The sequence below is a fragment of the Scyliorhinus canicula genome, chromosome 18 (assembly GCF_902713615.1).
Source record: "Scyliorhinus canicula chromosome 18, sScyCan1.1, whole genome shotgun sequence".
Lineage (NCBI taxonomy): Eukaryota > Metazoa > Chordata > Chondrichthyes > Carcharhiniformes > Scyliorhinidae > Scyliorhinus > Scyliorhinus canicula.
The window spans coordinates 124063078-124135166 of NC_052163.1; the positions used below are offsets into that span (position 1 = coordinate 124063078).

Here is a 72089-nt window from a genome sequence, read left to right on the forward strand (position 1 = left end):
CTAATATATTCAATTTGCGACACAGAACTGCACTATATTTGCAGGCCAGCATATGTTAATGTAGTGACAAAATTTGATAGCCCCTGGGGATCACGATGTGTGATTAACCCACATCCATTGATTACAATACAGGCAGCATGCCAACTTTGGGATTTCAGCCTCCAATCAGTGCTAGCTACTTTGTTGATTGGCTAATCAACATAGTGAATAACTAGCACAACTCGAAGCTAGTCTGCACTTTTTAAAGGGAGGTGCATTTAAAAAATGGAGCAGGTGCTGGCAGTTGTGCAGTGACACTGACCTGGGAAATATTGAAGAATGTCAGTGTGAAGAGCATCTGGTCCAAGGTACTCATGTTGAACCGGAAGCTGTGTTCTGTACATGCATGGGGGCAGGAGGCTCGCCAGACACATGCTCTGAGACTAGTGGGAGCAGGTAACCAAGGACGTCAATGCTAGAAGCCCTGAGAACCTGATTGCAGCGTACCAAAAAGTTCAATGATCTTACACAAGTGATCAAGATCAGTGAATGCATCTCCAAAGGGACAAAGGCACAACACAGACAGACAAGGGAATACATAGGAGCGATTAGCTGACTTTTATACACAGCAAGGATGGGAAAACGTTTTGGCTGAAATGTGGAAATTTTAAGTTGGCAGGCCATAAACACTCAAGAAGTAAGCAATTACAATAAAGATAAATTTTTATGTCAAAATATACGACACCTTATGAGAATTATGCTATTTTAATGATGCATTAAATACAATAATTTATCAAAATGTAGCCTCTTTTACATGTTCTCTTGGCTTAATCTAAACAATCAAGTTGGTCACCCTATTTACAATGGTATCAAAGTCCAGTGTCACTCTCCAAGAACGTACAGTATTTCAGCTTTTATTTCTGATTTCCAGTGTTCGCAGTATTTGCCTTGCCAATGTAAATGTTGCTTTACTGAGATCTACAATATCATGATGCACAAACGACCAAGGGAAAAACAGTGAAGAGCAAGAAAATACGAAGAGACCGAAACGAATTTCTGAGGCAGGCACCACATCTTGTGAGGTGTTCAGTGGTCTACATCCTCTCTACACTTCTCATTCCTAGAGTTGAAATTTAAAAATCTCATGGCACATTTCCGAAGAGGTTTTCCCAAACTGCAATCTGTTCCACACCTGTTAGGGAACACATTCTTTTAGTGGAATAACACGGAGGCGCTGACGGAGAGCACTCACGGAAATCACATTGGCATGGAGCAGACATGCTCCACGCCGACATAGTCCACAGCCATAAAGTGCTGCAGGGTTGACTAACAAGGGCTGAGAAGGGCTTTTGCCCTTCACTGGGGTGGAATTCCCACCCTTTGGAGCTGCTGGCTAATCGGAGTGACACCTCGAAGAATGTGCCAGTGGCCTCTGTCGGGGCTAGAGGTGGAGGAGGCAGTCAAGGCCCATGGATCCCTGGAGCAGGTAAGGCTGGAGTCGTGGGCTGGGAGGGTTTCGGTTGGTTAGGGAGGGTCACAGGGGATTTAAGAGAGGGAGTGGGTAGGAAGAAGGCCTGTCTCTCTATTCTACATGCGTTATGGCATCTGCGGTGTACTGTCAGGATCAATTGGCTTAATAACAAGGTTAATTAATCCAGTGATTACTTAAACAGTGGGCAGGCTGCCAATTTTGATACTTACCCAGAATCTCTACAGTGCAGGAGGTGGCCATTCAGCCCATCCAATCTGCACCAATCCTCCGAAAGTGCACCCTATCCCGATCCACACACTTCCCTGCCCTATCCCTGTAACCCCACACATTGATCCATGGTCAACCCACCTAACCCCACTCCATATTATAGGGGAGAGCTCGCAGGTGGGTGGGAAGAGCACTTATTTAACAGGCCCCCCCCAAAATATGTGGGAAACACGCCTGCCAGGGGCAGGTAAAGTTCAGCCGTCAGCTTCCCATTTTCTTCAAACCTAAAACCAAACACTCATTAATTTCTATTACATTCATCATCCTTCTTCTAAAAATCAAACCTTAACTGCACCTTTGACAGGAACAGATGATGTTTTCTCAATCTTGATTTTTGGAAGTGCTTAAACAACTAAACAGAGATGATCACCTCAAAATATTAAACCGAGATTGCTTGTGGAGAGCTTCAGTCGTATATATCTCGGAACTCAGCGCAGGTAGCAGCAATTATGCTTCAATATTTAAATCCCATGTCCGCCAGCAGCATTGTAGATCATGTGTTTGCTGGTTCTACAAATCTGCGACTCTTTACTTCTTTTGCTAATTGCATGAAGTCTGTGTCCTCGTTACCAACCTCTGCAACGAGAAATAGTTTTTCCTTATTTCGCTTATCAATATCCTTCCTGATTTTGAACACTTCCATTAGATCTACATTTAACGTTTTCTGCTCTAAGGAGAACCCCAACTTCTCTCATCGCCCCACTGAACTGAAGCTCCACATTAACCATGTTTATAATGTAAAAGAAATGGACAGAATGTACACATAGATGCAAGATTGTTTAAATAGATATATAACCTTCCAAATGGGTAAAGACATTCTTCAGTGTATCACTATGCCAATACAAACCTGAAAGTCCCAGGTTCAAATCCTGGACTACCAGCACCATAAAACCTCATCAAGAATAATTATTTTCAGTGCAAGAATGGGAATCTTTCTATTCATTATCTAATTTTATCAGAAACCAGCTCAAGGCTTGTTCCTGATCGTGACCAAAACCAAAAATCTACTCACCGATCAGCTTCTTCCGTTGTACTTGCATCACTTTGCACTTCTTCATCTCCAGGTTTTCCAAATCAGGGTTACTACCAATTGCTCTACTGCTCTGCCCAACCTCTCTCAGGCCTGGACACCTTCACCTCCAGGCTCGCCAACTGAGTCTGTACTCACTCCTCTAATCATCTTACTGTTGGCTGAATTGAATTAGGGAAACCTGAAAATTATAAAAAGTTAGGAATAGAAACAGAAAATGCTGGAAAATACTGAGCATGTCAGGTAGCAAATGTGAGAAAAGCAGATTTAATGGGCAGCAGTTGAACCCTCCCCACCACCCCCCCAATGTGCTGCAGCGGTGGTAATGGCCTGCCATTGACTGGTGGCAGGATTATCCAGTCCCACTGCTGTCAACAGGGGTTTCCTGGTGTTCCTCTATTGGCGTAGAGTCGCCATGAAATGAATGAAAATTGCTTGTCACAAGTAGGCTTCAAATGAAGTTACTGTGAAAAGCCCCTAGTCGCCACATTCCGGTGCCTGTTCAGGGAGGCTGGTACGGGAATTGAACCGTGCTGCTGGCTTGCTTTAAAAGCCAGTTATTTTGCCCAGTGCGCTAAACCAGCCCCAGCCATCAGCAGGACTGGAGGATCCCGCCAGCGGGAAAATATTGCTCAATGTTTCAGGTCTACTGACTTTCATCACAATACAGGAGACTAACAGGGTTCTGATGAAATGAAATGAAAGGAAAATGAAAATCGCTTATTGTCACGAAAAGGCTTCAATGAAGTTACTGTGAAAAGCCCAAGTCGCCACATTCCGGCGCCTGTCCGGGGAGGCTGGTACTGGACTATATAAATTACTATTGGGTCCCGTTCTCATCTGCACTGCTTATTATTCCAGCAGCAAGCCGGAATGCAAAGGTAACCCCTGACTTATTTTCGCTACTGCAAGCTGTTTTCTGAAACCCCTCGCCCATCTCCTCCACCCTCACCTCCCAAGTGCAAGGAAAACATAGATTTCTGACACCAAGAGAACATCCAATCAGCTATCTCCGCCACTTCCTGAAGCCCAGCGAGCCAAACATTCCAGACTTCTCCCTTCCCGAGCCCTCAACTTATATATTTCTCTAGCTTCTCCTGTCTTCCTGAGCTCACTGTGTCCATGAGACCCACCTCCATCTTTCTGGACCCTATCCCCCTTGGCTGACTGACCACCCAATCACTTGCCTGGCTCCTATTCTCTGCACTGTAAACTCTCCACAGCTTGCATTGTTATGCTGCAAACACTACATTCGAGATCCATTTTGATCAGAGTACTGACAGACCTTCTGACCTGTACTTTCTTTTGGCTTTTGTCCAGCCATACTGTGTCGTATTTGTTTTGTTGATTGTTGCTCCAGTGACTGGGTACAAAAGATCAAAATCCATTCATAATCCCAATTTTCTTTCAATTTAATCTTTGCTGCGATTTCATGTTAAGCTGCATTGTATAACCCTCAAGTTATGAACAATTGATCAAATGCATCCACCACTGACATTTCCTGATTTAAAAAAAATCTTGTTTTTAAGTCGAGGATTTTGTAAAATGCTGTGCCAGAGAATGCAGCACAACCTGAAAGTTGACCTCCAGGAGGAACTCCATCACAGCCTTAAACCTTACTGAAGAAGTTAGCCAGGTGAGGTAAATTTTTTAAAATTCAAAACATCCCTGCAGAGTAGTTGAAGTTATTCATCAGATGGTCAAAGTAAATGACAGCAGCAACTTCCCAATTAAAACAGATGCTTTGTTTTAAAAGTGTCTTGTATATCACAACAGTACAGCTCAGCTGTGCAATTCAATTGTATGCCCAACTGAAACTGATTCCCTTCAAGAAATATTTTGTGTGCCAAATCATACTTGTTCATATCAGGAAGTAAACAGAGACAAGAAGCCATCTTTAAAACTGGAGAAGGGCAGAATGATTTTTGAGCATTAAAGGTGAAGAATTCTAATGATAAAGTAGGCCAATAGCTTTGAAAAGATGGTTCACCAGTGGGGACATTGATGATAATCTATGTCTACAACCTTCTTTGAATAAGTAAGGCAATTATAACAAGATAGATTTGTCGCTGAGATAGCTAATTGCAATACGAAGAAATAAATATCTGAAGCTGATCCTTGAAATACATTTCAATAAAAAACAATCCTTGTACCCACATCCTTTGCGTTCACAGAAACAGTCACCACAGTTCACAGCATTTTGAGATCATGAGAAATGATGAGCTCTGTTATAAATGAAACTCTGTCTTTTTCATCAGCAAGTGCTGACATGTTACCTGATTATACAGTATATTTTTCAGTGAAATAATGACAAATTGCAAGCCATATAGGAACAAAATTTATTCCAATTTCAAACAGAGAATTTCAGGATAAGGATATGAAAATCAAGTCCATGTTTCCATGAGGGTCAAGCAACAGAGGTCAAATTAAACTATTACAAAATTAGGGCCGGAAAATACTGTATTAATCACCAGTAAGACCCTTCTTGGGTAATTATTGTACAAGATTTCTTTTTATGTTTCAAAAACGATGCCCCTCCCCATACAACAATACATGCATTAAAATGACAATTTAAAAACAGCAGTTATAGCTCTTAAATAGTTTAAAGTTTCCTTTTAATAGGACCTAATATACAAGTCCAACCTAAATTTCCACCACATTGGCACTTGTAGAGAGTCTGGCACTACAAAGAAGGGACTTGGCACACTTTAATTCATTATTCTACATAATTTACATTTGGTTTACTTAAAAAAAAAATCTGTGAAAGATCAGTAATACATATTTTAGTTCAATACACCACTGCCGATGGCTGCCATGCTTCAATTTTCTTCAAGTTACAAGCATAGAAATACACAACAAAATATGAAGTTTGAATATTCCACCAAATGAACACTAAAATGTTAACAATCCAGACCCATGACAGAACAGTTACTTTGCATGAAGCCAGGACATCTACAGAGGTATAATATTCATTCGATACACAACCTTACTGAAGCCTAAGATGACTTTTCCGCTCAAAATGCATTATTCCCACAGGGCTGACAGGTTTATTTTTCCACATGGAGCTTTTCGTACCGTAATCATAGCAAGGATGCTTCTGTATGAATTGCCCTGTTAGGTAAAGTCAAAGATTGTTTCGACAGTGTCCCTCCCCACTCAAATATCTGTATGGCAACAATGCCCCATAAGCTTTTTCTGCCGACTTGGCAGCATGCTAGCAATCAAAGTTTAAATCTTCCTGTCACCATTGAGCAATGCAATCTTCAAAATTTACATAAACTAATACCGTGGCTCTGCAGTAGCTATAAATGCCACTTTCTCAAATAAAAAAACAAATGTTTCATTCAATATTCTCTTGCACCCAACCCTTTCCCAATGACTGACCAAAATGATATGCAACTGTTAGCTTCTCAACTTCGTAGTGTAAAGATGTGCAGACAGATACAACATTGTTAGTTAAGATAATCCACACTTTTGCTCCCTAAAAAGCTGTGCCTATAACAGTGGCATTCAGTAAACAGACCCATTATCTCTGACTTTTCAGTCCTGACTTGCTCATCTACATTTTAGCTCCCTGTGCCACTATTTATAGCCTGCAAACCTGTTGGAATGTTGTCACGTTCACATTTAGTGCTGTTCCCTTTCCACCATATCAAGAAAATACAATTATAAGACAGGCTATCCTCGTATCCACAGTTGAACAGCAAAGCCCCTATGAGAACAATATTGATCCATCAACATCAATAGAGCATTCTTAATGTCCCTTCTGAATGTTAGGGCAGCTAGGCTCCCGAATAATAGCTAATAATAAACAGAAACTAATACTAAATCTAATAACCTAGCTGGAAAGAGGCAGAATGTAGGAATGTAGAGAAGAAGAGTGAGGGGTCTTGGGAAGAAAGGCTAGAGAGAAAAAAAATTAATGGAAAGATGACAATTGGTAAATAAGAAGCACAAAGTGTGGGCTAATGCTCTCCCCCATCCGTACCAGGAACTCTAATCTCCTCTCCTATATTCCTCTCTGCTCCATACAAGACCCTACGCTTCACATGACTTCCAAGGTTACACTAAAACTTTACATTGAGAGTCACCATGAGCTACAAAGAAATCAACCTGATTCACTATTTGTTGTCTTTACTCTTTCTGGTGGGAGTATTGCTGGACCTTTGGGAACTCCCCATAACAGCACACAACAGGAATATGAGAAATTCCGGGCACTGGTTAAAATTCTAATGCACAGCTGAAGTGATCCCCTTTTCTAAATGACCCTTTGGCACTTTATTTGTCAATACCTTTTTACAGAACAAATGTTGCATCATAAACATTACCATCAAGTTCACATAGTGAAACATTTATCTATTATTTAAAATTTGTAAGCACAACTTCATACACTTGAATTAAACATGGAACTTGGTTAAAGTTCACTGGATTCATCACTCCTCTCCTGCTGGAACTGCCAAGCTGGAGGGGGGTGGGTCAGAAAAGTGACGGAGGAGAGAGAGAGAGAAGGAAAGAGAGGAAAAGCGGAGGAAGATTAACTACGTGCTTTAAGAATGCTAAATAAATGAATTATAAAAATGGCATTTTAGTTATAAAAATTATTTTTTGGCAATCTCATTAACAATGCAACAAGGCAGACAATATAAAAGGAATTACGCTTTCAAAAAAAAATTAACCAAAATAATTAACTGTAAAATAGGGTTTAAGTTGCACCTTTATTTAGGTTTGCCTTGTGTGAAAAGCCCAAGAAATCTAGAGTTCAATAAACTACATTTCTGAATCAAGAAACAAACACTTACATGGCTGATTTTAATGTAGTAATAAATGTTTGCACATGTCACAGAACTAATCCCTAACCTGTGACATCATCATTGTTATACATAAAGGTGTTTCCTCCACCATAATCTAAATGATCAAATATGCAAAAAGTAATCAACCACGGTATATTCAATTTAATATGCCCACTCAATCCCCTATTTCTCACTTGCTTGCCGAAAATATTTGCAGAATACTGGCAAAAGCAGAAGCTTACGATGGTGAAAGCGATGTGGAAAAATAGCCTAGGCAGCTCTCAATACTGTAGAACAGATAGCTAGGAAGATTACTATTATAATGCAATTGCTAATATGCCAACAATATATTTTTTTAAATCAAGAAGCCTTCTAGTCCTCCACAAGGTATAAGACTAAAATTAAAATAGGATTTGCGACAGAAGCTTGGTCCCCTGGTTTAAATACAATAGAAAAGAGACATTTCCCATTTTTAGTTTCCTATATCATGCAAGCGTACGCTACATACATTTTGTACATTTTTTTGCAAATCTGGGTAAAAGTTATAACTACCTACCACCCACAATTTGGTAAATTATTTCTCCTCACACAGGGACCCATATTCACAAAGGAAATTGTGCAAAGAGTGTAAATTGGTATCCCAACACTATGCATTGTGTCACCTTTTCTGACTATGGGTCCATGTTCTCAACATCATGCACGCAAGATTTGCATAACATACTGAAATCTGCACAGAACCCAGGGCTACACATGGATCACCCAGTTAGTTTAAAATTTGTGTTTTATTTTTAAAAATCCAAAGGGAAAGGAATTTTCCATTGGAAACTCTGGATGGCAAAGGGTATAAAGTGAATCAAAATATTATTTACACAGGCTGGCTGGCTTTTAGGTTAAAACAAGCTATACTTTCTTGTCAAATATTAGAATTGAAAATTAATGCTTTGTTTACATTTGAAAATGTTCGGCTTGAATTTCGACTGTGATAAAACGTATGCCGCCTTGAACGTATGCTGTCTTGAACTGAATAATCCTGGCTAAAGATGGGTAACATGTGCAAAAGCTACATGTTCTGCAACTATCCATCAAATCCACAACTACTGTAAACAAACTACGCTTAAAAAAAAGTCAGTTTTTCCTTTCTAAGGGACTTGGGGAGGTGTTAGTCAGACGCTTTCAGCTAAAAGATCGCCATCAGCCCACAGTAGAAAATTGCTTAGTGTAATATCAAAATGAGATCATTCAAGAATAATGTCGTCTCCCCTTTGATATTAAAATAAAACATGGTGTTACATTTGATACTGTACGCACACCGGAAGTTCAGTTCCAGAATTTTTACTTTCTCTGAAACCAATACCTAATTCGGCAAAAATGACATTCTTTCTGAAAAATTAGATGTTGAAAAGTTTAGAACATAATATGCTGCTGCAGACACCAAGTAATCTGAAGCAGCATTATTCACTGTAAATTCCAAATTTGTCCAATATCATTCAGGCAAAGGAAAAATACATAATATACATTATACACAGAAGGTATTCATTTTGGGTTAATTAAATCATTCCTACTGAATGAGTAAAAAGGATTGCTACTACCGGAAAGGGCACAATGTGGCAAACAAGCTCCTTCTGTAATTAAATTCCGTAAAAACATCAGTATATGACCAATATAGGTCACGTGTGGGCAAATTTCTACACAATATTCCCAATTGAAGACATGCATATTTTATTATGTATCAGATTTAGCTGCATACCACATGCTTTCAAGTAAAGCTTTTATTCTACTATATGACCAAGTTTCAGATACTTAGATTACTCAGCCAGGATAACAAAAGTTTTATCCAGCAAACCTAGCTTTCCCCAAACCTCTACCAGGAAGTATAACATTCCCACATTCTCTACCTTTGTGAAGATTTCATGACATTTTGGTTCCACTGCTGAATTGCACAGATGCACAGGTATCTGGCAGTTCATCATCATTTTTTGGATTGTCAAAATTACAAGTGGTAATTACAAGGGGGACAGAGGAAGAATCAATAGTTAACTAACAATCTTTGTTCTAGCTCTATAGAATAAAACTAAGCACATACATTACGGGCAAATAATTCAGTTTAGGATTAGGTAAGGCACTCTGCTTCACTTCACTGCCACAGAATTCAATACAGATAGACTTCCTCTTTACTTTCTCCCAATCAATTTTCTTGAAAAGAATATTGTTCCTTTTCCCTAACTGAGCAAACGTAAGCATTAACACATTCTAGTCCTGTCAAAACTCCCAAGACCTTTCATGTAAACTCAAGAGTTAAGGAAACCTCAGGCCATATTACTACATTGGTTTATTAAAACAATGACATTTAGTTTTTTCCAGAAACAATAACATTTTGCAGAGTACTGGAGTGTTTAGTAATGGTTTGTAGTGTACAGAATATTGGCCTGTTTTAACAACAGCCTAAGTAGACCAGAAATAAATTAAAACTTAGAAAATACAATCATAATTCTCCTTCAATTATCAGCCTTACCTGACATTCAAGGTATTTTAAATGAAGTCAAATGTATATGACAGCTATAACTCCCATATGCAACAACTCTTGAAAACTCAAAATGTAATTTTGGAGTTTTCGAATTGCTTAGGATTTGCCACGGGTAGGAGCACAAGATCGGACAGGGTATGTTAATTCAAATGGTGCCCCTTTAACATTTTATATACACCTACTCACATATGGCAAACTTCTAATTTTAAAAGTCAATTTTCAGAAAGGGAATTGAATTTATAGTAACTACAACTGAAGGTGAAGTCACATTAGTCACCAAAAATAAGATTCTGTAATATAAATGCCACACAGAGTTTTCTAGACTTTTGAGAGTAAAGTCTATAAATCATTTATAAATTAAAATGAGTTGATGTTTGGGTTGAAAAAAACAGTTTCTTGCTGCCACCTGTTTTAACACAGATCTTCCAATCAAAATCTTTAGCATTTACTGTCCTCTCTTTCTACAATGAATTACGAATAAACTATTGTTCAGACACAACAACATTTTAGGACCAAAGTACAATTCTCACCATTACACTTGATTATATCAAATTCACAGCTGACCAAATTACAATTTCGACCACATTTGAAATATTGTTACAATCAAACTAAGTTTACTTAGTTCTGAATCAGCCATCATTACAAAATACAACAGAAATCAATTAGCTAAAGTTATAATTTTGAACAGTGATACTTGAAAATGCATTTATTCGATTATAGTCAAATAAAAGGTAAAATGCTGCATCTCATAACTGTTGTTCTAACTCATTCTAGTCTGTTTAACTTAATCCCGTTGTTTTAGTGTGAGAAGATCCATTTAGTATTAAATCAGCAATTACAATTTTGGATGTAGAGCCTTTTTGTTGGAAAAACATCTAGAGCAAATGACAGGCCATTTCCTGCTGGTGAAGCTAGCAGCTACAATGAAAATGCATAATCCAGGAAAGTTACTGAGGAGACTGAGTGGGCAGCAGCACAATGATTTGAATGCAGGAAAATATACATCTCCAATTACATGAAAAGAAACAAAAAAAAGCACAGATACCAGTTTTTCCTAAACACATGCCATTTCTGCTATACCACAATATGCAAGTCACTAGTGTGGGAGCTTTCAACTTTTAACAATACAAAGTAGTCCCAATATTCATTTGGAGAGGTGAAAACATTTTAACATAAGGTATTTATGGCACTGTGCAGCAGTTATAAAAGCCATCCTTTCACCTTTGTAGAGAGAAATCACACAAATTAAGAGCTGTGTAGTGCAACTTTCTTGGCACCTGCATTCCTATGAAACACAGACGGAGGTTTTCTTTTCAAACAGGCCTGATATCATACCTATATTTTAAAAAATCTGTAAAAGTACCTGACTGCATAAAACTATCCTGCTATTAAAAACTTTCAAGGTTAAAACCCCTCATCTGAATAAAATTAGCATAAACTGTCAACATACTTTAGTTTAGCAAGTCATCCTAAATAAAAACGCCATAACTTGCCATTGTAGTGTACAGCAGTTAAAAAAAAATTAAAGTTTGGCAACAGCTGAGTATCTGTAAACCAACTCGTACAGAAACATTCTGATCTGAAATCAAGCCTAAGTATACTGGTCCATAAATTAGATAAATACACTTATTTCTTTATACTAGATTTGGCTTCATTTGTTTGCCAAGTAATCATTATTTCCACTTCTCAGGTTTCTAAGTACTTGAGCAAATTCCCGCCCCCCCTCCCCCCCTTTCCCCATGATATTTGCTCAACCTTCTATTGTTAGTGAGCTCCCATCTTTGTAGTCCATGGCTGAAATACAGCAAGTAGCAAACTATATGTATAACATCAATAATTTATTTTTAAAAAAAATCAAAAAATAAATCACAGTATCAATACTTTCTCATTGATCAGAAAAAAAAACCAAATAAACCAGTAACAGTACATCAATTATGCAAGTGATGGCTTGGTTTCTGTCAGACAGAGTCCTGAAACATCACCACTGTGCAGCACAGGGTTTATCTGTGATCAGACAGCAGAAGGCCAGCATAACTGAAAGAGCATCGAGCGGGAATGGCATTGCATTTTGATTTGGCAAGTGGAAGAACACCTGCTATTCTTCATTTGAACAAGCATTAAAGAGATTGCAGCTCAAGCCAACTATCTGTTATACAGCTAGTTATTAAGCGATATTTGAAACAAAAAAAATGGAAATGTAGATTGGCACCCAAAAAGATGCATCTTAAAAATGTGTCCCCCTGCCCCTGCATTGAATAAAACCATTTTTGTTTTAAAAGAAGCTACAACTCTGTGGACACACATAGACAAGAATCCAGGATGACAATTAACAGTTTGCAAACTTCACAGATCATAACAATTGCGGTCATTATGGTTTAAATTTTCTTTTTTCCTTTTCTTTGGTCCGGTCAGACCAAATTGTACTCCTTCAGGTTCAGCTGTAGAATTGTATCTTTGACAGCCGCAAAGACGAAACGTATGTTCTCTGTGTCTGTGGCACATGTGAAGTGAGAGTAGATGATTTTGTCACTATCTGGGTTCAGGTCAACAAACATCTTCAGAATGAATTCCCGAGCAGCTTGTGCATCTCTCTGAGGACCTAGAAAACACATGTACAAAATAGCAACTGACTTTCTTTTTTCTTCACAAGACATGAAGGCTGCATTGCTTTAAAACACTATATATTAAACATTGTAATACCCAGGAAGCAATTAATAATTTTGTTACAATGATGTGGGGCGGCACAGTGCCTAGCATTGCTGCCTCACAGCTCCAGGGTCCCACTTTCAATTCCAGCCTCGGGTGACTGTCTGAGTGGAGTTTGCACTTTCTCCCCATGACTGCATGGGTTTCGTCCGGCTGCTCCGGTTTCCTCCCAGTCCAAAGACGTGCAGGTTAGGTGGACTGGCCATACTAAATTGCCGCTGTAGTTTCCAAAAAGGTTAGGTGGGGTTACTGGGGATAGGGTGGAGGCATAGGGTGCTCTTTCCCAGGGTCAGTGCAGACCCGATGGGCTGAATGGCCTCCTTCTGCACAGCAAATTCTATCATACTGCGTTGAACACCGCCACTGCAACTAAATTACTGATGTCATTATATTGCAGCTCAGATTATGGGAAAGCTTAAATGTTCTTTTGGTATATATTTTTCTAATGTGCAGATGATCATCCTGTAAACCAGCCACACTGCTGTGACCTGCCAGGCCATGCATGTGTGAACTGGCTTTGTGGGAGATTTTGCCTAATGTGTAGCTGTAGAAGTGTCAATCTTCTTCGCTGTTCGTCGATACAAAACCCATCAAATTCAGACGTGATCATCACCTGCATGATATGCAGTGACTAAAATTTAGAATTATCATACGTCAATGGTATAGAATTTTAAGTGACACTGCTGGCAAAAGACAACAACCACTCCTTTACACGGAGATTTTCAAGATTATGGTACTGGAAAGTAATCTCAGGAATATAATATAACCTAGAGGATCAGAATGTAATTACAAATGGCTTGAATTTCAGTCTAGATTTATTTCACTAGGATTTCTCCATTATAGGGAATTATTATCCACATATGGAGCAAATAAGCTAATTCTACTAAACAGCAAAACACTGTGCAGATTTTTAAGACAGCCTTTAAGGTAAAAATTAGTGCAATTTCTATCCCCCGATCCAACAAAATCCAATGATAAACCTGCAATTTCCCCAATCACCACCACTAGCTTCACACAAACGCCGTATAGATCAGTCACAAATTTGAGAAAGGTGGTAACTGGGATACATAGAGGTGAGTTTCTGGTTTATTCAATGTTTTTCCAGTAGCTTAATAGAAGAGAGCAAGCTGAGCCAATAACAAGCAGCTTCCACGAGTGTCATACCAAAAGGCAAGCAGTAATCAGCTATGTTTCAGATGGAGAGCAGGGACAAGTCTGGCATCTCTCACTATGCAAGTCAATAACCTGGTGAAATCAAAGTATTGCTCACAATTGCTTGACAAAAATTTAATATGTTTCCACTATTAAAAGTACAAACATATGTTAAACAATTTATACCATGATTGGATAGAACAAAAACTGCCAATAAACAAAAGCAGTAATGGTGCAAAACCAACACTTAATCAAACTTGATAAAATAGATTATTTATGCAAAACTTGCAGTAGAAACAACTGGTTCAAAAGAGAAGACAAAACTAACAGTTCTGAAATGTAATATATATTCAACACCTTTTTGATATTCCTGTACATTCTATTTCTTGCTAACCATTTAACCACAAAATTCAACATATTTCTTTCGCCCACTTACCATTGTGCAATGATCTCACAAGCAGGCTTCAAATTCGGAATACTCCACCCTCTGTTCAAGATTGCTATTTTTGTCCCCAACTTTCCCAAACTCTCAAAAAAAATTTGACATCCAGGGATTCACTACTTACCATCGAACTCTGGAAAGTAGTCAACCAAATGGGAGTACATAATCTTTTCTTCCAGGAGGTCCTTCTTGTTTAAGAAGAGAATGACTGAGGAGTTTTGAAACCAGGGATATGTGATTATCGTCCTAAATAGTGCTTTGCTCTCCTCCATTCGATTCTGGAAAGACAGTTGTAAGGATAACGGCTGAAAGCTACACCAAATGTTTCTGGCACTTTGATCTTAAACTCAACTGACCATGATGTGGCATGTATTGCAAACTTTATTTCACACATTTTCAGAAAGGTTTCTAATAATGAGTGTTTCAAAATTCATTTATGATTTTAAATCATTAAATTAGTTTCCTTAGATGTAAATATTCAAACAGGAGAGTCCTAAAATTTACCAGTACCACACAATTTATTTTTTCACATTGCATTCCGACATACAATATTTTCAATCTGCTAAAGTACTTCTCAGTTCATGTTTTGGCATTTAAGTACTTTGGTCTCAAATGTGTTATGGGCCAGGGTTTAGAGAACCCCAAAGTGTATCATGGAGTTCACCTGACCCACAACTTTTGCTTGATTGTGGTATGGGGAGCACACGGCCCACTCTACAGGTGTGGTACAGCAGAAATGGAAAAGTATTTTTTAAAGCAAAACAATGTTTATTCTATGAACTCAAGTTAACCTTTTAAAACATAGTGAACATCTTAGCAACCTATAATTGAAATACAACTCCCAAAGACTACAACACTAAGTAATCCTTTAAGCTTTCCTTTTAACCTCCACACGACTAAAACACCTTTTACCAGAAGCACACCAGGTTAAAGTCACTACTGTTATTAGTTTTAAATCACCAGGATCGATTTACAGTCTTTAGATTACAGAGTGAGATTCATGCACGTTCTGGCTGTGACTGCAGCTATCCAGCTCTGGAAACGAAACTAAAACACACCCTGCAGCCTGCTCAAAACACAAGTAAAAAGCTGAGAAAGCCCAGCTCCACCCATTCTCTGACATCACTGCAGTAATAAACACCCATTTCTTAAAGGTACTCTCACTACAGATATTTATATACGCACCCATTTATAAACACCCATTTCTTAAAGGTGCTCTCACATGACACTCACCCCAAGCAAAAAAATAAACCATCAACTTCAAGATTGTTTCATTTTTCACTATCCTTTAAGAAATGCAGACATTAAATATACTTTTTTGTTTCAAAAAAAAAAACAACACATGCAAACAGGTCCATGCATAATATAGTCCATTTTTGTTCTTCTTCCTCCAACTGAAATCCTTCTCGACTGAGTCTCTTTGAACAAGATGGTCTCTGCACGAACCGTCCATTTCTCTACGCCTCGACATTTCTCTTTAAAGTCAGGTACTTTAGTTTAATCTGATCACAGAGTCCCTTAGAATTCTCCAACACAGGAGCATTGGTTATCACAGCTTTCAGGCAGTCAAATGCCTGTTGAAAGTCCGTTGTCCACTGCAATTTCCGACGTTTCTTCAGCAAGTCCATCAGTGGAGCATTCATGCTACAAAACCTTTGCACAAATGTTCGATCAAATCCACTCATGCCAAGAAATCGCAATATTTCCCTTCGTCTTGAGGGTATCGGAAACTCCTCAAGGAAAGTGACTTGGGCTTTTCCAAATTCACTTTTGGCTAGGTTTATCACCAAACCTGCCTCCTGAAGTCGATCGAATAACTCCATCAGATATTTCAAATATTCTTTCCATGTCTGGCTGAAAATTACCAGATCGTCAATGTACACTGCACAATTGGGTAATCCAGAAACAACTTTGTTAGTTAACCGTTGAAATGCGGCTGGGGTGTTTTTCATGCCAAATGGCAAAATGTTGAATTGGTATATAATTAATTTCACAAAAGCTGAAATCTGCTTCGCCCTTTCGGATAAAGGTACCTGCCAGTAACCTTTAGGTAAATCCAGTTTGGAAATAAAAGCTGATTGTCCCACTTTCTCAATGCAATCCTCCAAACGTGGGATAGGATAAGAGTCCGTTCTTGTAACTGCATTAACCTTTCAATAGTCCACACACAACCGTTGGGTACCGTCTGGTTTGGGTTCAATTACTATGGGTGAGCTCCATTGGCTGCAACCCACTTCAATTATGCCATTTTTAAGCATACTCTCAATCTCTTTGTTAACTTGTGCCAATTTTAAAGGGTTAAGTCTGTATTGATGTTGTTTGATTGGAACAGCATTTCCCAGATCTATATCATGTATAGCCATTTTAGTGCTTCCCAATTTATCTCCACAAATATGCCCATGTGATATCAATAACTATTTCAGGTCAGTTTGTTTTTCCTTTGGAAGATAACAACAATTTATCCTAATTTTTAAGAAGACCTAATTTTCCAATTTAATTTGAGGTATGTCGAATTCACAGTCATCTGGATTTCGTTCGTCACTTTGAGTTAGAATCATTAAAACCTCCATTTTTTCTCCTTCCCTTTCAAAGTACCTTTTAAGCATATTCACATGACACACTCATTGAGTCTTCCTTCTATTTGGTGTTTTTACCACATAATTTACCTCACTTAATTTCCTTTCAATCTGATACGGTCCACAAAACCTAGCTTTTAAAGGTTCACCTACCACTGGTAACAATACTAAAACTTTATCTCCACTGGAAAAATTACGAACTTTGAATTTCTTGTCTGCGACCCGTTTCATCACATTTTGTGCAACTTTCAAATGTTGTTTAGCCAATTCACCTGCTCTATTTAAAATTTGACATGTAATCCAATAATGTAATTTCTGATTTCTCACTCGCCAATTTTCACTTAATCAATTTAAGTGGTCCTCTTACCTTATGACCAAAAATTAGTTCAAAAGGACTAAATCTGGTTGACTCATTAGGAGCATCCCTATTTGCAAACAATACAAATGGAATTCCTTTATCCCAACTTCTGGATAATCGATACGATAAGCCTTCAACATTATCTTTAATGTTGGATGTCACCTTTCTAACGCTCCCTGTGATTCTGGAACGTATGCAGTTGATTTAAATTGTTTTATTCCCAAACTATCCATAACTTCTTTGAATAACCTTGAGATAAAATTTGATCCGATTGTAATTCTGTGGGTAGTCCATGTATTTCTGTGGGTAGTCCATATCTAGTAAAGAATTCAAGCAATTCCTCCACAATCTTTTTAGCTGTAATATTACGTACTGGAATGGCCTCTGGAAACCTAGTAGACACATCCATTATAGTCGAAAGATATTGATTCCCACTTTTTGTTTTCGGAAGCGGTCCTACGCAATCAATTAGGACCCTTGTAAAAGGTTCCTCAAATGCTGGAATGGGTATTAAGGGCAGTGGTTTTATCACTGCTTCAGGTTTCCTTATCACTTGACATATGTGACATGACTGACAAAATTTAACTACATCTTTACGTAGTCCAGGCCAATAAAAGTGTTTCTGGATTTTAGCTTTAGTTTTCCTTATTCCCAAATGATCTCCCACTGGTACCTCATGTGCAACTCACAACGCCTCCTTTCTATACCCTCCCGGCAATAATACTTGATGAAATTCTGCCCACTTTTCATCCGCCTGCATATGTAAAGGTTTCCATTTTCGGATCAAGACATCACTTTTACGGTAATAACACTCTGGTATACACTCAGATTCCTCTTCCGTGTATGCTTTCTGATACATCAGTTTTATTTCTATATCTTTCTGTTGCAACTCTGCCAATTTTCCTGAACTAAAAGTATCCGCCTCATCCTCCATCTGATCAAAAATCGTTTCTGATAATTGCACTCCAACTTCATCTTCACTCTTTGATTTCTCCTTTTGTCTTAACCTGTGACGTGGCGACCTTGTTACTACACAATCCGGAAAAATCCCAGAATATTCGTCCTTCAAAACTTCAGTTGTCTAATTTTCCACCGGCTTATCAACCACAGTAGGCATCACTCCCACCTGCGATCCAGCTATATCATTACCCAAGATAACTGTATTCCTGGACAAGATAGTTTCTCTATTACTCCTCCTACCACTTCACCACTCTGCACTGGACTTTCCAACCTTACCTTATATAATTGAACACTACTCCTCTCACCCTGGATTCCACATATTACCACCTTTTCTGGCAACATTCTTCCCATACTACATAACTCCTCATCTCTTACCATTAAAGATTGACTAGCTCCCGTATCTCTTGAAATTGTGACTTCTTTACCTGCTCCTCCTGAAACACAGGTAAACTTTACCCACACAAGTGAATTCTTTAGAGAGATCTGGCACCTTCTTATCAATTACCTCTTGATCAGGCTGTACAATCATTTGCACCTCCTTCGATTCACTTGGGCTTTCCTTTACCACTTTAACAAACTCCACCATCTTATCCTGTTTTACCACATCAGCCTTCCTTCAACACACCAACACTGTGACTTTACATGGCCTAGTTTATTACAGTGAAAACATTTGAAACTTTTCATTTCTTTTCCACCCTTCTGGATTTCTTCTTTAATCGGAGGTACACTCTCCTTATTATCTCCCATCAGATCACCTTTACCTTTACCACTTGAGTATTTCTCAAGTCCCCAGTTTCTATCCCTCACAGGCTGAAACTGATGTCGGAAACCAAGCTTTGATTTATGAACTAATTCATAATCATCTGCCATTTCTGCTGCTAATCTCGCTGTTTTAACCCTCTGCTCTTCCACATGAATTCTCACTACTTCAGGAATTGAATTTTTAAACTCCTCCAAAAGTATAATTTCTCTGAGAGCTTCATACGTTTGGTCCCTTTTCAAAGCCCTTATCCACCTATCAAAATGACTCTGTTTGAGCCTTTCAAACTCCATGTATATTTGACCAAATTCTTTCCTTAAATTTCTAAACCTTTGTCTGTTGGCTTCAGGCACTAGTTCATATGCACCTAAGATGGAATTTTTCACCTCCTCATACGTTGCAGATACTTCCTCCGGTAGTGATGCAAACACTTCACTAGCCCTACCTACCAGCTTTGTTTGAATCAGTAATACCCACATGTCCTGTGACGATTTCATTTGTTTAGCTACCTTCTCAAATGAAATGAAAAAGGCTTCTACCTCCTCGTCAAACCTTGGCAATGCTTGGACATATTTAAATAGATTCCCACCAAGCCTTCAACGTTGATGCTCTTTCTCACTATCCTCACCACTATCATCCAACTGTACGTTTCCCTTTACGTCTGCCAATTTTAACTGACTGTCATGTTTCATGGCCATTTTCTGAAGTTCAAACTCTCTCTCTTTATCTTTTTCCCTGATCTGTATCTCCCTTTCTCTTTCCTTTTGTTCTGCTAGGGCTATTCTTTCTTTTCTGCTTCCTTCTCTCTCCTTTTCTTTTTCGTCTCTCTCTCTCTCCGCTCTCTCTCTCTCTTTCTTTATCCTCTCTTTTGTATTCAAGCTGCTTTAATTCTTTCTCATGTTCCATTTGTTTGATTTGTAATTGAACTTTTGCCATTTCCAATGAGTCAAACTGTATCTCAGGCAACTTTAAATGCTTAGCCACCGCCATAATTACCTAATCTTTTCACATTTTGTCAGGTAATGTTAACTGCAATATTTTTGCCAAATCTAAAAGTCTGCTTTTAGTCTCTGTCCGTAAGGTATTGCGTGTGACCGTCTCCACCCCGAAAAACTTCAGAGTCTCTGAAAGAGCTATTGTCCACAACAGACTCCCTACTTAAACTAGAATACCACACCTGAAAAGCAACCACAATATGCTCACCCCTCACTGTCTTTAAGTTCACAAAGCCAATCCAATAGATAGACTTTATCCCCCTCGAGCCCCAATTTGTTATGGGCCAGGGTTTAGAGAATTCCAAAGTGTATGATGGAGTTCACCTGACCCACAACTTTTACTAGATTGTGGTATGGGGAGCACACGGCCCACTCTACAGGTGTGGTACAGCAGAAATGTTAAAGTATTTTTTCAAGCAAAACAATGTTTATTCTATGAACTCAAGTTAACCTTTTAAAACATAGTGAGCATCTTAGCAACCTATAATTGAAATACAACCCCCAAAGACTACAATACCAAGTAATCCTTTAAGCTTTCCTTTTAACATCCATACGACTTAAAACACCTTTTACCAGAAGCACACCAGGTTAAAGTCACTACTGTTATTAGTTTTTAAATCACCAGGATCGATATACAGTCTTTAGATTAGAGAGAGAGATTCATACAGCTTCTGGCTGTGACTGCAGCTATCCAGCTCTGGAAACAAAACTAAAACACACCCTGCAGCCTGCTCAAAAACGAAAGCAAAAAGCTGACAGACAGCCCAGCTCCACCCACTCTCTGACATCACTGCAGTAATAAACACCATTTCTTAAAGGTACTCTCACTACAGATATTTATATACACACCCATTTATAAACACCTATTTCTTAAAGGTACTCTCATGTGACAAATGCAACATTAGTTTAAGACTCACGCTTTAAAAATCCACACACCTCATTATCAGATTCTACAAGAACCTGGTCGTATTCGCTAAGTGCTACTAAAAACATGATGGATGTCACGTTTTCAAAGCAATGTATCCATTTCCTTCTTTCTGACCGCTGGCCTCCGACGTCCACCATTCTAAAAAACAAAGTACAATGAAGTAATACTTCATAAAATTATTCATAAAATAATAAATTGTCACCAATTATCATCCTATGATACATTAAATTTAAAAACAATTATGTATATCACTCGTATAGGGATTGATTAGTATTTGTTTTCTATGCTTTGCACAATATTCCCGTGGCTGATTTTCCCAGAAAGGGCAACCACTTGATAAAGTGGAAAAAAATGTTTAAAACCCAGGTTTGCATTTTTTTCTTCAACAAAAAAAAATTCTATTAAAGCTTAGAAAGTTAGAGACGCATGTGCAGTATTGAACTCCACATAACAGGAAACATATATTGAGGCTTTAGAGAGTGCACAATGCAAGTGCACCAAGGTGATGGCAGACGGGTGGAAATATGAAGGCCTGTTTGAAAAACATGTTTTTATTTGGACACTATTGATAGGATGATATGAAACAAGTGTGAAAAATTCAGACAGGAGGAGACAGACTATATAAAAGCAAACTATTTCCGGTGGTTGTGGGCTCAAAAACAAGGCCCATAGATAGAAGATTAAATATTGGTGATGCAGATAGAGGACATTCTTTACATTGGGGCATTCAGTTCCAGGCTTTGTGATTGAGGCAGAAATGTCAACATTCAAAATAGGTAGATGATGGAAAAGGGGATGTGGGAATATTGAAAACAGGGTAATTAGAATGATTTTGCTTGGACGGAGGGAAAAGACGGACACAAATGGGACAAAAATTTGCAATTTTTAAACTTCTAGTTATTTCAATATATTTGGATTGACACCAGAATTATATCGAAACTACATTTCTGAATGGAATATGCTCAAATCCTCAGCACAAAAAGGACAAATCCTAGCTAATTTTACAATTGGGATTGGAAGAATAATTTACTTTCAGCACGCTTTACATATGGATTAAAATATAACACATTACAGTAAGAGCCACAGCTGTCAAAATGTTTCTCAATTCCTCTGATTACTGTAAGGGAAATACAATGCAAATGCAGTTGAAAGATTAACAAGAGGAATTATAAACAATGTAAAAAAAATGGCAAAAGGTTATCCGTGGCAGAGCACCATGCAGTCCAGAATAGCTGCAAAAAGCATATCATGTCACCACATTTTGAATTTGTAGGTCCTGATAAGGTGTAAAATCTCAAGAGACCACCTTTCCTGTAGTTTAATGCATGCTCCAAAAATCCTGAGTTGAAGCTATGTAGGTTTTTTTGGTACAAACACCACCTCGAGTTAAAAGATACTCTTACACCGGTTAATGTTTTTTGTCCGTTTATGCTCCTGTGAAGTGCCTTGGGATGTTTTACTGTTTTAAAATTATTATAAAAATGCAAGTCGTCAATAGTTTCATATGATTGCCTACTTACAGCTGTCAGAATGGGATGACAGGAAAGCGGTGAACATCATAAAACAGTGGAGAGCTGCAGATTAGTTCCTCCAAAATCAGTGAATTTCCACCTTTACGGAAATACCAACTGGAGGACCATGCACTTTACCAAAAGAGGGATAAACAAAATGTGATGAGCTGACTCAAGAGAAGACCATCCGCTTGGCCAGTTTGCTTTATGCAGGAAGCTGAAATAGATAGGAAAGGGGAATAAAGTAATTCTTAAATTAATGGTCCTTACAAAATTGGGGCGGTGGTGGCAGGGGAACTGTAGGTCAAGAGTACGTAATCCAAACAACACTGCTAAATCTTCCCGAACTTTTGCTATTAATTATGGTAACTGGGATGGAATCAATCCTTCCTTTCTCCTGCCCTATTGCGAAAATCAGGAACGTTTACCAATAGGTTCACATCTGCTATTGGCCTCATTGTGATAATTCCTCACCAATTGCTCAGTCAAATGAAAATGTGCAAGAATACAAATGTTATAGGTCTGGACCAGAACCCTAATTTTTGTTAAGGTCCCGGATTAGAATCCAACTATTTGCATTTGGTAAAGCTGTGACAATGTTATTGCACCCCAGGAGTGATAACGCAGACCAGAAGACAGCTTTTATATTAAAACAAACTTTAATTTTAACACAGAGTTATGCACATCAGCAACAAAGAAACAGCTATACAGTTAACAGTTAGAACATCTCAAATTGCTTCTGAAATCTGCCTGTCCATTCCCATTAAGCAACCCATTTTTTCAAATATCACTTACATTTTACTTGCTTATCGTGGGGCAGAATCCTTGAAGAGAGAAACCTTTTTAGAACCAAGCATAAAACCTTCTTCTAAGCTTAAGAGCCTAGGAAGCAATTACTTTGTTCAGTCAGACCTGGCTCCTCCCATTAGCTACACTAGCGGTTTTCAAAGCACACAGCATTCTTTTTTTCTCTTGTTACAAGATGTGCCTTGATTTGATGAGCCAGGCTCAAACTGTTACATCACATTAGAGAATAGAGATCAGTTCAGTCCATAAGAGGGCCAATCAAGAGTGTGGTAACAGCGGGAAGTAGCTGTTTTTGAATCTGTTAGTGAGTGTTCTCAGATTTTGTATCTTCTGCCCAATATTAGAGGTTGGAAGAGAGAATAACCTTGGTTGGAGGGGTCCTTGATTATGTTGCTCGCTTTCCCAAGGCAGAGTGTAGACAGAGTCAATGGATGGGAGGCGAGTTCGTGTGATAGACTGGGCTGTGTTAACGACTCTCTGTAGTTTCTTTTGGTCTTGGGCTGAGCAGCTGCCATACCAAGCCGAGATGCAGCCAGATAGGATACTATGGTGCATCTTATAAATTTTGTTTCTTCAGACTTTACAGTGCAGAAGGAGGCTATTCAGCCCATCGGGTCTTGGAAAGAGCACCCTCAAGCTCACACTTCCACCCTATCCCCGTAACCCAGTAACCCCACCTAACATTTTTGGACACTAAGGGCAATTTAGAATGGCCAATCCACCTAACCTGCACATCTTTGGACTGTGGGAGGAAACTGGAGCACCCAGAGGAAACCCACGCAGACATGGGGAGAACGTGCAGACTCTGCACAGACAGTGACCAAAGCTGGGAATCGAACCTGGGACCCTGGAGCAGTGAAGCAACAGTGCTAACCACTGTGCTATCATGCCACCCCAATTGGTAGGTGTTAATGTGGACATGCCGAATTTCCTTAGTTTCCTGAGGAAGTATAGGCTCTGTTGGAATTTCTTGGTCGTAGTGTTGATATAGGTGGTCCAGGACAGATTATTGGTAATGTGAACACCTAGGAATTTGAAGCCGTCAACCTTGGCATCATTGATGTAGACGGGGTGTGTACGACACTTCGCTTCCTGAAGTTGGTGTCCAACTCCTTAGTTTTGCTGACATTGAGGGAGAGACTGTTTTCATTCTACCATGCCACTAGGTTCTCTATCGCTCTCTTGTATTCGGACCCATCGTTGTTTGAGATCCGATCCACTGCAGTAGTGTCAACAGCAAACTTGTATATGGAGTTAGAACCAAATTTTGCCACACAGTTGATAGTATAGTAGGGGGCTAAGTATGCAGCCATGCGGGGCCCCGGTATTGAGGGCTATCGTGGAGGTGGTGTAGTTTATCCTTACTGATTGTGGTCTATGGGACAGGAAGTCGAGGATCCAGTTACAGAGGTAGGAGCCATGTCCTAGGTTTTAGAGTTTGAATTTTGTTTTATTCGTTCATGAGAGGTGGGTGTTGCTGGCTGGGCCTGCATTTATTTACCATTCCTGAAGGCAGTAAAGAATGAATTACATTGTTGTGGGTCTGGAGTCACATGTAGGCCAGGCCAGGTAAGGATGGCAGGTTTCCTTCCCTAAAGGACATTAGTGAACCAGATAGGTTTTTACGACAATTGACAATGGTTTCACGGTCGTCATTGAACTTTAAATTCCAAATTTATATTGAATTCAAATTCCACCAACTGCCCTGGCGGGATTCAAACCCAGGTCCCCAGAGCAATACCCTGGGTCTCTGGATTACTGGTCCAGTGACATGACAATACCACTACGTCAGTGTCTCCCTGATCTTGGCTGTGATTATGGTGTTGTGGGCTGGGCTGTAGTCAATGATTTGGAGTCTGATGTAGGAGTCTTTGTTGTCGAGATGCTCCAAGGATGAGTGTAGGTCCAGGGACACAGCGTCTGCTGTGGACAGGTTGTGGCGGCATGCAAATTGCAGTGCATCACGGCAGTCTGGAAGTATGGAGTTGATGTGTCTCATGGCCAACCTCTCGAAGTACTTCATAATGATAGATGTCAAGGCCACAGGACGGTAGTTGTTGAGACAGGTTCCCTGGTTCTTCCTTGGCACGGCTATGATAGTGGCCTTCTTGAAGCGGTGGAAACCTTGGAACGGAACAGGGAGAAGTTGAAGATGTCCGCGAACACACCCAATTGGTTTTTGCAGGATCGGAATGTATGACCAGGTACTCAGTGAGGACCGGTTTCTTTCCGTGGGTTCAAGTAGGCCGATCTGACTTGAGGCTGTTATGGTAAGTATGGGTGTGTCGGAGGCTGTTAGGGGAGTTGACAACGGTTTGTTGGCTCCCTGCTCAAAACAAGCATAGAATGCATGGAATTCATTGGAGGGTGTTTCTTAAAATTTCTTTTGCTCTGTTGTCAGAGATTCTACCTGGCTTTGCTTTGTACACCCTGACTGTTTCCCAATTGCATCGTAGCTGGTGTCCAAGCTATTAAGGTTAGGCAGAATGAAATTGAATGAAATTGAAAATGAACTAGTTCACGACAAAGGAAAGTTAGTGCCAGGAATGCAAGAATGTCATAGGTTGCATGACAAATTAGGTTCTGCTCAGGAAGGTTCTGTTCAGGAAAGAGAACCAGCTTTCACATGAAAAATTAGTTTGCTAATGAGAAACGGGAACTGGTGGAGTCAGTCACACGAAGTGGAACACCTGAATGAGGCTTTAAAATGTCTAAACGCTAAGCAAATTCAACAAAGAACGATATTAAATTAAAACTTCATTAACTTTGAGTATTAGAAGTCTCTAAGTATCGTGAATAATGCTTTGAACAGGAAAAGGAATAGATGAATCAGAACAATTGGTTGCACATAGAAATAGAAATAAAAATCAGATCTGACAAACTACTGAAACTTCGTTGTGAAAAGAACAATGCAATTCTTGATCTACCATGCAATCTGGAGAACAAAATGGATGAAATGCACAAATTTTAAAAGGACAAAAGAAATTTTAAGAAACAGCCTGAGGATCTATCAAATAATTGAAAGGAGCTCAGGAGTGGTCAGCAACTATGGAATTCCTATGGAAAATTGACAAACTTATCTACGGGTTACATAGATATCTCTGAAACAATGGCAATTTAACCGAATGAAAAGATTAAGCTTGGAAAAAATTGGAAAATATGAGTAAACAAATATTTCAATGAAACGGTGAAGGAAATAGGGATGAAGGTTCCATTTTTCCAGTGTCAACGAGAAGAATACAAATATGTACAGATGTTGTGGCACCTCTCAGATAAACTAGAAAATGACTTGGGTAAAGAGAGAACAGCAAGCTCATTCATCTGGTCTGAATCAAAACAATGAAACGACAAAATCTGATGTGGAGGCGAATAAAAACAACATTTTGAAGCTGGAGGTCAATCAGGCATACATACTTCCCATATCAAACTTGTGGATCCATTGAAGGCAAATGTTCATCAAAAAGAGTATGAAAAACCTCATGTACATCGGTATTAAAGTTGAGGAACCTATGCGAAAGTAATTTGGATCAAATACTGTGACTAATAGGCATCTATATGTGAAGAGGGGGAGGCCACCTGAGTGAACGTTCAGCGCCATTTGTATCTCCTCAGATACTGAAGAAGTTTGTGTCTCTAAGCAGCAAGATTCCCACCACACATGCCAGATAATGACCACGTCCAACAAGAGAGAACATCGCTCCATGATATTCAATTCATTACCATTGCTGAATCCCTACCAGCAACATTGACCAGAAACTGAAATGGACTAGCCCTATAAATACTGTGGCTACAAGAGCAGGTCAGAGACTGGGAATTCTGCAGGCAGGAACTCACCTCTTGACTCCCCAAAGCCTGTCAACCATTTACAAGGCAGAAGTCAGGTGTATGATGGAATACTCTCCAGGAGAAAGCAGCCCTCTTAATTGGCACCCCATCCACCACCTTCAACATAAACTCCCTCCACCACCGTTGCACAGTGGCAGCCGTGTATACCATTTACAACCAAAGAGAAAATGTAGGAAAATTTCAGCAGGTCCAGCAGCATCTGTAGGGAGAGAAAAGAGCTAACGTTTTGAGTCCAGATGACCCAGAGAAAGTGGGAACTATTCATACTGTGGAGCGAGAATGAAAGATGAATCATAGCCACAGAAACCCAGGGAAGCGGGGTGCTAATAGCCACAGATACCACGGGGAAAGAGTGCTAATGGTAGTCCCCAGAGAGAACACAAGGTGTGAAAGACCAAACTGCAAAGAAACTATCAGAGTGCAAACTGTGACAGGTGTAGATGTGGGGGAAAGGGAAGGGGGAAGCAAAGGGGGGACAGGGTAAGGAAAGGTGGATAAGATGGGGGGTAAATATATATAAAGAAAGACGAGAGAAAGAAATGGTAAAAGACAGTTAAATGGAATGAGATGAAAACAAATGGGTCGAGGTGGGGTAGAGCTAATCATCTGAAGTTGTTGAATTTGATGTTGAGACCGGAAGGCTGTAGCGTGCCTAACCGGAAGATGAGATGTTGTTCTTCCAGTTTGCGTTGCACTTCACTGGAACATTGCAGCAGGACAAGGACAGACATGTGGGCATGGGAGCGGAGTCTTGTGTTAAAATAGCACGCAACAGGAAGGTCAGGATCCTGAATGCGCACAGACCGAAGTTGCTCAGCAAAACAATCACCCAGTCTGCGTTTGGTCTCTCCGATACAGAGGAGACCACTTTGGGAGCAGCCAATGCAACAGACCAAATTGGAAGAGATGCAAGTGAAATGCTGCTTAACCTGGAATGTCTGTTTTGGGCCTCGAATGTTAAGCATGGAAGAGGTAAAGCGGCAGTTGTTACGCCTTCTGCAATTGCATGGGAAGGTGCCATGGGTGATGGGAGAGGTGTTGGGTGTGGTGGAGGAGTGGACTAGATTATGTCGGAGGGAACAGTCTCTGCGGAATGCTGACAGAGGGAGTGAAGGGAAGATGTGTTTGGTGGTGGCATCATGCTGGAGTTGGCGAAAACGGCGGAGAATAATGCTTTGCATACAGAGGCTGGTGGGGTGAAATGTGAGAATGAGGGGGTCTCTATCCTTGTTCTGGGAGGGAGGGGAGGGGGCGAGGGTAGTGTCGCGGGAGATGGACTGCACACTATTGAGGGCCCTGTCAACAACTGTCGGTGGGAAATCACGGTTGAGGCAGAAGGAACATATTGTCGAAGCACCATTTTGGAAAGTGGCATCATCGCAACAAATGCGACAGAGGTGAAGGAGCTGAGAGAAAGGGATGGAGTCCTTACAGGTTGTAGGGTGCGAAGAGCTTTATTTCAGATAGCTGTGGGAGTCAGTGGGCTTGTAGTGGATATTAGTAGATAGTCTATTGCCGGAAATGGAGCCAGAAAGATCAAGGCAGTGAAGGGAAGTGTCTGAGACGGACCAGATGAAAGTGATGAAGGGGTGGAAACTGGAAGCGAAGTTGATGAATTTTTCCAGGTCCGGACAAGAGCATGAAGCGGCACCAGAATAGTCATCAATGTTCTGGTAAAGGAATTGTGGGAGGGGACCCGAGTAGGCCTCGAACAAGGAATGTTCCACATAGCCCATAAAAAGGCAAGCGTAGCTAGGATCCATGAGAGTACCCATTGCTACACCTTTGATTTGGATAAAATGGGATGAGTAAAAGGAGAAGTTGTTGAGAGATAGAACGAGTCAAGATAAGAGGAAATAAGCTTGGTAGGGCAGGGGCCTGCTGACACAATGGGCCTGCCAGGACAGTTCTTTTTGTGGATTTTGGGAAGTAGGTAAAAGTGGGCTGTTCGGAGTTGGGAGACTATGAGGTTAAAGGCCATTGGGGGAAGCCATCTGGAGGAAATGAGATCGCCAACAGTGTTGGAGATAACGGCTTGATGGTCAGTGGTCTGGTCATGGTCCAGAGGGAGGTAGGAGAAAGTATCCGAGAGTCGGAACTCAGCCTCTGTGAGGTGGAGGTCAGTATATGAGGTGACAACAGCACCCGCTTTGTCATCAGGTTTGATGACAAATCATTTACAAGATGCACTGCAGCAACTCGCCAAGACTCCTCGACAGCACTTTCCAAATCTGCGGCTTCTGTCAGACAAGGGCAGCAGATGAATGAGAACACCTCCAAATTCCCCTCCAAGCCACATACCATCCTGACTTGGAAATATATCACCATTCTTCATGTCGCTGGAACAAAATCCCTTCCGAACAGCACTGTGGGTGCACCTCTGCCGCATGGTCTATAGTGGTACAAAAAAGCACTTACGGAGGGCAATAAATGCTGGCCCACATCCCATGAACGTATAATTTTAAAAAAATTGTTAGATTAAAAAGGCAGATTAAAGGAGAATTTATTACTATTTTTTTGAAGCTTCTTAGGAGCTGGTGCTTCATTTATATAACACATGGGTCAGTGGCAGAAACTGGTATATGTTCTCAGTCAAAACCTGGCACAAGGTCAGGCCCTGCAATTTAAACACATTTCAAGTTCTATTTACGATTGGGTGAAGCATCATTATATTTCTACGTTTACAAAGTAACAACACTGCCACACGTTTTCATTACTAAGAGTTCTGTGCAAGATGGTAAATTAAACGTTCATTACTTTGCCATGAAAAGAATGTTTGGAAATACAGAAGAGAAAACGAAAACTAGCACTTCATGAGTTTCAAGGTCAAAGAACAAGAGAATTTCAATAATCAAAAAAAAAGCTTCTGGGCACAGTTCATTTAGTCCCTAGTGTTTAGCACATGGCAGCCTACCAGTTTGACAAATGATGCCTTGTAGAGGGAGACCAAAATAACACAACTGTAAACTGAACAACCTAATTTTCTATGGCGATCTGCCCTACTTCTTCATACTGCAACCAATTTCTCATAGCAGTACTTCCCAACTAGTACAAAGATGAATTTTGTTGTTATGTAATGCTTAATTTTCTTTTAGTCATTTAATTAACTTTGAACTTTTTAAAACAAAAGATAAAGCAGCATGTGAATCAGCTTTACCTCAAAGTAATAGAAGGGAAGAATAAAAACACACAATCCAGATGAAGACAAATAACTTCCACAGCAATGTTTTATTATTCTTATTTTTTTTTAAAGATATTGAATTGGAAATATTAAGTATTAGACTAAATTTCAGGAATAATTCATGTTTCCAGAATGAACATGCACAAAAATGCAATGCAACAGATATAAAATCAGTTAGTTATTGATTTTTCAGAAACCACCTTCTACCTGAAGATGATGCTTTGCAAGTCGAAGGGGTATTCAATGATTCCTGTTGTTGGGATTCGAACTCTAAGGACATCCTGCTGGGTGGGCAGATAGGCAGGATCCGATATACGCTCCAAATCACTAAGATAGCTATAAACAATAGAAAAATACATGAATAGAACAATGACAGCATGTGAAGCCCCAATGACAAATTTGTGAATATGCTTCCCGACATACATTTGGAATAACCCTTAGGGGCTGTTCTATTTTCTGTGAGATGTGGGGGTGGAATCTATTTCCTTGTGACCTCCATTGCTCAGTGAATTGCGCAGATATGTCCCATGATACAAGCAGTGTTCTCTCAGGACAACTGGTCTACACATTTTCTTTTACCTGTATCCACATACTCCATCATAGTGGAGTCACCTTGACAATACTGTGTTCAATGAAAAAAAAAACTTTTCCAAGTATTCATCCTGCAGATCTTTAAAATGTTTCTTGTGTTTAGCCACAAAACAAATATATTTCCAGAAAATGAAACAGTAACACAAAAATGCTCAATGGAAAATTAGCTTTTGGCCAAAACCAACAATTAATATTGAGCAAAATTTTGCGGAGGAAAATCAACAGTAAAAAGGGATGACAACAATTATTTTTATAAACATTTAGAGCAGCCAAATAGCAGATCAGTTACTGTATGTTTTCAGGTTGTCTCCAATACCGTATCAGAGAAAACAAGCATGCAATTGGTTTATTTTCTAGCGTGATTAGCTTCATTAAGTGAATTATCCTACCATTTGGTAAACTAATTTATAATCTGTGTCTCCTCCAATGCATTCAAGCATGCATGGGTGTCACTGGTGAGAGTAATATTTATTACACATCCAGAATGAAGGTGGTGGCACTAGGGGTCACATTCTTGAACCACTGCAGTCTGTGCGGTGAAGGATTTTGACTCAGTGACAATGAAAGAATTGCAGTACATGTCTGAGATATGAGAACTTATGTTCCCGTGTATCTGTTGCTCTTTTCCTTTGGAAGGTGGAGGAGGTTCCCTTTTAGGACAGAAAGACATTCATGCTAAAAGTAATCCAGAAAGTTATACTGCAGAAAATTATTTGTTGAAATTGCACTTTGCCAACCAGGGTACAGGAAATTCTATAAAATGCACAGAACCACTTTTCTCTCATCCAATATTTGGCGGTGGAATTAACTGGTTACAAGAGATGAGAACTTAAATTTCTCAGCAAACAAAATAATACCACGACAACCTTGTAGGTTTTAAATTTCCACTGAATTGAACTGAACTGAATGGAATAGAATCGATGCAAATTCACGTTACATTTGAGGCCATTCAAAAGTACTGCTATCCCGCAAAAGCACTGTAAAATACCTTGCTGCTTTTCCTCTAACCTTTAAGTATCTGCATGCACTTCAGTCAGTACAGACATCTTCCTTTAGGAGGATTTTTTTTCTGCTTTATTAACTGTGCATGTGAATTTCCTGATTTCATGCAAGTTTTCTAGTCCAGTTTTCTCCTATTTCAATGTTAACTTCCATTAACACAGTACTGTGCAACAATAGGTTGGTACCAAGACAGCACCAATTAACCTTCCCAGTCCTCCTGCCAAAAGATGCTGCAGAGGGCTGAACAGCTGCTGTTGAAGACAACAGAAAATTGTGTTGTGATCTTCTCTCATATTTGAAAAAAAAAAATAAGTTTCAAGTTTGCACATGACTATTTTTTAACCTCCTTTTAAAGTGTCTTTATGGCAGGAAATAATTCAGAACTGTCCCTTTTAAGTGCTCCTTACTAAATGAAAAATTTACAAATTGTTCTGTTTAAATGGTATGTAAAACAAGATCACATGGCACTTTGCCACTTTTATTAATACATAAGCATTCTACTGCAAGCATGAATCAATTGGGTGTGTACTCCAGCATGTAATGAAGTCTGAGGAAATTTTATTTTATAAGCCTTTACTGTAGAATTATATAAAAGGAGACCAGGTAGACAACAAAATAATGGATCTAAATAGCACAAAAAATACAGCTCAAGCCAGAAGTAAATAGTCAGGATTTTTAGACTTACACATTTCCTGCACCGGATTTACATGTGTCGATCTGAGGCGGGGGGGGGGGGGGGGGGGAGGAGTCATACCTTGCACAAGGAAGCTATTTTGTTAACTGCTATTTAAATTCTATCTTGCGACCCAAGTCAAGTCTGTATCTTTAAATACATAGAATTGCAGTTTCCAGCTTGACTAACAAAAAAGCAACCAAGGGAATCTGACATGTATTTCATGATTACTAAAATTTGATTCAACTTGTTTCAAACTCATTTATAATCTATTACAGTCAAGCGCAGAATGTTCAGTTTTGGCTGCCCTTTTAAAGATAATGAGATGACATCACATGAGGGTTGTACACAAGCTAAGGACAGCTCCCAGAATGTCCATTTTACAAAAACAAATGGGCTTCCAAATATTTAATAAGTGGTGAATACTTATAAAATTTGATTAGATGTAGCAAAGTATTCAATGTAGCAACGAAGCAGTCACCAAGTATCCATGGACAGTTTATAAAATATCTGGTTTTCTCCAATATCAATGTCAATTGGTTTAAGCAGATCGACCAAACAATCCTTAAAAAAATTGCTCCAAATCAGTCTGTAGACAGCAAGCTAATAAAATATGTATTGCATTTTCAGTACTGTGGAAAGGATTGGCGACAATGGATTTCCCTCGTCTCCACTAAAATGGCGGAAACAAGGAGCCCCTTAATTAAAATTTTCAAAACATCCCCCTCTTCAATGCACTGGAGATTTTGGGCGAGGTGCACTCTATACTGCACACAAGGTATAGTAAGACATTTTAAATCAGAAAACATAATAAAACTTAGAAAGGCAGTATATGAAGGTTATGGCACAGAGCACTTATTCTCACATTGTATTTACTCTTTTGATTAATTGGTTGAAGGGCTGCTTTAAAGCTGCAATAACCACATAAAATACAAATGTTTAAGGTTTGGAGAAATGAAAATGTAATCCATGTTGACACCTAGTTCCCATTCACAGTTTGTGGACAACAAGTCTGTACAGTAATTGTTTTGGATCAGACTTCCTGTTTGGAAAGTAGCTGAAGAGCACCATCAGTGAATGATTTGAATAACTTTACTCTGAATTGGCCTCTCCTTCAGTACCCATTATAAATTTCAAAAATATGCATCTCTAGCCTGTTGTAACTAATGCAGAATTAAGTTCAACGCTAAAAATAAGGCAAAATTACAGTATAGAACCACACATCATATGGCCTCCTAGATCTCTGTAAAAAATCTATTCCTGCATACCAGTTTACAGGCTTTTTCTTTTAACCTTGCTCCAAACAATGTTAATATTTTGCAATAAAGTGGGGTAGGGATGTTCTAGTGACTTAGATGCACTACATATATGTAAATTGTTTTTCTTCAGCTTTAACACATCATGCAATATACCTTTAGATCTCAAGTCACCATCATTACTCTCCTACCTTTCTTTTGCATTTATCTTATAGTACCTACTACCTACAAAAGTTATGTTAGGTTATGTGTTTATTTTACAATAAATTTAAAATGGATTAAAGGAATTTAACAACTGCATTAATGTTTGTTGCCTACAAGGGACTTGTTCTTGCATAATGAAATCAAACCCCATTTTCATGAATTTAATATTCCAACGGGTTAAATAAACAGACGGTGCATAATTATATAATCCGAAACGCTTCTACGTCATGAAATTGCGTCAAACAGAAGGTTTAAAAGATAACAAAATGTAAATTAACAGCACTATTCTCGATATTCAAAAAATTCCCAATTGTTAGTTGCAGCCCATGGTAACCAATTCAAACAGGTACTACACAAATTTGATCTGGATATTTTCAGAAATGAACCACAGAAAGATTTGGAAAGACAATACTGGTGCGTGTCAATTTACCATACTTTAATGTGTGCAAGAATTGTGATGATCAATTATAAATATGAAAAACTAAATATCCATTGAGCAGACTGAATTTCAGCAAGGAGAACAGTCTAGGGCATTGCTCCACAAGTGGAAAAACAAATCTGATCTCTCGCTACTGATACATCACACAGAATATTGAGATTCAACTTTAGCAATTAATATATTCTTGCCAAAAAGGAGAAATTTTCCTTCAGGTTAATTCTATCTGTGAGCTTGGAGCAACAGACAACCCAACCGGACGCCTTCAATACTATAGAAAATAGATTAGTGAATGGAGCTGATCATGCGGATCAGCACGCAGTATGGAATTATATATTTTAGAATATGTAGTCCAAAAGCAAATCTCTCTATGTAGTGGTTTAAATGAGACTACACTATTCAAACACAAGGTGAATGGCAGTCTTTGTAAAATACTGAACTTACAGAAACTTAACACTAAGTCTAAACTTTCTCAAGAACTTATAAAATGCAAGTGTTGCATAGCATTTTGCATGGCAGAATTGGACAATCAAAAGATTAGGACAGATGACCAAATGCAAAGTTAAAAAGATAGGCTTTTTAGAAGCCTTTTAAAAAGTGAGGAGAAGTATAGGTACCCAGTAGTGTCAATACAGCTGAATATCCCTTTGAAACAATGATGAGATAGACAAATGAAGGGAGGGTGAACAGAAGGCAAGACCACCAAGGTAACAGGCTGGAAGATAAGACTTTAAATAAATTATTTGTGAAATGTGGGCAGCACCACCAAGGCAATCATTTATTGCCCACCCTTAATTGCTCTGTGGCAAGTTGCCTTCTTGAACTGCTGCTGTCCGTGGGGTGAAGGTACTCGACAAGTGCCATTAGTAAGGGATTTCTGGGATGTTGGTCCAGTGATAATGCCAGAACATATATTTACAAGTTGGGATGGTGTGCATCTTGGAGGGAAAAAAGCACCTGGTGGTATCCCCATGCTTCTGCTACTTTTGCCTTTCTAGGCAGTAGAGATTTCAAGTTTGGAAGGTGTGATCAAAGAAGCCTTGGTGAATTGCTGCACTGCATCTTGTGAATGGTATATACTACAGCCATGGTGTGTAGTGCAGGAGGAGTGAATGTTTAAGGTGGTGGGTGAGGTGCTGATCAAGTTGCTGCTTTCTTCTCGATGTGGTCGAGCTTCTTGAATATTGGTCTTCTAAGTTGTGAGTGTTACATCATATGCCTGATTTGTGACTTGCAGATGGGGGAAAAAGGCTTTTGGGAGTCAGGATGTGAGCCACTTGTGTTAGAATGGGTAGCCACAATATCTGTGTCATTAATCCTATTAACTTTCTGGCCACTGACGACCCCAGGAGTTAATTGGGGATCTGGCAAAAGTAATGCCATTGAGTGTCATGGGGAAATGGTTATAGATTCTGTTGGAGATTATCAGTAATGGTAGCCAACCTAATGTTTATAATCTTGCCACTTAACACCCAAGTCTTGTAGCTGGCCATTTACTGCCTGGCACAAATTGGCCAAGCAAAGAAAGAAAACTACTTTGGCCGGATGGGAAATTTGGCTAACTAACTTCAGGAATATGGTCAGCAGAATTAATTACTTTAGACTGTTGGGTATGTGATTTACACAACCTGCAAGTGACCGATGCGAGTTACTACAAATGTCTTTGATTTTATGATCGGCCATGGGGTCAGCAGAATACTGAACAATAAATGTCTTCCAAGGGAAAGGGTAACCATGATGAATTAGCAGGATGAAATGCAACATATGTCCCTGATAATAAACTTATCCTATGCGATGATCAAGTGCACAGGAAGAGGGAAGGACGTATAAAATAAACAAGTTCAACTGGCCCTCAGGTCAGGCATCCTACAATAAAGTAATTTGAGCACAGACCTCTGTGTTGTGCTCCTGAGTAGAGAAACAACCGGTGAGTGAGTCACGAATCTCTGAACATCCATGACCAGAAAGGACAATGATTGATTAGTGCTGCTCTGTGACCACGTAACTGGGAGAATGAGATCTGCACCAGCGAGATTTGTATAAGAAGGCGAGACAAAGAGATTTCATCAGTGGAACCTCGAGGAGCAACATCGTAGAATACATCAAGCTCTGAGCTTGACGAAGTCCAATCCCTTTCTACATCCGGCCAGTGTGAGTTGGCAGTGGCACCCCTACGAGTCCATTGGCTAAGTATTAGCAGTTAAAATCTATGCTTGTAAACTTATCGTGGTAGACATAGGAGGTGAATAGAAGCATTTACGTGTGTGATACAGTGCAAGAGAATTAGTCAATAGCAGTCATAAGTGTTGAGGTTTGTTACATTTTCCGAATAAAGATGTGATTTGATTTAAAGATAAAGTAGTGGCGTGTATCAATTGACTGGAGCAAGGGTCCCGGTCAACAGCCTCCATCCTATCCAGATCTTTCTGCATTCCTAACTTGGGACTTGACGATGGAGAGGTCACTGATTAAGCAGCTAAAGATGACTGGGGCTAAGGCAGTGTCCCAAAGAACTCCTGCAGCAATGTTCGGAAGCTGTGATGATTGACCTCCAAAAACAACAACGATTTTCCTTTGTGCTAGGTATGAGAGTTTCCCCATGAGCCCTATTGACTTAAATTTTAATGGGGCGGATGCAGAGGCCCTTCATGTCACACGCAGTCAAGTTTGTGCCTTGATATCAAGGACAGACACTCTTTAATTCATCTTTGGAATTCAGCTCCTTTATCCATGTTTGGAGCAAGGCTGTATGTAATGATGTCTGGAACTAAGTGACTAGTGAAATCCAACTACAGTGCCGGTGAACAATTCTTTGATAAATAAGTGTAATTTAAGAGCATTTGTAGACACCTTCCATCACTTTGCTGATGGCTAGGAGTAGGCTGACATGGTTATAATTGGCCAGATTGAATTATTCCTGTATTCCTTAAGGATATCCACTCTTCTAATTTGTTCAGTCCATTTCATTCATATTGGGAATGTTCAGATGCAATTTCTATTCAAGAAGCTGAAGGTCTGTAAGGAGCAGACTGGAAGTGGACAGGCAATACTTTCTTTTGGACAATATGTTACATTTGACCAATTTGGAGTCTATCACTTAACCTTAAGGATGTGGCTTTGTTTTAAGGCACAGAATGAAAACTTACAGAAACTTATGAAATGAAATAAATAGACTCATGATAAGAAAGATGGACAAAGAATATTTATCTGAAAACTCCATACATAATACTAATAATGATCATTGTTCACCTTAATCCAATGCTTGCATTCTCAGAGGAGTCTGAATATCCAGTTCAAGAGATTATTAGATATGCTACAAGAAATCAGCTTTCTCAATGTCAAATTTTAAATGATGAAGCCAACATCTTTTTTGTATCTATTGAAGAGATATGGCTGGGAACTTTAATTTTGATTACTGCAAACAAAGATAATCACCCAGCTGTGTCTTTCTGCACCCTTGTTATGTCGATCCCCGAGATGAGCACCACAGGCTGGTTTTCAAAAGCTATTAGTGCTGTCTCGGTATATTGACTTAAAAAGGATTATTTCTCAAGATCATGAGACCAATTTACTTAGTGTTGCCTATTCAGACTGTAAAGACAAAGTTACAGTGGTCTGTCAAAGAAGTGGACTCGGATACCAAGGTTCTATCCTTTGGGCTTTGTTCTGGGAATAGATGAAAGAATTGATACAGATTTTGGGGGACTGTAGATTGGGGCTGTCAGTTCCAGATGGAAATATGACAATCCTCTTCCAATTTTCCAGTTCTTCTTGTACCATCACATTTCAGTCCATCTAGAATTGGACTTGCAGATCATACTATGGAAACTTTATGCACGGAATTTTTATTACAGTTACAGCCCAAATTTAAGAATTGGCAAAATATTGCATTATTATTTACCCAAGTGTATAAACAAGCAAAATATTCTACATAAATTTTCTTTCCTTTTTCAAATAAATATAGCTTGCAGTTTATAACTTATCGGATAATTTCACCAATTTAATAATCTGTCATCTGACACATATGACCACAGTGAGAGTCATGTTAATGCAGTGAATTAATTATATTAGCAAAATATCCAAACAATCCCATGCTTCCAGATCTTGTACATGGAAAGTCGCACACCAATTTACAAGGAGTGTGTTGCCATTTAAGCAGTGTTCTGATGAAGCCCTAAAAATGTAAGACATTTAAGACATCAAGGAATTCACAATTAGAGACATGCTGCTTCTTATTCAAGACATCAAACTAATCATTTCATTTTTAGACGAGACTATCACAATCCAGCCAATTAGATTTGAAGCCAAGTAACAGCCAGGCAGCAGATTCTACTTTTTAAGTGAACTTCACTGCTATTTCTGATTATTACAGTCCTTTAGCTTACAGGGTCTGAATAATTCCTTTTCATGAATAGGCACAACATTTAGCGATATACACCCAGAGATTAAGGAATAATTGGGAAAAAACTGAGCCAAGGGAGCGACTCCCTATTTTGAGGATTGCAAATTGACCACAGTTCCTGCTCCAGATAGTCTAATGAGTGATTCCTGTCAGATTAATTTGAATGGGGCCAGAGGCAGCTCAGTTGTAATAACATAGGCAAATAACTACCACACTCACTGTCAAAGCTCATGTGTGAATCATGGCCAATTGGCACCACTGCAAATGTACTTAAAGCAAGAAACCAGCTTCTAATAATCACTTATTGTCACAAGTAGGCTTCAATGAAGTTACTGTGAAAAGCCCCTAGTCGCTGCTGCCTAGTTCTGCATTACAAGTCAGCTGTTTATCCCACTGTGCTAAACCAGCCCCTATTTTAAGGAAATTGGGGTGGTGGTGATGTGGGCTTAAAAAAATAAATGAAGGAATAGCACACCACTAATTCAAATGGGCAAGTTTAGAAAATTATTCGCCAGTGTTTATTGCCCAACCCTAAGGGTGTTTCAGAGTCAACCACAATTCTGTTGATCTGGAATCACATGTAGGCCAGACCAGGTAACGATGATAGATTTCCTTCCCTAAAGGACAAGAATGAACCAGATGGGTTTTTTGCAACAACCAATAATGGTTTCATGGTCAACATTAGACATTTAATTCCAGATTTTTCTTGATTTTGAATTTCACCATCTGCCATGGCTGGATGCCAACCTGGAGCACCCTGGGTCTCTGGATTACTAATCCAGCGACGATACCACTACGCCACTGCCTCCCCTAAGGTCCACTCTCAGGTCCCAAAAATAGGTTAAACTAGATGCTAGATGTTATCCCCACCACCCCACCCAAGTTGAATTTGGAGACTAATGGAATCCGATTGTTATCCCCATTCACTGGAACAGTGAGAGCAAGTCGGAACCAGTTCAATGATGTGCATCTGAAAAGATGTTGGGCTGGATTCTCCGTTTGGGAGACTAAGTGCTGACACCTGTGGAGCATGTGTGGTGTTTTACGACCGAAGAATCGGCGTGAAACCCTCACCAATTCCGGTGGAGGGGCTAGCACCAGGGCCAATTGAAACTCCCACTGCCCGTGCCCGTGCCGTGCTTTTCACAGTAACTTCATTGAAGTGTACTCGTGACAATAAGCGATTTTCATTTTCATTTCAAAATAGCCAGAGAATGACCGGGTCCCTGGCTACGCATGCGTACGACTGACGGCCTGCATTGGTCGCACCGTACAATATGGCGGCGGATGTGCATGACCTCAACCCGCCAACCGTGACTGCACAGCCCACCCCCGGCCACCCCCCACCAGTCCCCCCAGACCTTGCAGAAGCCCCACCGATCAGCGGCATGGATCCTGGCTGAGTGTGGCAGCACTGGACACAGTCCGTAGCCGTCACGTCGGGTGACCACATGGTTGGGACCACACGTGATACTCGGCCCATCGGGGGCGGAGTATTGCAGGTGGGCCTGCCGATGACACCAACCCTGTTGAAATGGCGCCCATCATGATGCCACCAGTTTGGAGGGGGCGGAGCATGGCGGACCGGCGTCAAACCGGTCCGGCATTCTCCGCCCGATTGCCGAACATATCAAGCTACGGAGAATCCCGCCCATTGTATTTCACAGCGTGTGGTACCTGTGGATGCTCCATCTAAAACATCTAGCCATTTCAAGATGACAAAACATAATTAAGGCATTTACAAATATAGCAGTTTGCATAAGTACACACACAGCTTTGTTTCATATTCAAAACATTCACAGATCATATTCAATGATTTAAGTTGGCATTGTAGTCCTGGTTTTATCCAAGATGTTCCAAACAAGTCTCGTACTTACTACTTAGCAGAGTCTGACAACTGATATTCTCGCCTTCGATCATAGCACTCTTGAATTCCTGGATCATTCCACAGAGTTTTTATTGCACTTACATATGGACTATTGAATGATGCTACCTTTTCTACATCAACCTCTCGAATCAGTTGTGCATTGGCCTATAAAACAAAAATGAAAATATAATTGGTTCTGTACTTGGCACTTCAAAACAAAAGGAATTGCTGTCTATTATTCACACTAAATACATAAAACATATTATGTACCAAATCCACTTTTAACTTCTTTACCAAAAGATGGATTCCAATACTCGTGACCTACTTCCACACCTTCCTCTTGGCCTGACTATCAATTTTGATCCGCAACCTCTTGAAAATTCACTTTTTTCCTGGCCCGGATCACTCTCCGTGTGGAGTTTGCGCATTCACCCCGTGTTTGCGTGGGTCTCACCCTCAGAACCCAAAAGATGTGCAGGGCAGGTGGACTGGCTACTCTCAATTGCCTCTTAATTTGAATTTTTTTTTTTAAAACAAGAAAATTCACTTTTCAAAATTGTACACTCAGAACCTACAATTTCTGGAACTATTGCTATTGTCCCCAACGACTACTTTCCTACAAACTTTTTGAATTACACCATTGCTAATAAACTATAAGCACCTATGTGCCTCTACCTCCTATTTTCCTTTATTTCCCATTCAATTAGATCTTGTCTGATTTCTACTTGGACACCATTTACCCGTCTTTGCTCCATTTCCCTTGGCACTCTTATCTATTTAAAAAAATAAATCGTTGACCTGATTTTTAAACTTTAAACTGGCTCAGAATTCATAGTCTTTCAGGTTAGGGGGAAGAAAGTTTCATATTTTCACTACCTATGTGGAAAAAGTGCTTCCTGATTTCACCAAGTGGGCCAGCTAGAATTTTAAGATTAAGGCTGCTTGTCTGATTGCTTGTCTGATTTCCCTCAGTCGAGGAAGTAGTTTTACTTAAAAGTGTTTGCAATGAAAATGAATTGGAATTTTGAGATCACTTGATCTTTTAAATGCAAGCCAAGTTTATGCAATCTGTCTCAACTTTACTTTTCAAAGTTTGCGCCTTCTTCCAAACACTTCCAAAGCAAATCTATCATTTTATAATAGCTGTTCTAGAAATGCAAGTTGCTATTTTATAGTTGACAGAACTGCATATTTTTCTTTCAGATATGTTCAATTCACATTTGTGTGGATCAGTTCTTTTGAGTATTTCAAATTTCTGGTTTTAAAGTATTTACATGGAACCCTTATATGATTTTCAAATTAAGTAAAATATTGTAAAGAGAATCCACTGCACAAATTGGTACATTCAACCATATACATAAGGACACAAGAAATGTCAGCCTGCGTGGACCAATTGACTCGTTGAGTCTGCTTCATCATTCAACGTGTATCGCGGCTGATCTTTGGGCTTCAACTCAATTTTCCTGCCCAATCCCCATCTGCCTTAATTCCCCCCCCCCCCCCCCCCCCCCCCCCCCGAAGATCTGTCTATCCTAGCCATTGACGGGAGCATTCACAACCCTGAAAGAGAGAATTCCAAAGATTTGCGCGATTCAAGTGAAGTAATTTCTTATCTCACTCTTCAACATAAGCCCCTTATCCGGAGACTGTGAGCCCAAGTTTTAGATTCTCTGGCCAGCGGAAACAATGTCAGCGTCTACCTAAACAAACCCCTCTGAAATTTGTAGGTTTCAATGAGATCGCCTCTCACTCTTCTTAACTCATGAAAATATAAACCCAATTTACTCAGTCTATCATAGGACAATCCCCTCGCCCCAAGGACCAATTTAGTGAACCTTCACTGTACCGCCTCTAATGCAAGGACGTCCTTTCTGAAATGTGGAGATCTAAACTGCACAGTGTGGGTTTCTCCCAAACCCTGTACATTATAGCAAGATCCCTTTACTCTTATGTTCCAATGCCCTTGCAATAACGGCCAGGATGCCATTCGCTTCTCTAATTGCTTGTAGCACCTACCCACCAACTTTCAGCACTCGTGCAAGCACACCCAGGTCTCTTATCTTTGAAACAATATTCTGCTTTGCTATTTGAACTGAATTGAACTTTGCACTTTGCTACTTGTGCTCCCATCTGCCATCTATTGCCTTCACATTGTAAAAATAAATTTAAAGTACCCAATCCTCCCCCCCTCTTCCCCCCAAATTAAGGGGCAATATAGCGTGGCTAATCCACCTACCCTGTAGCCACCTGGGGTGAACACGTCCCGATTTCAAAATGGACACTTGCTAAGCGTAAAGGGAAAGTGACTAAGAAAACAAGCAGGTGCAAGGTTTGCCTGTGGATTGGAGCTTGCAGCTCCCAGACAAAACTGATACCACAAGCCATTAGCATAGTAATGAGCTATCTCCGGGGACAAAAGAGAAACATTTAAGCAATTGGTACCAGAGCAGACTCCCTGGCGCCAGTGGAGATTAAAACAAAGGGAGGCCAACGGTCACCTAGGACCCGTCCAGTGATCAAGCAACAACCCTATATTGGAGAAATCAATACAAATGATTAGGACATGGTCCAATTAATTGGGGCCAAGTTCAAGGCCCGCCCAAAAGAGCGCGTATAAAGAGGAGCCCCCAAAGACAGATGGCTCTCTTCTTCTTCACCTTCATCTCAGCGACGAGAGACCCGCCAAGCACCAGCCAAATAAGTCTAAGGTCAATGCACGCTATGAGATAGGCGCTCCTAGCTACTATTCTATACCAGTTCGAAGCCAGCAGTCTCAGAACCGGACAACGACCATTGTTCCTCTGACTGAGTGGGCACCCGAAGCCAAGTATAAGCTTTTAGTAGTAGTTGTAGTTTAGTGAGTAGAGTTTGTGCATGAGTAGTAATTGACTGTGTGTGTAAATAAATGTGCATTGATTTCAAACTTACTAACTGGTGTATCGAATCTTTGATCAGTATTCGGTTTTGAACCTTGTGGCGGTATCAAAAGGATACCTGGCGACTCTTGAGCAAACATAATTAAAACAGAGCAAATTAAGGAGAGCATAACGAGCAACAACCCTACCCATCTTTGGTTGTGGGGGTGAGAACTACGTAAACACGGGGAGAATGTGCAAACTCGACATGGACAATGGCCCGGGGCCAGGATCAATCCGTGTCCTCAATGCCGCGAGGCAGCAATGCTAACCACTGCGCCACCGTGCTGTCCATTGCTGCTTTCACTTAACCTGTTTACAGCTTTGTAGATTTAAGGGATTTCTATTTGTAATGATAAACATTAAAAATAGTTTTTCAGTGTGTTTTATTTAATGTTTCTGTGTATGGAAGGATAAAACCTGTAGTTAGATTCATGCTGGCCAAAGGTGTGTACGTATGGAGGTTTGATTCAATTCCAATTATGATTCTATCGTGCTTAGAACAGGCAAAGGTGTAAGCAATAAATAGCAATAGCAGCTATTGGTTAGCAACTGGAGGACATGTAAGGTACAAAAGCTTTTAAGTCTTAGTTTTAGCTGTACATATTCCGAGCCCCGCGCTAGAGAATCGGCGTAACTGCACCACGCCGCCGGCACACGATTCTCAGAGGAGCAGAGAATCGCCGGCATTTGCGCCAGTGAATCACCGCAACCGTGCCACGGGCACGCAATTCTCAGAGGAGCAGAGAATCGCCGGCATTTGCGCCATCTCCGGCCTTGATGGGCCGAGCGGTCATGCGGAAACAGCAGCGTCCCGCCGGCGGTGTCCACACCTGCTCACAGCCGGCGGCAACTCTGCGTGCAGGGTCGGGGACGGCCGGGGGGGGGGCCTCCAATGGGGTCTGGCCTGCGATCGGGACCCACAGATCGGCGGTCTGGCCTCTCCAGCCCCGCGCCCTATTTTGTTACGCAGTTGGCCCCTGAACCCCCTGAACGTGTCGGGGCCGGCGTGTTGAGGACTTCCCCTGCGCATGTGCGGGTTGGCGCGGTGCTACTGCGCATGCGCGGGTTGGCATGGCACCAGTTGGTGCTGGACAGGGAGGTAGGAGCAGCGTGAACCGCTCCAGCGCAGTGCTAGCCCCCAATGGGGGCCAGAATTGGTAGTGCCCGTGCCCGTTTTGCATTGTCGTGAAATGCGACGGCGTTCACGATGGCACGGACACTCTGCCTACATTTCAGAGAATCTCATCCAGGACGTGGGGAAAATGAACATCTCTCAACTCTGCTCGAAGCAAGGCTGGACAGGACAGGAGTTGCAAAGAGGCAGGTTTCCCCAAAGTACAAGTTACAGTCCAGATAACCAGAGAATTGGGACAGCAAGAATGTTCAAGACAACTGAAGTTAAGTGAACAGACACCAAGTTGTTCAGATGAATTCAAGGAAAAGTAAACAAATCAAAGCATTCTGAGTTAGAGACAATTGCAGCAGGCAAATTTAAAGTGGGTCAGCAGACTTCAAAGGTAAATGAAACATTTGATATCATTTGAATACAGTCTGGGAATCAAGAGTTAAAGCAATTTTGAACACTTTGTACACCAGTCAAGGCAAAGAAATCCAAAAGGGGTGACTGGGTTCACTGTTCGAAGAGGAGCGGAAGCTATGCTCTAAAGTGTCATTTGGAAAAACTGGACTGGAGTTTGTAATACAAACCACTAAGGAAAAGCATTATTAAGATTTTAAAGCATATTTTTGAGACTGGAGTTTTGAAGCTCTAATGTGGCAATCATCTAGAGGTATTCCGAGGAGACAGCCACAGACACTAACTTGGAGTCAGAGTGGTGAGTGTGCATTTGGTTACAACCAATCTGTGTGCTTATAAGAGACTGTGTTAATGGAACTATTGTAGCTTAAGATGTACTGTGTCATCTGTGTTAATCTTAAAATCGGTGTGTATTTAAGATAAGGGTGAGTAAAGGAATATTGGATCATACTCCAAGTTTTCAAATTCAATAAAAAACGTTTTGCTGTTAAAACTAATTAACGGTCCTGAGACTTTATTCCTCCACGTTTTATTAAAAAAAACACCACAAAGTTAGTCTTTTGAGCCATGGTTCCATTCCAGCTATAACAACTGGGATCTTAACTGGTTTCTCCTTTGAAAGGATATGGGCCTGTCTGGGACAGTGCCGTGGCTGTCATATAGAACATAGAACTGTATAGCACAGTACAGGCCCTTCGTCATGTTGATGCTCTAGGCCAGTTCTTGGTCACCATGATGAAAAAAGAATTCCCTTCTGCACAAATTGGTTCCTTTTGATAATCTTGAGAATTCCTTCAGGTAGCAAGAAGTCAAATGTGGTTCATAGTTTCATTTTTAACAGTATGCGGGTGAGTTCTGGGTCGTGGCATAATGTATGTTCCAGTACATGGCCAGGAAGCTATTGATGTGAACTAGTGACCCCTCCCCTATTGAAGCTTTCAATGAATGGTTCAGCGATTGACGATTTGTTGAGCAGTGATAGGTTATAGACTTAATGTACCAAATGCGATTCCATTCCATGTAGTCCGTGAATTCATGCACGAGGAACTGAGGAACACTGTCACTAACATTCTGTTCAGGGTTTCTGAACCTCTCAAATGTTTCACCTAGTTTCTCGATGATCAGGTCAGCTGTTTATTTCATTACCGCCACCTCCAGCCACTTGGTATTAAGCATGGTCAGTCTACATAACCCACACATCTCTGAACTGTGGGAGGAAACCAGAGCAGCAGGAGGAAACCCAGGTCCTGATGCTGGGTGCGTTCCTCTCCTGCTGGTCTGATGTCATGGTGCATCGCGGGTAAAAAAAATTTTAAATTCTCATGCTGGCTGCTAAAACCCCCCTCATCGCCAGTTGTTCTGTACTGGGTCATTTATTAGGCTGCAATCAGAACCAAAGAGCATACAGCTAGTGATTACTGTAACTCAACAGGTAGATTTTTTATTATTTATGCTGTGCATTCTCACAGGTTTAAATAAAAGACTGGGCCTAAAGCCTTTGCACCTGACTGGTGATGTCACCAGTGCTCACGTGACTCCCCTCTCCCAACATAACATACACCAACTATAATACACAACAGTTACAAGGGTTTTTAAACCCACAGTTTAACCATTGATAAATACAGACAATGGTAACAGAACATTCATTTCTGGGCTTCGGCCACTGGGATAATTATGTACGAAAAGCACAAAAATACTATTTGGCAACACCAAATCTAAATATCGATGTATTTGTTTGATTAATATGTGATGCAATGGCATAGTGTTCCTGTTGAATTTATCAGTTCAGCTGAATATGTGGACAAAGTAAAAGCAGCTTGGACCTTTTTTTGCTGTTTAATTATATGACCCAATACTCCAAGGTTTTAAAACTTCGAAGGTCAGCAGTAATCATTATACTTCTGGTAGAATGCAAAGACAATAAAATACTGGAAGGCTAAGATGAATTAAAACAAGGAATGCCCTGGCAAAATGTTCCTGATACCAGTGAAATAAGAGAGTCCAAAGTCAAAGCTAGAAATCCTGCAGTGGGACCAACAATAACTTGCAGATAGTGGAGTCAGTTGTGAGCAGCAAAAAAAATCTTGTTTGAGACATTAGTGGAAAATAAAGGGCGTTAGAGCTGTTTGAAGGAGAATAATACATGTGTCTGAAGACATTAGGTCTGAAAATAAGGCATCAGCAGATATCATCTGCACCATTGGCAAGGGGCAACTTCACATGGGACATGTGGCACACTGTCTTTCAGAATCAGATTGCCCGGACATAAAAAGTGAAGATGATCTCATCTGAGCTCAGCAAACCTCAGAGGCTGCATTCCCATCATCTTTCTCATGGGAGAATGCCAACTAGAAATAGATGTGTGAATGTCTTTAGTACAATCGTTCCAATGATTAAATTGCCTGAGTCTGATGGCCTAACCTCATGCAGGAAGAATGGTCAGTTAAAACAGGTGTTGAGGATGTTCATCTAGGGTTGTATTTTGTATTAAGTGTTACGACACCCTGGGTTAGTGCGCGGTCAATTCCAGCCCCACTTAACCCGGAGTTGCAAGACAATTGAATTAACCACACTCACAAAGACAAACACAGAGGGGAGAATGATGAAAATAATAGGTAAAAGGAAAAAGAGTATTGGTTTTAGATGGTTGTCTAAATGAAAAGCTACAAGAAATTCACCTTTTGTAATCTTGTCATAATTCCAGTCTGGAAAGATTAAACCCTAGTTTGTAGCCTGTAAGGGTTTCGCTACAGATTCATTCATTCAAGTTCTCTGTAGGTCGAGTGGGAGAGCAAGAGAACTAGCGAGAGAGCGAGAGAGAGGGAGAGACAGAGAGAGGGCTCGGGCGAGCGAGCACTCGAGAGAGAGAGAGAGAGAGAGAGGGGGGGGGGGGCTCGAGAGAGAGAGGGAGAGACAGAGGGGGCTCGGGCGAGCGAGCACTTGAGAGAGAGAGAGAGAGAGAGTGGGGGGCACCAGAGAGAGGGAGAGTGGGGGGGCTCGAGAGAGAGAGAGAGAGAGAGGAGGTCCTTGTTCCTGTGCTTCCGGGATTCAAAACTGCTTTCCTTCGGTCACTGGAAATCATCCCACTCAGGCAAGGAATATAAAGGAATCAGCAGGAAGGACCTTTACATAAACAATTATATTCTACCAACATATCATTCAACAAGTTCATAAATTAGTCATTTAAACAGAGTACAATCTGATAAACTAGTCCTGAAACTTGTTTTGGAGACTGAATATTTCTAAATGGAGAAACTAAGAATAGATACACAAGCAATTCTCAAAACAAACTATGGTTTAATCTTTCCAGACTGGAATTATGACAAGATTACAAAAGGTGAATTTCTTGTAGCTTTTCATTTAAACTGAAGTGTAAAAGAGTAGTTAAAATAACAGTAGAATTCACCATCACTTTCCTCTTTAAAAAAAAATCCTAGTTTGAGTGCTCTTTCAAAGGAGCAGCATGGAAGCACAGTGGTTAGCACAGTTGCTTCACAACCCCAGGGTCCCAGGTTTGACTCCCGGCTTGGATCACTGTCTGTGTGGAGTCTGCACATTCTCCCCGTGTCTGCGAGGGTTTCCTCCAGGTGCTCCGGTTTCCTCCCACAGTCCAAAGATGTGCAGGTTAGGTGGATTGGCCTTGCTAAATTGCCCTCAAGTGTCCAAAAAGGTTGGGTGGGGTTACGGTATAGGGTGGAGTGTGGGGCTTGGATGGGATGCTCTTTCCATGGGCCAGTGCGGACTCGATGGGCCAAATGGCCTCCTTCTGCACTCTGGGGATTCTTCTATCTCAGCACCAACTCTCGACCCGTCCACTGCTGCTAAATTATCGGGCTGCTTATCTGACATTCAGGATGAGAAGAAATTTCCTGCATTTAAATATTGGGAAGACGGAAGGTACTTTTTTGCCCCACACCAAACTCTGTTCCCTAGCTGCCAATTCTGTTCCTCTCCCAGGCAACAGTGTGAAATTCCTAGAATCCCTACAGTACAGAATGAGGCCATTGGCCCATTGAGTCTGCACCAGCACTCAAAGAAAACCCTAGCCAGGCCCAATCCCCCGCCCTATCTCCGTAACCCCATCTAACCTTTGGCAATTTAGCATGGCCAATCCACCTAACCGGCACATCTTTTGACTATGGGAGGAAACCGGAGCACCCGGAGGAAGCCCACGCAGACAAGGGGAGAACGTGCAAACTCCACACAGTCACCAGAGGTCTGAATCAAACCGGGGTCCCTGGTGCTGTGAGGCAACATTGCTAACTACCGTGCCGTCATGCATTAAGCCAGCCAGTTCACAATCTTTGTGTCGCATCTGACCCCAAGATGAGCTTCCAACTTCATATTTACACTATCACTAAAGACAGTCTATTTCTACCTCCATAACATTGCTTAACTTTGTAAAGTCATTACCTTTGGATGACTTCACCAAGGGGCAGCATGTAGATGAAAAATCGGAGGAGGGAAGGATAAACACCAGAGGTAACAGTGCAGCAGCAGGAAGAAAAGCCATTGCAAGTGATTCTCTGGCTTTGATGAGATGGATAACAATGGAACCACCTGAAAGCAATCTGATATTTTGCTGAAATCCTCATCCAGTTTCCACTAGACTCGATTATCCCATCGCACTCCTGGCATATCTCCCACATTCTACCCTCCATAAACTGGAGGTCACCCAAAGCTCTGTTGCCCAAGTCTTAATCACAGCAATTCTGGTTCCCCCATGACCTCTGTACTTGTTAACCGACAGTGGCTCCCAGTAAAGCAATATTTTAATTTTAAAATTCTCATCCTCATTTCAAATCCTACCATGGCCATTCCCCACCTTATCCATGTAATCCCCTCCAGTAGCACAACCCTGCGAATTATCTTCACTAATTCTGGCCTCTTGTACACTGCCAATAATCGATTCACCATTGCTTTCAGCTGCCTACATCCCAAGCTCTGGAATTCACTCCCCACACCTCACGCCTGTTTGCCTTGCTTTCCTGCTTAAGACACTCCTTAATGCATACCTCTTCACGACCAAGCTTTGGTCATCTGATCGAGTATCGCCTTATATGGCTGGGTGTCATACTTTTATTTTATAATCCTTCTGTTCAGTGTTCGGAGATCTTTCATTACATTAAAAGGTTCAATGCAAGTTGTTGTATATGCCACATAAAAGACATCAGCACAACGGCTAACAGCAACAGCTTTCAATAATCATATCAGAATACAAGTTGCAAAAGTTCCAAGAACTTCAGAATTGTCATATATGATTTCTGTTTAGGCATGTTTCAGCTTTCTGCTTTGGACAATTAAAAACACATTCTGCTGCAGGAGTACATCCATGCTGCCTCATTCAGTTGCTCGATCAAACTCTGTTTGAGGACTTGATCACATAATCTAGGCTGAAACCAGGTGGATGCATGTTCCAGTGGTTCAAGTACACATGAGCACATCACACTGCTCAAGCACAAGTTTAACTATATTTCCACCACGAGTTCCTCAACCAATATTACCAAGAATATGTTAATCATCTTTTGCTGTTTATGGGACCTTGCAAAGTACAAATATACTGTACTACTTAGTTGTTTCAATGCAAATGGCAGAAGTTTATGGAAGACGAGATATGATTCAAATGTAAATGTGTCTATCCTTTGACTATTTAATAGCAGAATACAGTTTGAAGCGAATGGCAAAACTTAAAAAAACTTTCCAACCAGTTACGCAATGAATACTCAAATATTACACTCGAATAGTTCAACTATAAGTATTTAGATGATGTAACTAAAAGGTAGGAAAGTGCAGTGGGTTATGCCACTGGACCAATAACCCAGAGATGAATAGTTTAAATCCTACCAATACAGCTGAAGAGTTTGAATTCAATTTGGAAAAATCTGCAAAAACTGACAGGGAGGCTCTTAAACTTTTGGAATTACCCACTTGGACCTGCAAGGAAAACTTAATATCCCCCCCATAATGGCCTTTATGTGACCATCCCACACAGATGATTAGCACTGTGGCTTCACAGCACCAGGGTCCCAGGTTCGATTCCCTGCTGGGTCACTGTCTGTGCGGAGTCTGCACGTTCTCCCTGTGTCTGCGTGGGTTTCTTCCGGGCGTTCCAGTTTCCTCCCAGTTCAAAGGCGTGCAGGTTAGGTGGATTGGCCATGATAAATTGCCCTTAGCGACCAAAAATGGTTTGGAGGGATTATCGGGTGTTATGGGCCAGGGTTTAGAGAATCCCAAAGTGTATCATGGAGTTCCCCTGACCCACAGCTTTTAATAGATTGTGGTATGGGGAGCACACGGCTCACTCTACAGGTATGGTACAGCAGAAATGGATGAGTATTTTTAAAAACAAAACAATGTTGATTCTATGAACTCAAGTTACCCTTTCTTAAAACAAACAGTGAACATCTTAGCAAGCAGTAAATCAAATACACCCCCCAAAGAATACAATACTAAGTAATCTGTATGCTGTTCTTTAAACATCCAAAAGACTTAAACCTCCAAACAGGAGCACATCAGGGTTTACATTCAAGACTGAAAACATTTATACTTCTGAATTCACCAAATGATCCATAGATAGTTTTTGGATGGCAGAGATCAACAGCAGTGCAGCTCACTTTTAACTTCAGATTCAGCTCACTGAAAAACAGACACACCCAAGCTCTTCTCAAACTGAAACTAAAAAATGCAGAAATAGAGCTCAGCTCCACCCACACTCTGACATCACTCCAGTAACATGAGCAGCTCCAATTCTTAAAGGTACATTTCTTAAACACCCATTTCTTAAAGGGTACTCTCACGTGACAAGGGATAGGGTGGAAGTGTGGGCTTAAGTGGGTCGGTGCAGACTGGATGGGCCGAGTAGCCTCCTTCTGCACTGTATGTTCTATGCTCTAAAAAAAAAAGGTTGGTTCTTTAAACTGTTCTCACAAGCTACTTAGTTGTATCAAACTGTTCAGCAATCTAAGAAAACAGTTCATCACCACATTCTCATGGAAACTACAGATGGGTAATAAACACCAGCCCTGCAACATCTATATCACAAAAATTGCCTTTACAAAGTTCTAACCAAAATGATATTGATTCATTAATAAGGAAGCAAATTCAGCTGTTATCTTAAGTTACATATTTTCTTTTTATTCATGGGATATGGGTGTTGCTGGCTGGGCCAGCATTTGTTGCCCATCCCTAACTGCCCTTAAACTGAGTGGCTTGTTTGGCCATTTCAAAGAGCATTTTAGAGTCAATTACTTTGCTGTGGATCTCGAGGCACATGTTGACCAGACCAGGTAAGGATGGCAGATTTCCTTCCCTAAAGGACTTTAGTGAACCAGATAAGCTATGACAATCGACAATGGTTTCATGATCATTAGATTTTTATTCAACGCAGGTTCTCCAAGCATTACACTGGGCTGCTGGATTACTAGTCCAGTGACAATGCTACTATGACCCTGCCTCCCCCAATTATAATCTTCACCCTATCTCTGCAGTGATGTTCGCAGGTATCCTCGTGGGTTCAGTGACTGCAGTGAAAATACCAAATAATACCCATAAGTCAGTGATCTTCAAACTCAGGGGCGCTACCGGGTATCGCAGGCGAGTGTCGGGAGGGTCGCGGAGCCGTCCTTCACCATGCTCCCGATCACCCAAATCCTCGCACAGCAGCTGGCTTTTAATAACGCCGGCTGCAAGCAGCCTTCAAAATGGCTGCGAACATGTAAAAAAAATTCAGACCCATTGTGCACGATCATCGCCACGCATGCGCAAAACTATGCGCGCCGATGATTGGGCACGCATGCGCAGTACTGCCGCTATTTTTTGAAACGGTCACAGCTTTTTGTTTTACAAGTTCGGGGGGGTTTATTCATTTAATTTTTATTTATTTCATTTTTTATGTTTTTATAAAGTTCTGGGGGATTTATTTGATAAAATTTTACAGGAAAAAAATGCAGAACTTTGGACAGAGAGAGACTCCATACTTTCCGACACCGGAAGGCTTCACCTTTATCCAACAGGTTCCATTGGAGGAGCGAGTACGAGGGCCAAAGGGACCCAAAACCATTTCCTCCATTTTTGTCAGCAGCAAACAAGGTAAGAGAAAATGGTGGGTCGCGCAGGTCGGCCGGCGTGGTTCACGAAGGTCAGCCGGGTTGGGTCCTGAAGGTCGGCCGGTTGGTAAAAACTGGTCCCCAGAAAGAAAGTTTGAAGAACACTGCCTTAAGTGGTCAACAAGCTGCTAGATCAAGGTCTCATAGAATGTTTACTGCACAGAAGTATTTGCCAGTTATGCCTGCGCAGCTTTCTGCAAGAGCAGCTCACCTGGTCTGATTTTACCCGCCCAATCCTTTCTCAGTAGCCCTGCAATTTATTTCTCTTCAGATAAAGATCCAATCCCTTTTTGCACACACATAGAATAGTAGCCAATTACAATTCAGTTGCCAGTTTCAATTATTACTGTACAGGACCTTAGTTAGGCCTCATTTGGAATAGTGTGTCTAATTCTGGTCGCCACACAACCAGAATGTGGATTCTTTGGAGAGGGTACAGAAACGGTTTACTAGGATGTTGCCTGGTATGGAGGGCATTAGCTATGAGGAGAGGTCTCACTAGAACGACGGAGGATGAGAAGTGACTTGATAAGAGATCTACAATATTATGAGTGGCATGGACAGAGTGGATAGTCAGATGCTCTTTCCTGGGTTAGGAGAGTCAAGTACTAGGGGGACATAGCTTTAAAGTGCTTGGGGAAAAGTTTAAAACTGATGTGCGAGCCAAGTCTTTTTTACACAGAGGGTGGTAAATATATGGAATGTGCTGCCTGGGGACGTGGTGGGAATAGGTACGATAGTGGCATACAAGTGGCATCTAGACAAATATATAAATAGGGTGGGAATGGAAGGATACCGACTCTACAAGTACATACGGTTTTAGTTTAGGCAGGTACCATGGTCGGCGCAGGCTTGGAGGGCCGAAGGGCCTGTTCCTGTGCTGTGTTGTTATTTGTACTGTTTTGAGATGGATGCAAAATGCAAATCATACCTGAATTAGAACTACTAGCCACATTATTAATTCTTGGCCCAACTTGTTACTGATTCCAGTTACTTTGTCAGATAAGGCACTAAGGTGTTATAAAGAACCTCCGAGAACAATCAGTGGAAAAATCTTTCAGATCCAATTTTTTTTTTTATAGCTCCTAGCAAGGAATTGGAAAAATCATTAGTAAGGACCTGGGAGTAAGTATGCTGTCGGCCTGCCAGGAACTTTGGCGGGGAATGACTGAATGGCAAAGGGGACTTCATTTCTGGAAAGTGAAAGGCTGAATGATTTAAGGAAATGCTCTACTGTTAAATTAAAGTCACAAGTGATAAGTAACCTTTAGACTATTCATTAATGGCAAACAATGTAGTTTCCTGATTGTTGAACACAAATTAAAGGAACAAAAATAGCAGTCACTCTGCGTATTAGAAACTTACTTTATTTTGCTCATATTTGTATTGTATTTTAAGGGTTTCCATGGCTCTGATCATAGACTGCATGGCAGTGAATATATTCTGGTAGACTAACTTCGTATAGCCCCTTTTGTCTTCATCTGAATATCCACTCCCATGTATGATCCGCATCTGTTTGATGAATGTGCTCTTGCCACTTTCTCCAGTGCCTAGAAAACAACAATTGCACAAGGTTAGCACAAGTGACAGACTTGAGTATTTCATTACATCATTATCATCACTTTAAAATAACACTATATATTTAGTGATGTACCTCCTGGCATGATGTGATGTACCTACTGGCATGATGATTACATTCAGCAAAATCCACTTAATGAAGACAATTCCAATAATACAAATAACTTCCATAAAGAGAAAATCAGAGTGAAGTAAATGGAGGCATCTTATTTTACCCTGTAACATTGGTGAAAATTTGAGGATGGAATGGTTAATTGAGAACACACAATACTGAGTGGATAAAATTTAAATTCAAGGAAAGAAATCTTGATAACTCTATCACATTTAGTTTATTCTACTACAACTGCCGAACCTCCACCTCACTACACACAATATTTATTTCATATAGGATAATGACTTTCTTCCAATAGTCCATTCATGGTCAAATGCATTTTATTAACAGCACATTAAAATACAGCTACAGAAATAAATTCACATTTATCTAAAATTTTCAAATAGGAGGACATTGAGGTTAGTTTTCTTAAAGAGAGGGAAATCAATACGCCGTACGTTCAAATTCTAGGCATCCAGAAGTGCAAATTTCATTGTTACTAAGACATGTACTTTACATTTACACTTGTCACCTGTAAGTCTGGACAGTGAAAACTTCAACTGGCTGTGCAAATTTCAGCAATTCTGTTTCCCAAGGTTCCCTTGTACAAACATACTAATTCAGTAACAATGCAAAACGAAAGCTTAAAAGAACTGTCAAAGCTTACACCCACTCTATGTACAAGGGAGAAAAGTATGTTCGAACCACACACACAAAAGATAAAACTGTACTTCTGTCCTTTTGTCAGCCAACACAAGTTGACCATTGCCACAGAATCAACTAAGCTGCATTTAGTCAGAGTACAGGTGAACAAATGAGTGTCTGATGTAATCGTATTTTATGAAAATACTCAATCACAAAATTGTACACCCATTCTACTTGTTGGAAATAACCCACAAAATGTAGAATACTGTGTATTACAAATCCAACATGTCTCACGTTTCAAATAGAAATTCATAATCAGAAAACTTAAAAGATGTAACTTATATACTGCATGCAAGAATCATTTTAAAAAGCACATTTGACTAATATAATAATCTTTATTAATGTCACAAGTAGGCTTACATTAACACTGAAATGAAGTTACTCTGAAAATCCTCTAGTCGCCACACTCTGCGTCTGTTCAGGTACACTGAGGGAGAATTCAGAATTGTGTAATTCACCTAACAGCATGTCTTTCGGGACTTGTGGGAGGAAACCGGAGCACCCGGAGGAAACCCATGCAGACACGGGGAGAACGTGCAGACTCCACAGTGACCCAAGCTGGGAGTCAAACCCGGGCCCCTGGTGCTATGAAGCAACAGTTCTAACAACTATGCTACCGTGCCGCCTTTCACAATCCAAAGGTGTGAAGATTAGGTGGATTGGCCATGTTAAATTGCCCCTTAGTATCTAAAGATGTGCAGGTTAGATGACATGTATGGGGGTAAGTGGGCCTGGGTGGGGTCCCTTTCGGAGGGTCCGTGCAGATTCGATGGGCCGAATGGCCTCTTCTGCACTGTAAATTCAATGATTCTATAGCATTCTTAGTTCATCATCTTTAATTGCATCTACTCCGACCACCATCAGCAACAAACCAATAAACAAACACCTCATCCGTATGAGCCTCCCTGAACAGGCGCCGGAATGTGGCGACTAGGGGCTTTTCACAGTAACTTCATTTGAAGCCTACTTGTGACAATAAGCAATTTTCATTTCATTTCATCCTGGTGTAATATTTAACACAAAATGCTCTCATGGACATCCTCCACCCGTGTTTGGGAAGAAAACGGATTATCAAAGTGTCATGTGCTCAGCAATGCACTTTCCTGAAATTTTATTTGAAAGAAAAATGACTGAAACTGTTGTGTGAAAAAGTGTTATTCTAGATATGGGTGGCACAGTGGTTAGCACTGCTGCCTCACAGCATCAGAAAGCCGGATTGAATTCCGGCTTGGGTCACTGCCTGTGTGGAGTTTGTACGTTCGTCCCGTGTCTGCGTGGGTTTCCTCCGGGTGTTCAGGTTTCCTCCCACAGTCCAAAGATGTGCAGGTTGGGTGGAATGGCCATGATAAATTGTCCCTTAATGTCCAGGGATGTGCAGCTTCGGTTATGGGGTTACGGGAATAGGGGAGAAGTGGGTATGGTAGAGTGCTCATTTGAAGGGTCGGTGAAGACTCGATGGGTCAAATGGCCTTCTGCACTGTAGGGATTCGATGATATCTCTGGTATAATCAATACATATATTCATTCTTACATCCAGTATTTATTGCAAGGGGGAATGAAGGCCTTATTTCAACTTGAAAACTGAATTTTAAAAACTTCACATTTCACCGAAATCCTAAACACAGCGTTCTCTCAAAAAGCAACAGTTAAGCACAGGATTTACCACTCCCAGAAGACCAATCACATTTCAGTGATTGACTAATGCTTAAATATGTCAAACAGAGGAGTGTAAACTTCAAGTCTTACATGTCTAACCACTTTGCAATTTAACAGAAATAATGCTGTATTTCACAACTAAATAACCACCTGTTTGGGATAGCTAATGCTTTGTTTATATTCAAGGCCCCACCGTCTCAACCTTGCCCCTCGCCTTAAGTGTGGTGACCCTCAGGATAAATCACCACCTGTTAACTCTCTCCGAAAGAAAAGGGGAGAGCAGCCTATGGTTCTCGGGGACTACTGTGACGTTCATTTATACTCAATTGACTTAACAGACCACAAGAACAAAATATTGACTTTGGTGGAAGCCCAGTGACGATGTTGCATCAGTTCAAAAGTTTAGAAAATATATGCACAAAATCCCTTGTAAGAGACTTTGGCACATCTAGATATTTGCATGAGTCGGTGCATTTTGAAACAATTAAATCTGAATGACAATTTTCTGGAAACTGTCAGGAAATTATCCAAAATATTCATCTCACATTTCATTAAAAGCAAAATAAATAAATTCTTTCCATTTATAACGGTCAGCTTTATTTCCCAATCTCTACTACTTCATTGCGTGCGACTTTCATTGCTTCCTCCTGTGGCTTCCAGATTTTCCGTCAGTGACATCTCTAATTTTGGCATTTCCCTTTTGTGAATTTCTCAACATTTCTGTCTGCCCGATTCTGTTCATAGTGATTTCGAACAACAACATCTAAGACAACTTGCATTTGTATAGCACCTTTAACCTGGGAAATTTCTCAAGGAGTTTTACAGGAACATAATCAGGATTAAAATCGACAAGAGCCACAGAAAGATATCAGGAGTAACGAAAAACTGTATTAAAGAAATACGTTTTAAGGATCTTAAAAGAGAAGTGCAGAGGCTAATGGGTTTGGAGAATAAATTTCTCAGCCTACAGTCTAAATTGCTAAAGATCAATGTAAGAACGACAGAATTGCATTTATATATTGCCTTTCATAAACTCAGCTAATGAATACTTCTTGAAGAGTATTATACTGTGGTAATGTAGGAACCGCAATAGCCAAGTTACTCACAGCAAGGTTCCAAGAGAGTACTGTAGAAGAGTTTCAGTACCTGAAGCAGGGGTGAAAATGCACAGTGGCACAGAGACAGAAGTAGGCAGCCTTTGCGACAAAGAGGATATTGGGTCAGAAGTTCAACATAGGGTGAAATAGGTTGCTAACAATCTGGTTTAAAGGATTTTTAAAAGATTGTTCCGATTGGGAGTGTCTCTCGTGAGGCCAACATTTGTCGCCCATCCTTAATTGTCCTTGTGGTGGTGGTACTGGTGACCCACCTTCTTGAATTCATACAATGTAGGCATATCTACAGTGCAGATGGGAAGTGAGCTCCAGATTTTACAACCAGTGGGAGGGATGAAACAGCTAGAGTTTCAGAGGAACAATGCTGTAGTGGTAATGTTAAGCTGGTTAGCAGATTCCACAGAGACCGTTTTAAACTTGTAGCTTGAAAAAGTGGCTTGTGCTAAAATGCACCCTCGATTAGAGCAAAGGTAGTTCAAGCAGTGCAAGGTGGCGAGCAGGATAAACCATGGCTACGGCAAGGGGCTCAATTGGAGAGATCACTAAAAGTTAGTGCATAGGTACAGGGAGCAATCCAAAATGGTTAATGAAATGCGATCTCAAAATTGTTGCAATTCAAAAAAGTAAGGAAGTGATGCTTTAACTGTACAGAGCTTTGGTCAAATCACATCTGGAATATGATATTCAGTTTTGGGCACCGAATCGCTGGAAGAATAAAAGTCTTGAAAGGGATAAAGAGTAAATTTACTCAAAAAACAAGGTTTAAATGGAGGACAAATTGTATAAAATTGACTTGTATTCCCTTGAAATAAGGTTGAGGGGTGATCAAATTGAGGTATTTAAAATGGACTTAACAGGAATTTATCTAAGAATTATTAGTTAATTCACTTGTGTTATGACTCCATCAAGTGGGGCTGGAATTTACTGCGTCTAGCCCAAGGTGTAACAATATCTTCCATCGCTAGAGTGGGTCTGCAGCAGGTGGTGAGGGAACCCTCAAGATGGAAAAAAAATCTACCTGACCTAATCCTCACCAATCTACCTGCAGCAAATATATCGGTCTATGGCACTATTGTTAGGAGTGACAGCCCCTGGAGTTGAAGTCCAGTCTTTACATGGCGAATACTGTAAGGGTCTTCCTGTATATTTCCTTTTGCCAATATAATTTTTGATCCATGGATGATCAATGGACATGTGCCTGTAAGTTAAGCAGCAGAGAGGAGTGAGGAATTCAAGTTACAGGAAAGAACACTTTGTCTGTCTAAATAGGAGGCTTCAAACCTTTTTGGTAACAGAGACAGAGGATGGGGTGGGACTCTGATTGATTGGCTGATGGCCAATTCCCTGGTAACCGGCGTGATTGGATCCGATCCCTACTGGAATGATTTTCAGAGGCCCAAGGAGGTCAGTGTGACTCACAGGGACAAGGACCTACTCTCTCCTCCGTGATTTCTCCAGAAAGGCTGTTGAGTGCTGTATTTCTTAAGCTGCAGAGAACCTGAATGATTGAATACAAAGGGAAACCATTACAGGTTGCCACAAAGACCAGGGCCTACTCGCTCTCTCCAGAAAGGCTACGAGTGCTGTATTCCGGAAACTACAAAGACCTGAAGGTAAAACAGTAAAACCTCGAACTGAAAGCAAAGTTTCAAGAGGAGTAAGGTGCTGGAAACAACCATCTGAAACAAAGACTCTTTTTCCTTTTACTTATGATTTTTATCCCTTTCCTCTCTTCTGCGTTTGTCTGTCTTGTGTGTCGAAGGTGAGGGGGGGGGGGGGGTGAGTTAAAGTGGGTAATTAGGAATTAGATGATGGTTAACCAGTTGTATTTGCGACATATTTCATTATAGTTCTTATAAAAGTAATTGTTTACATTTACAAACTTGGGGGCTGTAATTATTGGGCAGCCAAGGGCAGACTTTGGGTATTTATCGAAGAATTATTACTTAACTCACTTGTGTTATAACTCCATCAAGTGGGGCTAGAATTGACTGCGGCTAGCTCAGGGTGTTGTAACAATAACTTCCATCGTGCTGTGTGGCAGTAGCACCGTGCTAAATGGGCTAAACTTTGGACAGATTTAGAAACTCAAAACTGGACATCCATAATACGCGCTGGGTCATCACCTGCAGCAGAATTGTATTCAACAACAATCTATACCTCATAGCCCATATATCCCTCACTCTACCATTAAGCTAGGGGTTCAATGACAGGGGTCAATCCTAGTTCAAAGAACAGTGCAGGAGACAATGCCAGGAGCAGACCCAGGCATACCTAAAAACAAGGCGCCAACTTGATGAAGTTACAACACAGGATGACTTGCATCCCATGCAGCATGCAATAGGCAAGAGCTAAGCAATCTCGCAACCAACAGATCAGATCTAACCGATGCAATCCTGCCACATCCGGTCGTGAATGGCAGTGGGCAATTAAACAATTAAAAGGAGGTTGTTCCACAAATATCCCCATCCTCAATTGGAGGAGCCCAGCACATAAGTGCAAAAAGACAAGGTTGGAACATTGTCTTCATACCATCTTCATACACAACTGACAGTTGGATGATCCCCATCTCAGCCTGCTCCCGAGGCCCCCAGCACCACAGATGGCAGTCTTCAGCCAATTTGTTAAGAAACGGCAAACGGCACTGGATACCAAAATGGCTATGTACCCTCACAACACTCCAGCAACAGTATTAAAACTTGTGCTTCAGCACTAGCCAAACCTTTAAGCCAAGCGTCCAGCACACCTGTAACACTGGCATCTACCTGGCAACGGTGAAAACTGCTCAGGCATGTCCTATTCCCATCCAAGCCACACATCATCCTGATTTTGAACTATATTATGATTACTTCATTGTTGCTGGGTCAAAATCCTGGAACTCCTTCCCTGACAACAGTGGTGGGCACTCTGACAACACGTGGATTGCAGTGATTCAAGAAGGCAGCACGCTACCATTTTAAGGAAAATTAGGGATGGGCAATAAATGCTGCTTTCGCCAGAATGAATACAATAAACCTCAAAACCAAACTTTACTCACATTTCCTTCTACTGCCATTTGGCTTATGCCCTAATAGTTCAAGTTGACAAAAATCAGCTGGTTAACCACTTGGTCAGAGTACTGTTGTAAAGATTTGTACAAGATGAGTTTTCTTGGGATTTCCTCCTACTCCCGCTAAGATTATCCCTCCAACCATCCCATGGTTTTATCCTCTCAGTTCAACACAGGCATCACTTGCTTTTTAAACATTTGGATCAGACTTATCCTGGTTTTATTTAGCTCTTAAGTCTTGAATCAAGGATCGGTCTTCTCAGATTGACTACCCCAAAGGTCCAGCTCACTGTTAGTAGAGTGCTTCAGTCATCAAGCGTTTTAAAGGCCTTGTGCCAGATCACAGAATTTCAACTAAATTCTGCTTGAAAGATGCGTTACCGCATTCAACTTGTTCTAACTTGAAAATAGGACCCCATAAAAGGAATGTATTCCACCCTGTAATTACCTTTTGAATTTCTACTGTTAATCTCCCAAACAGCTTGGTCATATTAGTTAGTTAATGCAAGCTGCTTTAAAAAAAAATCAAATCATCCAGGTTCTTAAAGGGAACAACATCCCAACATAAAATATAGGTTTTGCCACCCCTTCCCCTGCAAAAAGCACATGAGCCATCAGATTACTTTAACTCATTTGTTCTACGTGAAAGGAAGATGCTGAAATGGTATTTTTCTGAACTAATGGAGACCCCTGATATTTTCAAAAGATGTAAACTGTAGGCACAGAATGAACTGAATCTGTTAAAACGGATGATTGATTGGAGCGAATTGAACTCTAATAATGCAAGTGGGCTCTCAGGAGAAGCACAAGAAATCTAGGTTACCAGCTAAGCCAAAAATACAAAGAAAACAATTCAAGGTCAAGCTCAATGTATAAAAGCACACGCATGCACTTGCAAAGAAGAAATATTCTTACTTGGTTTCTATTATATATGCCCTTTGCATATCCGATTAAGGAACAATTCACTTTAGTTTTAAACCATTCTAATGTTTATTCTAGAATTATTTTGGTGCAGCAAATGTTGCATTTTTAACTCTAGTTAAAACAGCAATTACATGGATATAATAGTGAAAACTATGAATGGTTACAATATCATAATGCCTGCTTATATGATACTTCTTGATTTTTAATCGTAATCTTTTTGTTTCCTCAGTTTAGCCACTTTTTGAGTTGCAATTTATTGATCATGGCATATCGTCATTCATTTCAAGCTAATAACCTGAGCATTTTAGAATTATCGGAAGTTTACAACACAGAAAAGGCCACTTGACCCACCGTGGCAAAGAAGCCACCCAACCTAATCCCATTTTGTCCGTACCTTGAGGTGCATAGAGTTTCGGCCTCTTCTCTCAGGCAGAGTTCCAGGCCCCGACCACTCTCTGGTTGAAAAGGTTTTCCTTCATCTCCCCTTTAATCTTTTTACCAATCACTTTAAATCTATGCCCTAGTCACTGACCTCTCTGTGAAAGCCCTCCCAATCTACTCTGTCCAGGTCCATCACGATTTTGCACAACTCAATTAAATCTCCCCTCATCCTCCAATGCTCCAAGAACAGCTGCAGCCTATCATAGCTGCAATTCCTCCAGTCCAGGCAACATCCTCATAAATCTCCTCTGTCCCCTCTCTGAAGCAATTACATCCTTTCTGTAATGAGGTGGCCAGAACTGCACGCAGTACTCAACTTGTGGTCTAACTAACATTTTATATATAGTTCCAGCATAACCTCCCTGCTCTTATATTCCAAGCCTCAGTTAATAAATGAAAGGATTTCATCTACTTTCTTAACCATTTCATCAACCTGTTCTGCTGCCTTCAGGGATCTGTGTACATTCACTCCAAGGGCCCTCACTTTGCACCTTTCTGTATCCTCATTTCTTGTATAATCCTTTGCCTTGTTTGACCCCCAAATGTATCACTTCACACTTCTCTGGGTTGAATTCCATTTGATACTTTCTGCCCAGAGAGAGGCTGACACAGGCAGAACTGATCAAAAAAAAATCACGACCCGAGAAAAATATTAAAGTAATAGATTTGAAATAACTGAGCAGTCAGTAATATTTTAATGTTCGTAAAATATTATGGCATACACACATATCTGTCTTTTCTATCTTTTGCCAATGCAAAACTAACCTTATAATCATGAAAATCTAATGCAAATGATCTAGTTATGTTCAAAAAAAGCATCAGTGCATGCATAAACCTGTGCTCAAACTTCCTGAAAAATATCAGTTGCAGAATATTTGCAAAGGAAATATAAATTCACCCCAAAAAGGTAAGCTTCCTTTACAAACATGTTTAGTGCGAATTCCATGTAATCAACACCACTTCTGCCTTCAGAAAGCAAAACTATCAATTAATGTGGAAACATCAGCAAACACATTGCTATTTTGCTATATTGAAAACCCTGCATTCAATGCAAAATTCCTGCAACGTTGTACAAAACTTAATTCTCAACTCACAGGCAATTTATCCTCTTCATGTTGGTTTTGGCCATTCTTCCCAAATTATCAAATGCAGCCCTGGTCCATCGAACCGTTTGGTTCTTTGGTTCCACCGAACCCTTATTTCAGTTTTCTCAAAATGTGTAATAGAATAATAGAAAATAGAAGCAGGAGGAGGCCATTCGGCCCTTTGAGCCTGCTCTGCCATTCATTATGACCATGGCTGATCATCAAGTTCAATACCCTGATCCCTCCTCTCAACCCCCCCCCCCCCCCTCCTCCTCCATGTAGTAGGCCAGAGTAGTAATTTTCTGGGCTCAAGGTGTCCCAAAGCATTTCACAACTAATGAAATAGTTTTGAAGTGCAGACATTTTTCTCATGTGGGAAACACAACAACTGAATGATGCACAGCAAGCTCCTAGAAACAGCAATGAAATAAATGGTGGCATTTATTTTAAGATTTGACTAAGGGACAAACATTGGCCCGGTTGCCAAAAGAACTCCCTTGCTCTTCTTAGAATCTTGCTATCAGATCTTTTACACCTCACTTTATCGTCTCTCAAAGAATATACCTCAAGCAAGATTCCCTCAGCATCACCTACCCACAAGTGCCAGCACAGCATATGTGAAACAGCAGAATGCCCATTCCTCCCACATTCATGAAGGGGCCAAAACATGTGGAAGAAATAGATTTTGTGTCTACCTAAAAAAAAAAGAGTGTTTAGTTGCGGAGATCTACAGGTTACCCGTTGACTATCTTTTCAGAGTGGTACCAATCCAATTACAATTGGAACCAGAATCCTCCCTATATTAACCTTCCAGCTACTATTAATCAGGAAGGATCGGTATGTTTGACAAGTCGCCACCTTAAAGGATTGGAAATGGGATATAGTAATTGTACATACTATTTTGATGTAAGTAGGGCTTGCAAATGTACTCCAACATTAGCAGACTCAGCTTTTGGTTCTTACCGATTGACAGATATATACAATTCCACCAGTGGTAAGAACTTCTCAGACCATTGGTACCTATTAGATTTACTCACTTTACTGCTTATAATGGTACTTATTATGTTTGTAACCATAGGGCCTACCTTTGGCTCCCACATTTTTGGTCAGGGTCATGTTATTTGGGGTACGTAATACCTGCTATTCGTCATTACCTTTCTTTATCAGAAGTAACGGGGGTACGAAGTAAAAATGCCCTCACTACACGAAACAGATGTCTTGCTCAGTTCATTCCTTTCTATTGGGATGCCAACGTAGCCAGAGAGTTTGATAAAATGACAGAAAACATAGCTAATGATACTTCCATAGCCCTGGCCAAAATTTCCGCTGAGATGTTAGCTATCCATACTGTGACCGTACAAAATCGAATGGCTCTTGATTATATTCTTGCTGAGAAAGGTGGGACGTGTGCCCCGATTGGATCAGAATGTTGTACTTGTATTTCAGATAACTCCAAAGTTAATTTGGTGAAACACATTAAAAGTGAGGTTGAAGAACTTAAGCAACCAGAGTCCAGCACTTTTTTAGTTGGGCTACGGAGTGGTTGGGATCCTTTGGAGTTTGTGATGCAAGGCTTGGTCATGTTCTTCAAGTATGGCTAAAGTCTGGCTTAAATCCACAGTCATACTATCAATCAGCCAAAGCTGTTCTTATACTTGAAATAAATTATATCTTCAGAGATAGGTTTTTGAATTGTCACCTGAGCGTAAAACCGCTTTCACAGAACATGATCTGTTACAGAAACTGCTCAATTTTAATTTCCTTTGACTTGAATGGAAATTTCTCCAAATTAAATATTGGGAAGACCACAACTTTTAACTCCCACCCACCACAAACTCTTGGTTTATGCCAACTGTTTAAATCTTCAAGTGCTGTGATTCACACTAAGCTGAGCTTTTTGACCACATATCTTCCCCATCACTAAAGCTGCCTATATTCAACTCTGCAGCATTGCCGGTCTCTGTTCTTCCCTAAGGTCATCCATTCCTGAAACCCTTATCAATGTTTTAATCACATGCAGCTTAATGTTCTTATGGCCTTCCAAATTACATGCTGCATAGATTTCAGCTAATTGAAAACTCAACTTGGCTTCCATCAGGGGTACCCATCCTGCAGGGTGGTGTGATGGGAAACTTCCAGGTGGCAGTGTTTCCATGTGCCTGCTGCCCATGTCCTTCTAGATAGTAGTAGTCATGGGTTTGGAAGATGCCAAGAAGTCTTTGAGTTGCTGGAGTGCACCTTGCCAGCAGTCGCTGGTAGGGGGGGGGGGGGGGGTGAACATTTGTGAAAGGGGTGCCAGTCTACCAGGCTGCTTGGTCCTGGATGGTATCAAGCTTCTTGAATGTTGTTGGAGCTGCATAAATCCAGGCAAGTATTCCATTACACTCCTGACTTGTGTCTTGCCGATGGTGGGCAGGCATTTGGGGGGGGTATGAGACGAGTTACTCGCTGCAGGATTTCTCGACTTTCACCTGCTATCGGAGCCACGGTATTTATATAGCTAGTCCAGTTCAGTTTCTGGTAAATGGTAACCCCCAGAATATTGAACCATGAAAAGCAAACAAACATGTATGTGAAGATGCACAGACTTTCTTTTCATTAAACTACATTTACAAATCATAGAATCAGAAAATTGTTACAGCATAGGAGGCTATTTTGCCCAGTGTGTCTACGCTGGCTCTCTGAATGAACAATTAATCACGTGCCATTCCTCTACCTTCTCCTCGTAATGCTGCATATCTTCTTTTTCACACAAGTCTAACTCACTTTTGAGTGCCTCAATTGAACCTACCTCCACCACACACTCAGGCACTACATTCCAAACCCTAACCACATGGTGTGGGAAAAAGTTTCCCCTTCATCTCTTTTGCTTCTTTTGCCAATTACTTAAATCTGTGCCCTCTTCTCGATGCTTAAATGAGTGGGAACAGTTTTGTCTGTCTGCTCTGTCCAGATTTATTATGACTTTCAGTGAATACCTTCATGAAATGTTCTCTCAACCTTCTCTTCTAGGAAAATAGTTCAAACTTCTCCAATCGATTTTCATAAAGTTCCTCCTCCCTGGAAGTATTTTCATGAATCTTTCCTGCACTCTAACCAATGCCATCACAACCTTACTGAAGTTTAGTGCTCAGAAATGAAATGAAAAAAAAAAGAAAATCGCTTATTGTCACGAGTAGGCTTCAATGAAGTTACTGTGAAAAGCCCCTAGTCGCCACATTCCGGCGCCTGTCCGGGGAGGCTGGTACGGGAATTGAACCGTGCTGCTGGCCTGCTTGGTCTGCTTTAAAAGCCAGCGATTTAGCTGAGTGAGCTAAATCAGCCCCATATGGATACATACTCCAGTTGAGGCCAAATTTGTGCTTTATACAAGTTCAACATAACTTTCTTGTTCTTGCGCTCTTATGCTCTTATTAAAGTCGATGATACTTAATGTTTTATTAAATGTTTTCTCAAATGCCCTGCCACCTGCAATGAAATATGCACTTATACACTCAGGTTCCTCTGCTTCTGCACGATCTTTAGCATTGTACCCGTTATTTTATATTGTCTTGCCATGAATTGAATAATTTCACATTTCACCACATTGAACTTTATCTGCCTCTTGTCTATCCATTCCACCAACTTGTCAATGCATTTTTGACGCTCATTGCTTCCAAGTTTTAGATCATCTGCTAATGTTGCCCTCTATACTCAGGTCTAGGTCATTAATATACATCAGTTCACGGCGCTGAGGTCCCAGGTTCGATCCCGGCTCTGGGTCACTGTCCGTGTGGAGTTTGCACATTCTCCCCGTGTTTGCATGGGTTTCACCCCCACAACCCAAAGATGTGCAGGCTAGGTGGATTGGCCACACAAAATTGCCCCTTAATTGGAAAAAAGGAATTGGGTACTCTAAATTTAAAAACAAATTAATATACATCAGTGACAGCAAGGGTTTCAACACTGACCCCTGGGGAACTCCCCTACAAACCTTCCGGCAGGCCGATAAAAATCTATTAATCACTTCTTTGTTTCCTGCCATCAGCCAATTTTACATCCGTGTTGCAACTGTTTCTTTTATTCCGTGAGATCGAATATTGCTCACAATCAACTTTAGCCGCTGAAACCTGACCCCCTTACAGGGCTTTATGGAGAGCTAGGTTTGGTTTCATGAAATTTAGGAATGGAAATTCAGGGGTGTTATCGGAGACAAACTCATCAGGTAATCCATCATAATGAAAAATGGACTTTATCAAAGCTGAATGAACAACAAACAAGTTAAGAGTCAGAGTCATAGATGTTTACAGCTTGGAAACAGGCCTTTGCGCCCAGCTGGTCCATGCCACCCAGTTTCTATCGCTAAGCTAGTCCCATTTTGGCCCATATCCATCTATACTCACCCTGCCCATGTAACTAACTGCTTTTTAAAGGACAATATTGTACCCGCCTCCACCATTGCCTCCAGCAGCCCGTTCCAGATGCTCACCACCCTGTGAAGGAATTTCCCGTCTGTTCTCTTTTGTATCTCTCCCCTCTCACCTTAAACCTATGCCCTCTAGTTCTAGACTCCCCTAGTTTTGGAAAAGATGTCGACTATCTATCTTATCAATGCTCCTCATTATTTTATAGACCTCTATAAGATCACCCCTGAGCCCCCTACGCTCCAGAGAAAAAAGTCCCAGCCTATCCAGCCTTTTCTTTTAACTCAGACCATCAAGTTCCGGTAGCATCCTCGTAAATCTCTGCTGCACTCTTTCCAGTTTAGCTAATAATAATAATAGCTTATTGTCACAAGCAGACTTCAATGAGGTTACTGTGAAAAGCCCCTAGTTGCTACATTCCAGCGCCTGTTCGGGGAGCCAGTACGAGAGTTAAACCCGCGCTGCTGGCATTGTTCTGCATTACAAGCCAGCTGTTTAGCCTACTGTGCTAAACCAGCCCCTAATATCCTTCCTATAATTGGGTGACCAGAACTCTACACAATATTCCATGTATGGTCTGACCAAAGCTTGTACAACTTCAACAAGACATCCCAACTCCTGTATTCAATATTCTGACGAATAAAACCTAGCATGCTGAATGCTGAATTCACAGGAAAACCACAAACATCGGAAATGAAACTGCGGTTTATATACATACTTCCTTATTGTGCATTATTGAAAACCACATACTTAACAGGCATATTTCAGCAACGCTACTACTAAAACTAATCAATGGGAGTAAAAATGGATAAAATCATCTGAATTTTTTACATGGAATTTACAGTGCAGAAGGAGGCCATTCGGCCCATTGAGTCTGCACCGGCTCCTGGAAAGAGCATCCAACCCAAGGTCAACACCGCCACCCTATCCCCATAACCCAGTAACCCCACCCAACACTAAGGGCAATTTTGGACACTAAGGTCAATTTTAGCATCGCCAATCCACCTAACCTGCACATAGGGGCAGCAGGGTAGCATGGTGGTTAGCATAAATGCTTCACAGCTCCAGGGTCCCAGGTTCGATTCCCGGCTGGGTCACTGTCTGTGTGGAGTCTGCACGTCCTCCCCGTGTGCGTGGGTTTCCTCCGGGTGCTCCAGTTTCTTCCCACAGTCCAAAGATGTGCGGGTTAGGTGGATTGGCCATGCTAAATTGCCCGTAGTGTCCTAATAAAAGTAAGGTTAAGGGGGGGGGGGGGCGTTGTTGGGTTATGGGTATAGGGTGGATACGTGGGTTTGAGTAGGGTGATCATGGCTCGGCACAACATTGAGGGCCGAAGGGCCTGTTCTGTGCTGTACTGTTCTATGTTCTATGTTCTATCTTTGGACTGTGGGAGGAAACCGGAGGAAACCCACGCACACACAGGGAGGATGTGCAGACTCCGCACAGACAGTGACCCAAGCCGGAATCGAACCTGGGACCCTGGAGCTGTGAAGCGATTGTGCTATCCACAATGCTACCGTGCTGCCCTGTTGGCATAGTACACTTTACTTCCGGTGATTAACAATAGTGAAATGGCTTAAAAACTCAAAATATGCTGTTTATTACTCAATCATTTTAGTTAATCACATGTATCATTGTAAACACTTCCATGTCACAGAGAACTTTCTGTAAAGTAGTCGATTTTGTCCTGTGAAACCTTTTTGTCATTCAATTAGATCATGAATGGACTGTACCTCAACTCCATTTATCTCAATGTTCATTTATCCAATTAGGTTTGTGTATATTTTGAGAGAGGGTTAACATGTTTGATCACGGGTATAATGGCCATCGATTTATATTTCCCCAAATTTTCTGCCACATCTCTTTGCTCCTTATCCCTTAATACCCATACTGAACAAATATTCATTGATCACAGTCTTGAAGACACCAATTCATCCAATATTCAGTATTTTGAGAAAGTTCCAGATCACCACCACTTTCCTGAGTGAAATGCACTACCTAATTTGACTCCTAAATGCTCTAGCTCCAATCGTAAGATTATACATTTTTGCTCTGGATGCTGCATGAGTAAGTAGTTTCACTGAATAAACCTTTATAATTTTCAAGATCACAATTAGATCACTGCTTAATCTGTGAATTTAAAAATGTTGAATTCTTTTAAAATCTGGTGTAATTCAAGTGAATGTGTTATGGTCCCTCCAAGGCCTTAATAGGGTTAATGATGTGCACTGATAGGGATAGATCTACCACCTTGAAGTAAATACAACTTTAAACAATTTTAGAAATCTGTATCAACTATTAGTCTAATAGAACAGCTCATAAGAGTCACCAATACTTAAAGTTAAGTATTTATGTCAGGACAGATTTGTTAGTCACACAGTTGATGGCAGCCTACACCATGGGAAGTTTGCTTACAGTCTAGTTGATCGTCTGCCAAGATCTTTTCTTCCCTTATGTTCAGTTGTTCTGGCTGCAATTTTTGTAATGTGGCCTGGATGGGTAGCTCCACTCCGGCTGCAGAGTGTGCAACAAATATCACCCCAAGATCATTCGCAAATGGCAACTGCTTACTGCAAATTGTTTCCAGTTGGGGCTGACAGAGGGGCTGTTTAGCACAGGGCTAAATCGCTGGCTTTGAAAGCAGACCAAGGCAGGCCAGCAGCACGGTTCAATTCCCGTAACAGCCTTCCCGAACAGGCGCTGGAATGTGGCGACTAGGGGCTTTTCACAGTAACTTCATTTGAAGCCTACTTGTGACAATAAGCAATTTTCATATTTTGTTTTCATTTTCAGTTTCAGAGGATCATCATTCCTTTTCCCATTCTTACATTGCAGGATCCGATAGCGAATGCTCTGTGGTAGCATTGATTTATCCTTCTCATAGAAGTCACAGAATCTCTACAGTGCAGAAGGAGACCATTCAGCCCATCAAGTCTGCACCAACCCTCCGAAGGAGCACCCTACTTCAGCCCACATCCTCACCCTATCCTCTTAACCCCAACTAACATTTTTGGATACTAAAGGACAATTTAGCACAGCCAATCAACCTAACCTGCACATCTTTGGACTATGGGAGAAAACCGGAGGAAACCCACACAGACAAGGAATGTGCAAACTCCACAAAGTTACCCAAGGTCAGAATTAAAATTGGGTCTCTGGCGCTGTGAAGCAGCACTAGCCAGTGCTCTCTTTTGAATTTTGAGAAATGTTCCTTTTAAGCTCATTTAGCTCTTGGTACCTCTTGCAGAACAGAATTTGCAGCTTCTCTTCTACTTTCCTTACCTGCCTCCATCTCAGCGCTAAGCTTACTGCCATGACTATTTCTTTGACAAATAGTCTATGATCAGAAAATGCCCATAATGTCAACTTAATTCCTGCCTCTCTTAAGCATTAGACTGGGCTCAAATCACACCTTTGTTTATTGTCACCGCTGAGAGAGTAGCCAAGGTGCAAGAGTGGCAATCTTGTGTTCAGCGGCTTCAGAAACCATCAGTGTGCACATGATGTCTGAGAATACACAGGTGATAGGCCTAATGCAATTGGAAGTTTGGTAGTTGCCAAGTGTGCTAAGCCGTGTGCTTATTCTGAGAGTGTAACAACATTCTCTGAATTGATATTTCACTATGGAAAGCTTAGTCAGCTGGTGACATAACTGAATTTATATTGTTGCATGAACTACAATTTATTCCAACTTCAAATGGTAGTTTATTGACAGAAGTAGGAAGGTGGCATGAAAATGAGTGTATG

At 40.7% G+C, this 72089-nt stretch overlaps 1 protein-coding gene across 1 annotated transcript; it reads right to left on the minus strand.

Moving 5' to 3' along the window:
• Positions 1-5090: 5090 nt before the first annotated feature.
• Positions 5091-54845, minus strand: LOC119953540 (guanine nucleotide-binding protein G(q) subunit alpha-like). Its single transcript, XM_038777911.1, has 6 exons — positions 54661-54845; positions 40746-40900; positions 30512-30640; positions 20968-21097; positions 14507-14660; positions 5091-12681 (listed from the first exon to the last, which is right to left on the minus strand). The coding sequence occupies exons 1-6, from the start codon at positions 54805-54807 to the stop codon at positions 12491-12493; spliced, it is 906 nt and encodes a 301-aa protein (XP_038633839.1). The 5' UTR covers positions 54808-54845; the 3' UTR covers positions 5091-12490.
• Positions 54846-72089: the final 17244 nt, after the last annotated feature.

What these genes read in the sequence shown, in the direction of transcription:
- LOC119953540 (XM_038777911.1), bottom strand. Translation starts at nt 54,807, where the DNA reads ATGCGGATCATACATGGGAGTGGATATTCAGATGAAGACAAAAGGGGC. An exon ending in TTGCAAAGCATCATCTTCAG is followed by an intron (nt 21,098 to 30,511) that starts GTAGAAGGTGGT and finishes TTTGTTTTTTAG; the next exon opens with AATGGTGGACGTCGGAGGCC. An exon ending in TTGTAGAATCTGATAATGAG is followed by an intron (nt 14,661 to 20,967) that starts GTGTGTGGATTT and finishes CTGTCTTTCCAG; the next exon opens with AATCGAATGGAGGAGAGCAA.